This window comes from Crotalus tigris, unplaced genomic scaffold, assembly GCF_016545835.1.
Source record: "Crotalus tigris isolate CLP2741 ecotype Arizona unplaced genomic scaffold, ASM1654583v1 scf7180000019740.931981, whole genome shotgun sequence".
Taxonomy (NCBI): Eukaryota; Metazoa; Chordata; class Lepidosauria; order Squamata; family Viperidae; genus Crotalus; species Crotalus tigris.
The window spans coordinates 624,336-685,283 of NW_024097690.1; the positions used below are offsets into that span (position 1 = coordinate 624,336).

The 60,948-nt window shown below is 36.1% G+C and overlaps 1 protein-coding gene across 1 annotated transcript; it reads left to right on the forward strand.

Annotated features, from left to right (window-relative positions):
- The first annotated feature begins 10,773 nt into the window (after nt 1-10,773).
- Nucleotides 10,774-55,230, forward strand: APOB (apolipoprotein B). The gene is made up of 28 exons (XM_039364324.1): nt 10,774-10,910; nt 15,646-15,761; nt 16,710-16,855; nt 19,761-19,914; nt 20,069-20,227; nt 21,733-21,857; nt 21,974-22,056; nt 23,527-23,749; nt 24,917-25,144; nt 26,435-26,552; nt 26,649-26,795; nt 27,441-27,652; nt 28,781-29,021; nt 29,923-30,099; nt 30,819-31,010; nt 32,658-32,825; nt 34,027-34,238; nt 34,749-34,931; nt 36,064-36,185; nt 36,518-36,728; nt 37,806-37,981; nt 38,584-38,771; nt 39,220-39,359; nt 39,739-40,112; nt 41,017-48,522; nt 48,972-49,086; nt 50,770-50,953; nt 52,451-55,230. Exons 1-28 carry the CDS (start codon nt 10,847-10,849, stop codon nt 54,080-54,082), a joined length of 13,596 nt encoding a protein of 4,531 aa, XP_039220258.1. The 5' UTR covers nt 10,774-10,846; the 3' UTR covers nt 54,083-55,230.
- The last annotated feature ends 5,718 nt before the right edge of the window (nt 55,231-60,948 follow it).

Sequence of the window (60,948 nt, forward strand, 5' to 3'; positions counted from 1 at the left end):
ATAGGCTTAATTAAAATTTTAAGAAACCTAAGCAAATTTTTACAACTTATAAAATAGTTAATAATAAAATATATATGACATATACGTTAAAGAAAAAAAAAATACTTAAAAAGAGAAAAAAAGAAAAAAAAAGAAAAAGAAATAGGAAAAAGAAAAAAAAGAGAAAACAATCTATAAAATATCAAAAGCCTGGACTCAATTTTATGACTGCTTTTACAATGACTGTTAACCAAATCACTGTGACCATTAAGCAAATCACATGGTTGTTAAGCAAATCCAACGCCAGCTTATACAATGAGTGTTTTCTGCTTAAAAACAGCAAAAAAATGTTGCAAACCTAATAATGTAACCAGGGATGCTGCAACTAGTCATAAATGCAAGTTGGTTGCCAAGCCCCCAAAATGCAATCACATGACCCCGAGGGTGTTGGGGCTGTCATAACTTTGAGGATGGGTCATAAGTATTTTTTTGCGTCTGTTGTACCTTCAGACTTTCATTAAACAACTAGTCATATGTCAAGGACTACCTGTAAAATATTAATCTAACTATAGCCTTTTAGAAAGGAAAATTATTGAGGCAGCAAAGTACAAAAAAGGTGTAAAAATAACAGAAAAAAAATTTAAAATGTAAAAGCATGAGATAAGAAAAAAAAGGCAATATGGTTAAAATCATTTAAACTAACACCATGGTCTATGCCTCTTCGTTTCTTTCTGTCAATATCCTTCTACAGTATTTTTACAAAACATCTACACTTTCACCATATCTGTCTACCCCTTCCCTCATTGCCCTTAATGCTCTGGTTTGCACTCCACAGCAAGTATAGGAAGGGACATAACAGGAATGTGAAGCTGAAGGCTAATTTTATACAGCCTTCAGTCTTAAATTTCAAAAAGGGATTAGGTCAGATTTTTGCAGATTTCAGCCAGTAGAAAAGGAAGCAAAAAGAGGAAGAAAGAATAAATGAAACAGCAATGGGATGGCAGAAAGTGTGAGGTTAAGGAAATGTGGTGACGATGTAGATGTTTTTCAAGGAGAAGACAGGAAAAATAAGGAGAGAGTCAGAATAATGTTCTTGTTTACTCTTTATTCTGCCTTTATCTCCTGGGATTCAAGTTTACTCTTCATTGCACTGTGACTCCTACACATTCTCTGAAAAATGTGACACTTGTAAGAGAGTAATTAGAAAACAAAAATTTCCATCCTTGCTTTAGATAATGATGGGAACTTGTTGCCTACCAGACCCTCAAGCCAGGAGAGGTTCACAGAAAGCTCTTCTCTCAAATGCTCCTTCTTCTGGCAAGAAGTGGAGAGATATGGCTGAAGGCCCCTCTTTGAAAAGAGAAGCACCTTGCAGGCAATCTCCAACAGATAAAAGCACTAGGCAACTGGAGACCTTCTGGGTAAGAGGATCTGGGAGAGTTGCCTTCTGTTTATGTATTGGATTACACACTTCTGCAGTCATGAAGAAATGGGGAACAGTGGCTTCTGTCTCCTCTTGACAAGAGAAATGGATTACTTCAGCAATAAGGCTTATGCACTGAGGCAGACTTGGCTTCTTAAGCCACACTCCATGAAATAAATCATCAGCATAATCAGATTGGGGGAGAAGGGCAATAGAATAGAATAGAGCTGGAAGGGATCTTGGAGGTCTTCTAGTCCAGCCCCTTGCTCAAGCAGGAGAACCTATACCATTTCAGACAAGTGACTGTCTAGTCTCTTCTTAAAAATCTCCAGGGATTTTTGGATGGAGCACCTATGACTTCTGAAGGCAAGCTGTTCCAATGGTTAATTGTCTTCACTGTTAGAAAGTTTCTCCTTAATTCCAGGTTACTTCTCTCTTTGATCAGTTTCCATCCATTGTTTCTTGTCTTGCCCTCTGGTGCTTTGGAGAATAGTTTTGACACCCTCTTCTTTGTGGCAGCCCCTCAAATACTGTCATACTGCTATCATGTTGCCCCTGTTTCTTCTTTTCTTTAGACTAGCCAAACTCAAGTCCTGCAGCCATTCTTCATATGTTTTAGTCTCCAGGCCTTTGATCGTTTTAGTTGCTCTTTTCTGAACTTTTTCCAAGATCTCAACATCTTTTTTGTAATATGGTGACCAAACTTGGTTGCAGTATTCCAGGTGTGGTTTTACTAGGGTTTTATAAAGCAGTACTAATACTTCGCATCAGGGCTTTTTTTTCTCATAGAATGCCCAGAATGGAGTTCCGGCACCTTTTTTGGGTGGAACCTTGTAGGGTAGGCAAGGCACGTTGTATGACATGTGTGAGTTCTGGCACCTTTTTTTTTTTTTTAGAAAAAAAGCACTGGTTCGCATGATCTTGATTCTATGCCTCTTTTTATACAACCCAGGATTGTATTAGCTTTTTGGGCTGCTGCTGCACAATGCTGCCATAGTCAAGTGATTGTCCACTAGGACTCCAAAGTCCTTCTCACAGTTGCTGGTTTTGAGTCAGGTCTCGCCTAATCTGTACTTAAACATTTGATTTTTTTCTGCCTAAATGTAAAACTTTGCTTTTCTCCACATTAAAACTCATTTTGTTGGATCGGGTCCATTGTTCAAGTTTATCAAGACCTTTTTGGATCTTCTGGGGTGTTGACTACTCCTGCCAGTTTGGTGTCATCTGCAAATTTGATGAGTTCCCTTTCTATTCCCTCATCTAAGTCACTGATGAAGATATTGAAGAGTACTGGGCCTACGATGGAACCTTGTAGTACCCCACTGCTTACTTCTCTCCATGTGGATGTAGTACCATTGAGGACTACTTGCTGAGTATGGTTTGTCAGCCAGCTACAGATCCGTCTGATGGTGTTATTATCTATCCCACCTTTTTCTAGCCTACTAAGCAGCAGGTTGTGGTCTACTTTGTCAAAAGCCTTACTGAAGTCTATACTATGTGCACAGCCTTTCACTGGTCTACTAATTTAGTCACTTTATCTAAGAATGAAATAAGATTAGTTTGGCATGATCTGTTTTTGACAAACCCATGCTTGCTATTGGTTATAACTTTGTTTGCTTCTAGTTGTTCACAGACCTGTTTTTTATTATCTTTTCCAGGATCTTCCCAGGTATTGATGTTACACTCATTGGTCTGTAGTTTCCTGGCTCTGTTTTTTTTTTTCCTTTCTTGAAGATGGGAACCATATCAGCCCTATTCCAACCCTCAAGTACTTCCCAGGTGCTCCAGGATTTTTGAAAGATATGGTACAATGGTTCTGAGATAACATCTGCCAGCTCCTTCAGAACTCTGGGGTGTAATCTGTCGGATCCCAATGATTTATATTCATCAAGGTCGAATAGGTGTTCTCTTATCATTTTCTTGCTTATTTTAATTTTTGTTTCTAGTTTGTCTTTTGAAGTAGTTTTTTTTAGTATGTTGGGCTATAATTTCTTTTTGTGTGAAGACTGATGCAAAGAATTAGTTAAGCAGTTCTGCTTTCTCCCTACTGCCTGTTACTTCCTTGCCATCTTCTTTCTTTAGTGGACCTACAGTTTCTTTTATTTTTTCTTGTTATTTATATTTTGAAAGAAACTTGTTTTTATTGTCCTTAATTTTTGTTGCAAGTTTTCATTCATTCTGAGCCTTTGCTTTCCTGACTTTATCTTTCAATGTTCTGGCTGTCTGCTCATAATCAGCCTTAGTTATGTGTCTCTCTTTCCATTTTTTGTACTTGTCCTTTTTGTCTTTTAGTTTGTCAGAGAGAGCTTTGTGCAGCCATGCTGGTTTCTTCTTGAATTTCTTGTTTCTCTTTTTCAGTGGTATTGTGCTGGACTGGGCTTTTATGATCATATTTTTCAGAGTTTCCCACACTTCCTGTGTTGTTTTCCCCTTTAGGATTTTCGTTCATGGAATCATTCCTAGTTTCTCTCTGAATTTGTTAAAATCAGCTCTTTTGAAGTTTAAGACATTGGTTGAATTATTTTCTATTGCTTGTGTTTGCATTATATTGAATTCCAGTGTGACATGATCATTTTCCCCCAAGGTTCCAGCAAATTCAACTCCCTCTATCACTTCTTCTCTATTATAAGATTAGGTCCAGTATAGCTTTACTTCTAATTCCCTCCTCTACCTTTTAGATGACAAAGTTGTTGACTAGGTTGGTTAGGAATCTGTTTGATCTCCCACTCACTACAGAGTTTGTCTCCCAGCTGATATCTGGGTAGTTGAAGTCTCCCATTACTACTGTGGTGTGTTTCCTAATACATTTGTTAACTGGTTGGCAAAGAGTCCATCTATTTCTTCTGATTGGTTGGGTGACCCTATGGCAATGGCACTTTTTTCCCTTATATATTGACCCATATAGATTCTGGAGGGCTTTTATCTTTGATCATGTGCATTTCTGTAGATATGTAATATTCTCTTACATATAGTGCAACTCCCCCTCCTCTTTTTCTAGTTCTGTTTCTTTTGAACAATTTGTATCCATCCATCAGTCCCTTCCAGTCATGGGTTTCATCCCACCAGGTTTCTGTAATGCCAACTATGTCAATAGCACGTCTTTATTCAGATCTGAGGGCAGCAATAGCTAGTGGACTCTAGTAGTATTGACTCTAGGATTCACACTTTCCTGATTAGGATTATTTGGTCCCATCAAACTACACATTGAAGAAAACAATGGATATTATACATCTTGTGATAACTACCATTTCCTCTAAAAATATATTCCTTTCCTTTTCCTTTATCCTCATAATGACTGTGCAATGAGAAAGAATAATTAGCCCAAGGAAACCTTTGTAGAGGGAGACTTCCTGCTGCTTAGCAACCATTCAAAGTTACGATGGACTTCCAAAAGTTACTTACAACCCAGTTCTGGAGTTCCAATGGCTGCACATGCATGCACACCTGCATGCCTGTGTGTGCACGCACGCACACACACCATGATCATCAGTTGCATTTCAGGCACTTGGTAACTGCTCTCTTTTATGGCCAGTCGCAACATTCTGCCTTCATGGAATCACAATTTATGATGGCTTTTTTGCTGGATTTGGTCAAAAAATGCTCTTGGGAATAAATGGATTCACTTCACAACCATGGTGTACACTTAATAACCAACACATTCACTTAATGACCATCACATTCATTAAATGACCACCCCACTGTAGTTAAGTAGGAGGTCTGAATCCAGGTCCTCTATCCTTTGTTTGGCATGCTAACCACTATGTCATAACTGGCAATTAGCTTCCTGAGCAATCATAAACCACTTCATTTTTCTGAAGATGGATACTGAATAACGTTTTCATTACAGCGATTTCCTGTGAACAGATGTGTAGGCATTTTGCTTACCTTCGCTAAGCTCCTTTTAAAATGAACAAAAAAAAAACATTAACTGTTAAGAAGATTTCCTCCTGTTACTAAATAACATCTGTTCCCTTTGCTTCTTAGATACCAGCTACTATCAACAGATAATCTCTAACCTAAATTTACATTTTGGAGTTCCCTAATGATAAAAGAGCATTAACACAAACAGGGAAAAGAACTGCTACAATTTTCTCTAAGCCAGGGGCAGCCTTGAAAACAGGAACTGAAGCTTAACTCCTACCCAAAGATGCACTGGCCAAAAGGCACTTGGCTGTTCTTTGTTCCCAGAAAGCTGGGGGTGGATTAGTGGGAATGAGATGAGATTGTTAGGAGAAAGAAAGGATAACTCTGTCTCCAACCCATCACTTTTGTTCTTATACCAAATTATACCAAAGATTCATCTTTTTTGAAAAGGAAGACCAGTAATTACTACGCATAATATCTGCTAATATCTATGTAGATTCTCAATCATCCAGGTCATAGTTATCCCAAAGATGCTTTTTCACAAGGCAACTGGACTTTCTTGTTTTTCTTTGAAGACATTTCGCTTGTCATCCAAGGAGCTTCTTCAGCTCTGACTGGATGGTGGGAAATGAAAAGCTTTATACTCCTGCAGACAGTTATTCATTTGCATTCTTTTAGCAAGTCGTTAAAGCTACCTGGAGGCTCATCTGTGTCTCCAAGTTTACCTGAGTAGTGCAAATGGTTGTGAAGCCTTCTTGGAACTGTTGAAAGGACTGTATAGTAGACTGGAGATAGATGATGTCAGATCCCTCCCCTTCTGTTGAGAGAGGGCTGTTCAATCTTTGACCCTTCTTTCAAACCAGTGGTCCTCTGTGTCCAAAATATGGACTTTGCTGTCTTCAAAAGAGTGGCCTTTGTCTTTTAAATGCAGATGGATTGCTGACTCTTGTCCTGATGAGTTTGTTCTCCTATGTTGTGCCATGCATTTATGAAGTTGTTGTTTTGTTTCCCCAATGTACAGATCTGCACATGGCTCACTGCATTGTACTGCATATACCATATTGCTCAGTTTGTGTCTGGGTGTTTTATCCTTGGGGTGGACAAGCTTCTTCCCACCATCCAGTCAGAGCTGAAGAAGCTTCTTGGATGAGAAGTGAAACATCTTCAAAGAAAAACAAAGAAAAACACTTGCATCGTGTTAAATATTTTTAAGTTTAGTGGCTTTAGGAAAATCACTTGTGGTACAAGATAAAGTAAAATAGTGCACACAAAGCCTCTCTCCCTCCCTCACACACAGTCATGCTAACAGTTATTTTTTTTAACCCCAAACTATCAGACTTTTCTAAAAGTAATATTTACTCTTCATCTGAAATATATGCATCTATATGTAATATAACATTCGCTTCTGAAATCTCCCTCTTTACTTTTGAAAACACAGCTGCTTTAAATTATATTAGTAGAACAGAACTCTACGTTTATATGGTAAAGCAAACTTACAATCAAATTTTAAATTAAATAAATAAGACCCAGTGTTTTTCAATTCCAATAAGTTTGGAGCTATTCTACTGTATTTTCAATGTTTTGAAATATAACAATTTTTTTAAACGGTCATTGCTTCGAATGGCACATCAGTCTCTTTTGCACATTTAGATTTTGTTTTCTTTTTATATTAAAAGTGGAAGAAATCATCTCTAGACAAACTAATGCCAACGGGCCGCTTTTCTCTGAAGCTGCACTGATTAATTGACAAGTATGTTTTTAGTATACAACTAGAGAAATCACATTTTGATTGGTGACCAGGATAATGCTTGGATGGGACAAGATCAGGAAATCTCAGAATAATAGATTAGACAGGGAAAGGGAAGAAACTTCCTGGTAGATGGCAATGGCAGAAAGGAGGAAAAAATGCCTGGAGGGCTGGTGAAAGAAATCAAAGAGCCAATCTACCCAATCATGAGTAAAAACAAGAAACCAGGAGACTGTGAGTTCTAGTTCCATTTTAGGCATGAAAGATAGCTGGGTGACCTTGGCCAGTCATTATCTCAACCCAACCCACTTCATATGGTTGTTGTTGTGGAAAAAATTGGAGGAGGAAGGAGTTTGACACCTTGAGTTACCTATAAAGAAATAAAGGTGGAATAAAAAAAATAAATAATAAACAGTGTAATCTTATGAGACCCAGGAACTAGCTTCTCATCTATTGCAGTGTCTGACCTCTGGAATAAGCATGCATGGGCATGCACGCGCGCGCACACACACACACACACACACGCACACTGAAGATTTGTACAGCTTCTAGTCTAATAACATTCAGAGAGTCAGTAAAAATGTGGTTCTTCCAGACTTTAGGATTTGTGGTATGGAGTCCCTATAAGTTTAGCCTTTATAAAAAAAAACTTTTATTGTTGATGTAATCTTCTGATCAGATATGGCTTATTTCCTATATTGATGTTTAAATAGGGCAGAGTATCCTCTCCTGAATGTGAGTGTAGTGCTCCTCGTCAGACACTGGATTACATAATGACTAGTTGCCATTTGAGAACTTATACAGGAGGAAAAGCAGGATTTCTCCAGTTAACAAATACTGCACCTAATTGGATAAATGGCCTAAATATTAATATGTAGAATACTTATTCTATTCTTATGAGTTAATGTATTTTAAAATGTGACCTATAACTTAGAGAATTTAGAATATTTATTACAGTAAAGCCCAATACAATGAAAAATATTCAAAGGCTAATTAGTTAAAAGTTCTAAAATAAAATGACAAATAATAAATAGAATCTATGTTAAAATCATAATTTGGCAGCCTATCTATGAGTTGCACATAAATAAGAGCACAGCCTAAGCTATAATGTAATATTAACCCTTAAATTATGATAGCCTATAGTTATTAGGTAAAATACAATGGGGGTGATAATATCATAAGATTTGGTGCATTAATTGAATAAAATGTTTATATTTGATTATTCATCAAGTTCTAGCAGAATCTAGCTACGACGATCCATTCGTCTTTAAGGCACGACTGAAGATAAACCGATAACTTATATATAATTCCTTGAACATTACAAAATTAACTACATATTTCCATCATATGTGTATCATAGTATGATGTGCTTCTATATATTTTATTACTATTGTCCATGTGCTCTATTCCATACACTAAATAAACAAATCCTATATGCATTCCTTTTTCTTTTTTAATTGTAAGCTCCCCAGAGCTACTAAGAAATCAAAAAATAATGTTGAAGATGATGAAGATTTCTTTGTACTGTGGCCAAGAAGTACATCTCAGCACATCCACATAGTCACCAGTGGTTGAGCTCAACTCAAGAGAATCTTTACTTGTCAAAGTCTAATGACGTAAAGCCCTCTGGTAAGCTACTATTTTATGAGCCATATTGGGAACCCTTCAGAGGAGAGAAAGAGAGAGGCAGAATAAATAAACTAACTAGAGTTCCAGTTACATTCACTATGGTTTTTAAAGCAATGTTTCTGGATCCATTTTTATACTTCCAGATTACATTTATACCCTTCTTTTCTTTCAAAGGACTCAAAACAGCATACAAGATTCTTTCCATTTTCATCTAAACTATAAACTATGATAAATTAAACAAAAATCCAGCGCAAGATGAGAACCCATTCCCAAAGCCATAATGGACTGTCTGGTTTTCTCTTAGACTATTGTGTGAATCCAGCTATTATGATTTGGGAAAAAAAGATAAATGGCTAACATTATTGCCAAGACATGATAACAGGAAATGTAACTTAGCATTGTGTAAATATAAGGTCAGTGAATTGCCCATTCTCCCACAAACTGTAAAAGTGGGGATCCATCATTTATTCTAGACACAAAGATATTTGAAATGCCTTGGAAATCCATCCATCTTTTAAATTATCTTTTCCAGATAGATTTTCTTGAATCCTTCTCTTGCAGATTCCTTTCCCTTAACTGTGTTTATATTATCATATAGCACTGGGCAATCCAAGGCCTTATGTAGATCCCAAATGCATTTTTACAGACTCCAGAGATGCTGCTGCAAACATTTAAAGGTCAACAGCCAAGTTATGCTTCTTGGCCCAAGGTCATCCAGTCAGCTTTCATGCCTAAGGCAGGACTAGAACTCATGATCCCCTGGTTTCTAGTTTGATGTTTTACCCACTAGACCAAATTGGATCTTCTTTTATATGTAAGTTTTAAAATTCCCTCTCTAAAAACATAAAGATTGCATCCAACATAGGCCCTCCATATTGCCAAAGTACTTGTATGGAGAAGTATATCATATAGTCTTCTTTCCCACTAAGACCACAATCTTTACTAAGTGTTTGGTAGGATCTAAAATAGAGACTGACCAACAATTCTAATGTAGGGCTATCCATCATTTTATTTCTATTAGTTTCTGTTTGAATTGGCGGAAAAAATTAGAAATTATTTCAAAGGACAAAATAATTTTGAAATAAATATATGATGGAGTATGATGTCCCTACATCATGGAGAAAATCAAGGAATATGTGTGTTAATGTTACACTTTTCATTGTACAGTACCACCATTTCTCCATTTGTATGCATTCTCCTGAGTTTCTTTGCTTTAATTAAGCCCCCAAAGAAACATTACAGGGGACATCTCCCAATTTCCCTGCTTACAACATTTTGGGAAACATTTTAGAAGGTCCTTTGTGCTCAGCAAGCAACCATTCTTTTTTTTTTTTTTTTTGTATTCTGTTTGCTTAAGTTCCATTTTTTGGTAGGAAGGTGAAATATAAATTCTTAGAATGGCGAACTTGTTATGACTGCTATTTACATTTCTGATCAGGACTATTTGTGCACATCAACTTTCTTGCAGTGCAGTAAAAGGATCTTTTAAGAGTGCTCTCGTGATCTTACACCTGCAGGTAAATCCAGTGCAAGGTTCCCATAGGAAATGGAGGGAAAAGGTGGAGCCAGAGGAGGGGCTACTGAAGCTAGGACCCAAAAATCTGAAAAGCCAGATAAGATGATAAATAGCTAGACAGAATCTGCTAACAGTTGGAAAGTCCCAGATGGCTTTGGGATAGTAAGCCAACTTGGCAGATCTTTAGCGAACTGAATTGGTTCATGGTTACTTATAGTTGTACTCTAGATCAAAGGATACCCTTATGTTTAGCCTTTTGGTATTATTTTCTCTTCAGTGCTTTTAGCTAGCACACTAAATATATTTTCTCCCTAAATGATAAGTTCCTTTGACTTTATAGTAAGGCATATTTTTTGCAAGCTCTTGTTATGAAATCTCCCCCATCAGTGATAAGGGGTGACCAAATAAGTGCTGCCATTTCAAAGGGTGATTCTGCTTCCCTGTGCCTTCTACACCCATTGGCATGGGCTGAACCAGCTCAGAGTAGCTTGCTGGAGCTATTGCAAAGAGGATGCAGGACTATAACCTTTGGACCTTTTGTAATTTGCTCTGAATGCTCTTAAACCCTTTGGCTCAGCTGCTTTGCCGGGGAGTATTTAAAGGCAGGTCCAAGTAGGGACAGTCAAACTGACTTTGTTGTTGGAGTAGGAGAAGCAGAAGGGAGCAGAGCAGCGCAAGCGTGCCTAACATGGGGCGCCCACAGTTGTGGCCCCTGTTGCTGCTGCTGCTGTTAAGCAATGAGGCTTTAACACGTAAGTAGAGATCTCTCAGATGATTGGGGGAGGGGGTTGGTTCTTTTAATTTGAGAAACAACCTTGATCTTAATATATTCAATAAGGTGGCTAATAATAAGAGTGGTTTTGACAGATGATTAGAATTATGACATATTGTTGTAAGGAATTCAATAAATCAAGAACGGTTCTGGATCTGGCCCATTGGCACACAGATGATTTATTTCACATACCTTCCACATTAGTATGAAGTCAAGCTTGTCATCTGGGCCCAACATAAATATATTTCAATTTTATAGGGAAGATTGGGATAGAACAAATGATCTGGTATGTTGGATTGGTTTATAAGATGTTATAGAATGGCTTGTTCTGCTTATTTTTAGGATAGTGTTTGCTTATGGGGATCCCTTCTGTCAAAGCATTCCTTTCTTAGATTTATATCCCACTTTTTTTTTCATGTGAATCTCCAGTGTGGCTTTTGCTGTTGTTTAAAAACATAGAAAGAAACAACAACACAGTTTATAACTTGAAAATTAAATCTTTACCTAAAGTATTGCTTAGAAGAGTGACTTAGGAGAGTCAACAGTGATTATATCAAGAAGACACACCATAGATCCTTCTTTAGGAGTATATCCAAATGTGATGCAGAAAGGTTCATTTCAGATTTAAATACCATAAGATTGAATGATGATGCACTTGTAATCATAAATATAGCTTTCAGGGAGCAAGTCTCCAAGGCTAGCATTTGAGCTGAAAGCAAATGTTAACTGGATTCAGCATGGCAGCCTAACACTCTCTTTGTTTTATCATGTATTATTTATTAACAAAGTCTTGTAGATCAGCCAGGTCTACAAGGCTTTGCATCTCAAGTGTTTTTCTCAGGTGCCCCTTCATGGATTGGATAGATCTGGTTTTTCCAAGGCTGCAGTACTCAAAGCATTTGTCCGGTATTGTATTCAAGTCTATACTTGAGTACTTGTATTTATTTCCATATAGGATTGCCTAATTGGTACATTTAAGATAGGATATACTTGGATGGATGTTGTTTGGAACAAAATAGGTTTACTGTAGTTTGTGTCTTGTTTCTTTTTGTGTCTGATGGGTTGTCACACTTCACACAGTGAAGTTGCTTCTTTGTGCCTTCATTGCCTACTAAAAAAAACCAGCGTTCAGCAAGAATCATTTCCTCCACTAGTTTCTAAATGTTAAAGATGGATCTCACTAGCTTCTGATATAAAACAAGTTAGATTTATCAAGCCTTGGATAAACACACAAGCCTGCTTATGGGTTACATCCAATGGGCTACATTCAATATTATATAAGGAGAATTTTCCTTGCAGAGGGGTTTATTGTTATTCATTATTTTTTATAAATAACTCAAGGCACAAACATGTCCAACACACCTTCCTCCTCGAATTTTCCTCACAAATGGGCTGAGAGAAATGTTGACTTTCATGCCAAAGGTGGAACTAGAACTCACAGGCTCCTGGTTTCTTGCCTGACGCTTTAACCACTAGACCAAACTGACTCTTGGTTTCTCAAAATTCTAGAACAGGTTTAAAATATGCATCAGTTTCAGGAGATAATTATTTAGTCCAAATTAAGAGTCTCTTTCTACAGGTGCTGATCAGCAACAGATAGACAGACACATAAATAGTAGTCTAAAAGGATTTTTTAAAATAATGCACTCAGAGACACATATGAACTACATGTTTTGTCTCATTGAATCAGGTTTTGCAGTAGATGGTGCTGTTTCTGGCTAGTATGATTTTAACCACATACATTTGCCAAACAAATATAAATTTCTGATTATCCAGGCTTTTCTGTCTTAACTGTTAATACTACCCAATACAAAAGACTGACCTCTTGTTAACAAAGGTAAAAGTCAACCTAGTTTTACAGTTCAACCAACAAACTTTTTAAGCTAACTTATCCTCTGAAATGGACCACCGTCTTAATACTTTAAAGTCATATAAACAGTATAGTAGAAATTCTACTATATTTTGCTAATATCATATACAATTGGAACTGTAGGGTTTGGGTTTTTTTATTTTTTTCATTATTTTTATTATCAAGCACATAAAAAGGCCTTTTCATCTGATATTTGATTTAATACAATAGAAGCCTATAACATTAAAAAATAGACTATACTCATTCTGTGAAGAGAGAAATTCCTGGGCCTTTGTTTCCTGTTCATAAAAGGTTTTATAGACTACAACGATGCTTTCACAAGAATCTGTCCCAAATATAAAACCAGACAGTATCACAGGATTCTTTATTAGGGTTGTATTTTGCTAGCTATAACTCCTTAATTGTTACTAGACAAATGATTTCTAAGCTGGAAAGTACACAATTAATTGCATTTTTATTTTACTCTACTACAGAATAAAATGTATTATTCTACAGAAGACTTTCATTCCACAGAAGATGAAAGGAGTTACTTGAATAAGTATTTTATTCAAAATAAAAACCCTGTTTGTTCGAGTAATTCCTTTTTAATATCTTCCTTTGTGCGATTCCTTCTTTTTCCTGGCTGCTACTGAATAATCATTAAGCAAACTTTCAAGTTGGGCATATGCCAATATGCACAATAAAATTATACATGTTTATATGTATAGTCTTTATTATGAACTAATCAAACTTGGGAGAAGAGTGAGCAAGCCACAAAAGTTATATCTGCACGATATTAATTCCCTGGGATCTATGCCCATGAAGATTAATATGGTGCAGAAAAATATTTTGTTTGTGATGCTCTACGGAAGCCAAACCTGGACTTTTAAAAGCAGGACTGAGAAACATTTTTTACAGTTTTGATGTTAGAGAAGACTTTTGAGAATCCCATAGATAATCAAGGAAACAAATGGATCATAGGATAAATCAGACTTGTCATATTTTGGAGGCCTTAGCAAACATCCTGCTTCCTTAAGAAGTCCACAATGCTGGTAGACAAAAAAGGAAGGAAAGCAAAGAGACTGATAAGCAATAAGGTGGCTGTACAGGAACACAGTCTGAAGAGTCCAACTGAAGAACAGATACTCTTAGAAAACTTAAATCTATGTGGTCACTAAAAATCGATACCAAGTTGTTGGCCATTCATCAATTAACCAATCACTTAGAAGAAACTCTTTACACTCTCTGAAACATTATTTCAGTATTTAAAATCTGATTCAGATTTGGGATGGAGGTGGGGAATAGGGAGTGTGACAAAATACATGCAAGTAAATAAATGTACATGCAATACTTTTTAAAAAATAAAAAAAACTATACAATTTTCTGGGAGCTATCCACTGTGTTTAATATGCTGGTTATTTTATTTGCCCAGTGGATTGCAAAATATTTTTTTCTCCACTACTAACCCTTTTCCTCTAAAATAATTACAGTATTGATGTATACATTCTATTAAGACAACCCAAGTAAGTTGCCTTCAGAAATTGAAAGAATTTTAGCTTCACATACTGTATGGCTGGAAAATATTCCAAGTAGAGTTTACTTTGCTTTTGGCGTATTTTTTGATGGTTGTGGAGGAAGGGCAGAATAAGGAAAGCTGCATATATTTTATTCTCCAGAGTTATAATTGGGAAATGTTGGTGTCTGTTTTTAAGTTTACACATTTAACAGCAATACACACATATGAATGGGAGGCAAAGGACAGAAGGAAAAAATTGACTTGAAAATAAAATATTAGTAGAATTTGTAGATTAAAATCACAAGAGTCAAGGATCAGAAAGTACCTATGAGCAACTCTGGAAAACTTGTTTATTCTTCAATGCTTGGCTGATTACATAGTGTTCTTCTTGAGGGTCAAAGTATCCAGTGAGTTTGTTTGTTCTCTGTCCCCTGATAAGCTTTGTTTTCCAAATGTAGCACTTTAGCACCATCTACAGACAAAAAAGCTATTTTGCTCTTTCAATCAAACACAGAAATCGTCCATAATTTTTTTTCCAGTTTTATCTTATTAGCTTTGTAAAGGTGTCTTTGCAAAAGCAGGAAAAGAGGAAGAAATGGGATTTTTGCAGGCTTAAAATTTAACACAGACATTATATTTAGATGTAGGAAGAAGAATGCTTGCTCAATCTATTTGAGAAAATATTGATCAATGTATATAGAACCTTTCTTTTCAAGACCACTTCTGCAGGAACTGAAATAGTAATGCATCAACCGACTGCTTTCATTTAGTTGTCCCATATCATGAATACCATAGATGTGAAAGATGGTACTGCCAGATGAGTGGGGTTATACAATTCCCATAATCCTGATCCAAAATGAGTATGGTAGCTAGAAAAGATAATGTTGTTTTCCAGTGCATCTCAGTATCTGTCCACATTTAAATGTAAGAGCTGGCATAATCGTAGAAAGTACTGTAACTGCTTTGTGAAACTTGTTTTAAGTTTTATGCTTTCTCCAAAGAGCTGAAAACATTATATGTACCCCATTTTATCCTCTAGAGAACCCAAGAGAAAGATTAAGAAGAAATATGTTTATATTTCTAAGTCAGTCCAATGACTTGTGTCACAGAATAAGATTTGGTCTTGAATGTATTCCGATGTAACCTGGCAAAATAACTGTTTTTTCATAGAACTATTTATAGTATGTAAAAGGTTTTTGAGAATACAAATGACACAAAAATGAAAAAAATATGTTGTATATAAATAAATTATTTACCAGAATGCTTAATAAGAACTGTACTTATTTTGCAATCATTTAAATCCCATTTAAATCAAGGGGAAGTTCATACAAACATATTTATGTTTTCTAGGAGATGCAACCAGATTTAAGCCCTTTAGGAAGTATATCTATCATTATGAAACAGAAATCACAAGTGGTGTGACTGGAACAGCAGATTCCCACAGCGGCTCGAAAATTAAATGCAAGGTAATGAAGGAAAAGTATCAAATATTTGCAGATTGTCAGACAATACATCTTTTAAAACATACCAGCACCATAAAACTATGTTCAAACATTTCCCTAATAGACAGTGAATTCGCATATGGCAGAGAGACTGTAAACCTCCAAAACTAGCACAGAAAAAAATCCTAATAGTTGTTATTGTAACTGAGTTTAAATGGCTGAGTTTAGCTAATGACTCTAGATCAGGAGTCTCCAACCTTTTCGGGCTGGCAGAGGCAGCAGTGGTGGGACAGTGGAGGAGAGGGGATGGTTTCGCACACATGCCGCTTTCACAAATGCAGCTTTGCATTTGCCCACACACTCACGCACCACTTCCATAGCCCAGTTCTGAAGGGGCTGCGGCCTGGCACTAGGCCGCAGACCTGGGGTTAGGGACTCCTCCTCTAGATCTCAAATATGTTATATACAAAATACAAATGTTTAAAGTTCATTACTAGGAACTCATTCCTGGCTTAAGCTAGAGAAAATTTCTGATATTATTATTATTATTATTATTATTATTATTATTATTATTATTATTATGCATAATTAACTCCTCTATATAATTGATTTCTCTGACCACAGTCCCATCTAATCTGCATAGCATTCTAGTCAAAACTATGGAGATGATCTAATTTATATCAAACAATACCAGCACATTGATGAACTGAAGCCCTGAATCCTAATTTTATTTAGTACAGCAATGGCATGGGTGCTCCCCTCCTTCCCTGGGGTTAATTCCACTGCTCTCTTTTAAACAGCTTAATTACTGCAGCTAAGTAATTAAGTAGCAAGATCCCCAGCCATCTGTGCACAATCACACTGGAAAGTAGCAGTGCTCTTCTGAAAACATCCTGCATAATATGCTCAAGTGATTCCAAACTAATTGGTTTAATAACCAGTGTTTTACACCTTTAACTTCTCTGTTTTCAGGCTGAGCTGGAAGTTCCACAACTCCATAATTTTGTCCTGAAGATAAACCACTGTACCCTCGAAGAGGTATATGGTATTGATGTCCAGGGAAAGGCTCTTTTAAAGAAATCAAAGAACTCAGATGAATTTTCTGCTGCCATGTCCCAGTAAGAAAAAGTCCTACCTAATTTTCTGTAGAAGTCTAACACTACTTAAATATCTTCTGACAGTGAGTGACAGTGAATACTGAGCAATCCAACCCAATCAGAATAGAGCTGGAAGGGACCTTGGAGGTCTTCTAGTCCAACCCCCTGCTCAAATAGGAGACCCTATACCACAGGTGGGCAATCTGCGGCTCTGGAGCCACATGCGGCTCTTTGAGCCTTCTCCTGCGGCTCCCAGCCTCTTCTGCAATTTTCAGAGAGAGACAGAGACAGAGAGAGGCACTTGCAAAGAGAGAGGGGGATGTGCAAGTGCCTCTCTCTCTCTCTCTCTCTCTCTCTCTCTCTCACACACACACACACACACACACTGAGTGGGGGAAGAGGACTGGCAGATCAAGGGCAAAAAGAGGGAGAGGGAGGGAGAGAGAAGGAGGGAGGGAGAGAGACAGAGAGAGGCAGAGAGAGAGAGAGACCCTTTTGACATCTAAAATGAAGATAACACTGCATATATCCTGTTGAATCTCTTCTTAAAGACCTCCACTGATGAAGCACTCACAACTTCTGAAGGCAAGCAGTTCCACTGTTTAATTGTTCTCACTGTTAGGAAGTTTCTCCCTAATTCGGGGTTCCTTCTTGCCTTGATTAGTTTCTATCCATTGTTTCTTGTCTTGCCTTCTGGTGCTTTGGAAAATAAGTTGACCTCTTCTTCTTTGTGGCAGCCCCTCAAATAGTGGAGGACTGCTATCATCTCAGTTGTGTCCCAAAGGAAGAACCAGAGAATAAACTGTACAGTTCTGTTGCAGATAGCTTTTATACTATGCTCAGACATGGTGTGTTGCTACAGCATTCCATAAGCTTTAAAGCAACTAGCCTTATCTTATCCAGAAGCCTGCTTCACTTCATATCTTTAGTGATCAGCTTTCTAATACTCTTTATGGAACCAGGGAACAGTAATGGTGCAACAGTACTCAGACTTTGAGCAGAACATCAATAGAGTTGTCTGGATGCTTTAATGATTGTAGTAAAGCATCCAGCTGGAACTCTCTTTCAGGCATAGAGCCCCATGTAAGAAGGCAAGATTTTAGATTTCCATTCTTTTTTTTTTTCTGAAGTTGTGAAATATAAATTCGGTGAAAAACAGTTTTTCCAAGTCATCTATAAAGAAATTTCTGAAAAACACCCTCATGATTTATTTCTTTGTCTGAAAACCAATTGTTGGAAGAACAGTAACAATTCAAACAAACAGTGGTTTGAGAACAGAGTTTTGCTAAACAGTTCTGGACATACAAAATTGTATATGGATAAGGAAGGATCATGCTCTTTGTTATGACAACAGTTAAAACCATGTCATCAGCAATTACCATAATGCATTTTAAACAGAAACACATAAGAGAGAAAGAAGAATTCCAGGTACAAATGGGAAAAGATGGCCTGAGGCATTTTGGAAAAAAAAACACATTTTTCAAGAATGTTTCATTGCAAATAAAATGTTTTTTTTCCTTTAAAAAAAGAAATACTTTTTTCTGAAATGCATTAAGTCAAATAAAACCTTGGGATTTCTTCTTCTCTCTTTTCTTTTCTTTATGCATCATGGCATATACTGTAATATTTTCTTTTTTAAAAAAATAGACATGATCTATCTGAGATCCTACAATTTGGGGAGGTTATGTGTATGTGTGTAGATATACACATACACATACATACACAGAGAGATATAATAACAGAGTAGCTTACAGCTGATTGTTTATATATACAGTACGTAATGAAAATCTATATAATGTTCTATATTAGAGAATAAATGGAGAGATAGTGTGCTAGGCATGGGGCTATTTTATGATGTAAAAGAAGTTAGGGGAAAGATGACAATCAGCTACTACACTTAAAGATTTTAAATCCAATGTAGGTTGCTTTATAATCTCTGGTGTGAACAGATTCAGTTCAGAGAATGATATACTGCCAAGCATCATAATAAGATTGACAGTAACTGAGGTGATTCATGAGGGTGGTGCAAGCAAATGGTGTACTGTGAAACATATTTAAAAAGCTCTTGAAGAGAAAAACAAGTCATAGCAATCCAAAATGCTTTGGAATCCCCAAATAGAAATTGATATTAGGGAATAGGTCAAAGAAGTAGATGGATGGAAAAACAAACAGAAGATAGGATTGGCTGAAACATGAAGAAAACCATTCTACACTAAAGCAGTTTATTCTAGAGGTCTCCTGTTTTATATTCTAATGTTAAACAATGATTTATATATATATATATATATATATATATATATATATATATATATATATATTTATATATATAAATATATATAAATATATATATATATATATATATATAAATATATATAAATATATTTATATATACAGTACGTAATGAAAATCTATATAATGTTCTATATTAGAGAATAAATGGAGAGATAGTGTGCTAGGCGTGGGGCTATTTTATGATGTAAAAGAAGTTAGGGGAAAGATGACAATCAGCTACTACACTTAAAGATTTTAAATCCAATGTAGGTTGCTTTATAATCTCTGGTGTGAACAGATTCAGTTCAGAGAATGATATACTGCCAAGCATCATAATAAGATTGACAGTAACTGAGGTGATTCATGAGGGTGGTGCAAGCAAATGGTGTACTGTGAAACATATTTAAAAAGCTCTTGAAGAGAAAAACAAGTCATAGCAATCCAAAATGCTTTGGAATCCCCAAATAGAAATTGATATTAGGGAATAGGTCAAAGAACTAGATGGATGGAAAAACAAACAGAAGATAGGATTGGCTGAAACATGAAGAAAACCATTCTACACTAAAGCAGTTTATTCTAGAGGTCTCCTGTTTTATATTCTAATGTTAAACAATGATTTTCTTTCTTTAAATGTGTGATGTTTTTGTTTGGACAGATATGATCTGAAAGTCAAGATTCAGAATGAGAAGAATGTGGAACTATATCCTGTGGATAGTGAAGCTACACATATACTCAACATCAAAAGAGGCATCATCTCTGCTCTTGTTGTGCCAACAGAGAGGGAAGACAATATTCAAACATTATTCATGGTAAAGAGCATGGCCATCCTGTTTTCTTTCAATTAATATGATTAAACATGGCTCAGTGAGCCAAGCAAATTCTTTCCCCTGTGGGAAATGGCTTTTGGGTCACCAGGCTTGCTATGGTTGACTATAGAGAAATGTGATATTTTTGTCTTTGTAGGATACCGTATATGGAAAATGTGACAGCAGCATTGAAGTAAAAAATAGAAAAACCTCTGCTAATTTAGCAGACATTGAAATAACAAGAAATCTAAAATCTTGTGAGAATTTCAACCCTATCAGAGATTATGTCAGCCCAATTGCTTTCATTAAAGGCTTGGTAAGTACATGGAGCATGACAGAAAATATGGACTATATGCATTATATGACTGAGATACACCATAATCTAATATTCCACAATCATTATCAAAATTCAGCCATCATTTTATCAATATAATTTGAGGAAATCTTTTGCCTCAGGGGTCAAATAAGAAGGTTTTTTTTTGTGGGCAACCAAAAATTAAAATTAAAAAAGAGAAATGCAAGTTTCTAGCAGGAGTCATGATCTAAAGTCCTCATTTTGTTTTGTTCTTAAGATTGGCCTTTCTAAACCTATGAAGTGGTATTCACAAATTAAAGATCACTAATTAAATTCAGCCATTATGACTAAAAACTAAATCCATTTTCTCTGCCCCACAATTACAAATCGCTTTGTGGAATCACAAAGTGTTTATCAACTCTGTGATAATATGTTATTTGAAATAGTTGTTAATATAAGTGACTGTTTACAAAAGTTTAAATAATTTTAATGGATTAAATTAGTATTTTATATGATTTTATACCAAGGAAGGAAGAACATTTACCTGTATATTTGTATTCAGATGTAAATGCAGCAAAAGCACCTGAACAAAGAAATTCCCATCATCACTGGCTCACCAAAATAGATGACAAGCTAAACAAGTGGTCACAGAAATCATATTCTAGAACAGGGGTGTCAAACTCAATTGTATTGAGGGCCGCATCAGCATTGTGGTTGCCCTTGGGGGGCTGGGTGGGTGTGGCCAGGGTTGGTGCAGCCTACTGTATGGGCATGGATGGAGTGGGTGTGGCCTACTGGTTGGATATGGTCAGCTCTACATCGTTCGCGTCAAGGTTGTCTGTGGGGGCCTGGGCAAGAGTGGGACAAATCTGAGGGTCTCTGGCAGAAGGGGATGGGACCAGGGCAAGCACCAAGGCCTGGTCCATTTCTTCATTCCTCACAAAGGGTGACACCTTCCCAGCATGCACCCAGGGGGCGGGGCTGACACAGCAGGGGCTGGTTTCTCGCTGTTTCCAGACAGCCTTGTGGAGCTAAGACTGAATGCGTTTCAGCATAGATGGCCACCACAAAATTGTACATTGGCTCCCAGCTGGCCTGGCCCAGGGCCAAGGCAATGGGGGCTGTTCCCTCACTGTTTCCAGGATGGCTTCGCGGGCCACATGAAATCACTTTGCAGGCTGCATCCAGCCCCCGGGCCTTCTGTTTGACATGTCTGTTCTAGAGACACAGCCCTAATTGCTATTCTGATCACTGTAAACAAGCAAGGACTGTTGGAAGATGATCCACCAGCTTCGTAGAAGAAGATCTAAATGTTTCATTCTTCCTTTGCTCAGCCGACATTTGTACTAGCATGGTTGGCAAGAAGACAAATAGTCAGCAAGTCCAATACACATAAAAATGCACCAGGCTTCCTAGAGAAATGGTAAAACTCTCTGTGGGTCCCTTCTTTATGACTCCCAGCACAGGAATAACCTTTGTGGATTTTGGGGTTTTGAATCTAATTTAGCCACAATTATGTTTTGTAGAATGCACCTTTATCCACCCTGATAAGCAGCAACCAGCATTGCCACTACACTGTTGATACAAAGAAAAAGCACATATCTGAAGCCATTTGTACTGAGAAACACTTGTTCCTGCCCTCCTCATACAAGTAAGTTGCATAATGTTTTTCCCCGACCTCTTCCTTATCACAGTTTACATCTATGGTTGTAAACAACACCATGTTACTTTATACAAGGCTTTGTTGCTTTTTCCTTATTGCAACAGAAATCAATATGGCATGATGGCAAAAGTCATTCAAACTCTGAAATATGAAAGCATCGCCAACACCAACACCAGGAACATGGATGGTAAGTCTTTAAGCAATGGTTTCCATTTTGATCTACTTCCTATGGGTCATGTAGGGTTGTTATTTTTTTCTTTATTACCCATAGAGGAAAAAAAAGAGTTAATATTTTACCTACCTGGTTTCCTAGAGGAGGCCTTAAAGGAAGCATTTATGTCTATTAATTCATTGAAAAATTGTTTATTATATTTATTTATTATTATAAGGAAAAAATGGAAGCAGCCACAATTGTGGAGTGCAGTATCTCATTGACTATTATGCTTCTTTAAGAGCTGTAATAAAAATTTTAAAATAATCAGTGCAAAGATCGAATGCAAAATTTAAGAAGATTCTATAGAAAGAGAAAATGAGTAAAATACTGTTTATTTGATATTAATGATTACCCTATGCAATATAGAGAGGGACTGTGAGCACCCTGTTTTGATTTTTCCTTAAAGATTCATGCATATAAGGCAACATGGTCTTTGGTTCATCAGCAGCATCCATTAACCACTGGTGACATGAACAATGCCTTACAAATTGGATAGAGCTAATCTAAGGCAAGACTTGTGAAAAGAAATAAAGAAAGATACTGGTTAATATTTCCTATTAGACTGATTTGGAAACAGAAGCATTTCAATATGACATTATTCCTGTTGGAACAAGGCTGATCCACTTCTGGTTTGCTAACCGGCACATTTGGCTAGCTTACAAACAAAGAAAATTAATTCTTTTGACAGTCTCCAGGATGAGAGTTTGTATACTTGAATGTTGTAATATAAAACTGGCTATAATAACTAATACTGGTAATCCTTGACCTTCAACAATTCATTTAGTGACCATTCAAAGTTACAATGGCACTGAAAAAAAGTGACTTACGACTGTTGGAGTATCTCCATGGTCACATGAACAAAATTCAGATGATTGGCATCTGACTCATCTTTATGATGGTTGCAGTGTTTGGAGATCCTATGATCACTTTTTGCAGACTTCTAACCAGCAAAGTCAATGGAGAAACCAGATTTACTTAACAACCGAGTTACTAACTTAACAACTGCAGTGATTCACTTAACAACTGTGCCAAGGAAGGAAGTAAAATGGAGCAAAATTCATTTAACAAATGTCTCACTTAGCAACAGAAATCTTGGGCTCAATTGTGGTCATAAGTTGAGGACTACTTGTACTGCAATAAGTTAATAGTGATTGTACCTCATGCTGCCTAAACATTAGTGGAACAAAGTAATGTACCTAGACTTTGCTTATTCCCTGTACGCATCAGAGGCATCCATATTTCACATCATTCCAGAGGATCCTTCAACTTCTAGGAGTATCTTTAGGGGGGGGGTATGAGTGGTTACAGTTGGAAGAATCTGCAGTTCCACTTAGGAAAGCCAATTCTTGAACACAGCACAAACAACTACTTGTTATTCAATTATCCTTTGAGCTGGGTAGTGATGTGATGGTATCATTTTGAAAAGATGCTCTCTTTTTTCAGTTACTGGCCTAATAAAGAGAGAACTGTCTTTGGAGAATGTGGAGGCCAAAATTCTCAGGCATGGTGATGCTGTTCTGAAAAGTCTTCAAGAATTAAAAAAACTGTCAGTGTCTCAGCAGAACCATAAAAGAGCCAACTTGTTCTACAGATTTGTTACTGGCCTGAGAAGCTTGCATAACAGCACTCTTGGCCCAATGGTGCCAAAGTTGATGGAAACTTCCAGGTATTTTGTCATCATCTGTTGACTTATTAGAACAGAACCCTACACTGGAAATGAATAGGCCACACACCGGATGTTCAGCTGTATTGCCTTAGCCATATGACTTGGCCGTGATCAACTTGCACAATGCAGTGAGGCCAATGCTGGCAAATATAAGTCAGGGAGAATAGCGGGCAAAGGTTTTATTAGCAGAGCATAGAAGATTCAGTATTGTTAGGTGGATAATCTACTTATGTGACAGGATTTCTTACTTCTCCCTATATATTCTCATATCCAGTTTAGAGAAAGCCCATATTTAAGAGAGAAAACCATCCACTCCCACTTTCTGTATTATTATTTATTTAAATTGATTGGCTGCCCAGTTCCATTGATTCTGGAATATTGTTGATTGACAAAGTTTTGTTGGATCAGGCCACATCTTGATTCTTTCAAAACATTTTTATTTCATCAGACAACTGGATTTATTCAATATCGTTTGAATGAGCCAAAATGTATTGGCTAACACATATAATCCTGTCAACCTAAATAAAAAAATCCCCCTTTTGCATCAAAGTTAATCTATATGTTACATTTTAAACTATTTTAAAATAACATTTACAAATATTATTTCAAAGCAGTATACTGTACAGGTATCACTAGCGTTAAACTTGGGATCAATCTTATGGGTTTTCTTCTATAAGACAGATTATATCATTGTCCTCCATGTTGTTTATTTTTGTGGATTAGAGCAGGGGACTTCAACCTTGGTAATTTTAAGACTGGTGGACTTCAAATCCCAGAATTTCTCAGCCAGCAAAGCTGGCTGAGGAATTCTGGGAATTGAAGTCCACAAATCTTAAAGTTGCCAAGGTTGAGGACCCCTGGATTAGAGAGTGATGAAACTTTTAGGGACTTCTGAATTCTCTAAACGATGCAATGCTTTGGCATCAATTTATAAGGAAACTAGAAAATGAAAAACTGAAAGTTTCAGCATAACTATTGGCTGATCATCACTCTAATTGATTAATTTTTCAGAGATATTGGGAGCCGCATGTTTTGGTAGCTCATCTATACATAAAGACAGTTAAAATAAACTCTAAGGTAGAAGCAGTGAAGCCTTGGCTAATACAGCAGTATGTGAAATTGCTTTTAGACCAACCCTGTGATTTCTCTGCTTCTTTTTATTTATAGATCCATCACAATACAGGCCCTGATTCAGTGTGGAACCCCAGAATGCTTTGGAGCTATCCTTCAAATATTGAGGACTAGCAACATTGACCCTCTGGTAGCAGATGCAGTTACATTCAGCTTGGGACTGCTACTTTCTCCATGCACTAAAACAATACGGGAGATTCTAAACATGGCTGAGTATAACCCAAGCCGAGCTTCTTTCTATGCTTTGAGCCATTTGGTGAATAGGTATGTGACAACTTAGTATAATTTGGATAGGAAAAGATGTTATCTAGGAATAAAATTTAGCTAATGCAGCATTCACTAAAGTTGTCATTAGGAATGCAACCGTTAAAATAATGAATTGCTTAAATTAAGCCATCACTAACAGTTTAATTGACTGAAAAACCATCTCTGATTAATAAAAAAAATTAAGTAAGATGAGCATCATCTCACAGAGAGGAATATTGCTTGTGAGAGAATGATTAATTAGTATAAGCATATTGTATGTGATGTCTTTGAGTGTCAATCTTATTAGTTCCACATATATATTTTGCGTAACAAAAAAATTAGATCTGGGCAGTGAGGAAGACTAACATTAGCAACAGAAGAGCTTTATTTGTTTTTTTATACTTTTTAATTATTTACAATAAGTTACTTAAATATGTTTTTAAAATAAGCAATGTGAAGTTGGGATCACCTAGTATAGGCTGGTGGTTTATATTATTCCTTTTGAGGACATGAGAACTGTTACATGAGCTTTCCTTGTTATGACTTTCACATTATATATGTTATCAGCAATATGTGAAAAGCTGGCATTGTATAGAATGCCTAGGAAGTCTATAGAATGTGTGATGTTTTTAGACAAAGTATGAAATGTCTCTGTTACTTTAATATTTTAATAATTTTAATATTTACATTCCCTAGGCAGTGTATATAATAATAACCCTAACTCTTTATTGAAAAGTGGTATATAAAGGTGAAAGAAGAAATGCAAAATACAGGATGTTCTTACTGGGGAAAAAACAAGAGAAAAAGACCAATATTGACCAACAAGGAAGGCTAGAATGGCATTTTAGCTGGAGTATTTTATACTTTGTCAGTTTACCTTTTCGTATTGCATAGAATACCTAGGAAATGTGTGAAATATTAAGCATTTTATACATTGACATCCCATTTCTGGCATTCTGTAGATTTCCTAGGCATTCTACAAAATGCCTAATTTCACACATTAACGGTAATATATACATTCTCTCCACCTCCCAGCCATCCAACACACACTCTTTAAAAGATGTTAACATTGAAGGCTATGCATTGTTATCACAGGCAATATACTGTATGGCAAACATTCTAATTGTGACAATATCTCTGGTCAGTTTGTAGCAGCTGTTGATTAAAATTTGACAGAGCTACAGTAATGAGACACATGAAGTGACTTTGCAAAGAAGATGAACTCTCTACCTGCCAATTACCGATTTTACATATGAAATTATCCTGCAGTTTTGAAAGATTTTTCAAAGTTTTCTTCCTATCTTCCAGATTCTACTACCAAAAAAATATAATTACGCCAGAATTAACAGATGTTGCAAACTTCGTAACATCTTTGATCAGCAATGAATGTTCAGGAAATGAAGACCTCACCTACCTGACCCTGAAGGTATTTGTTTATAAAAGTATTATTTTTTAATATTACAGATTAATATTTCTTGGCAGGAAGAAAAATCTAACTTGTATTTTCTGTTGTGGTTCACAGGTCATTGGCAATATGGGAAACGCTTTGGAAAACATCAATCCCAATGTGAAGCAATCCCTAAAATTATGTATTCGAAGTAATGCTGCATCTCTTGACATCCAGAAAGCAGCTATTCAGGCACTGAGAAAAATGGATCTAAATGATGAGGTAAAGCAGACTATTATATAACTTAATGTGATTTTTGAAATACTCTGTTTCTGATGGGTATCAAAGAAATCTTATATTTAAAGATAAAACAAATTTCACATATACTGGTCAAATTAGTTTCAAGGTACTGTTTTAATTAAAAGTTAATTCATATGATTCTATTAATTGTATTAATATCAAAAATGGACATTTTCATTTTCCATAAGAATGTAGCTTATGATTCCTTTATTTGAGTTATAGACTTTTGAAGAATTAGATAATCGATAGCAATAGCAATTAGACATATATCGCACCATAGTACTGTACAGCACTCTCTGAGTGGTTTACAGAGTCAGCGTATTGGCCCCCAACAATCTGGGTTCTCATTTTATCGATCTGGGAAGGATGGAAAGCTGAGTCAACTATGAGTCAGTCAGGATCAAACTCCTGGCTATTGGCAGAGTTAGCCTGTAATATCACATGCCAACCCATTGTGCCACCACAGCTCTTGTGAGTCCTAAATGTGAAGCACTAAATCCTAAAGGTTTCCTACCATAGCAATTAAACCAGCATAGCATAGCAAACCAAGCATAGTAATTAAATTAATCACAGCTGCTGCCATTCTGATGCTTTAGGAAAATACTACAATTTTTCCTTTTATTTCAGGATCGTGGAATGCTAATTAGAGTCTTCCAGGAGGCCTCTTCCCCAGCTGATAAACGTTTAGCAGCTTATCTCCTGCTGATGAAAAACCCTTCCATATCTGATCTTTCCAAAATCATTAAAGTTTCTTTGAGGGACAAGAATGAACAAGTCAAAAATTTCGTAGCTTCCCACATTGCCAATATCTTAGATACTACTGATTTTTACAATGAACCGTAAGTTATTTATCTTTTAGTTGGAATTATGCTTTTAGTTGAAATTATGCTTTTAACCTTAATGAATAACTTCATAAACTTCATAAACTGTTTCAACTTCTCCACACAATACACCGTTATAGGAATGCATGCCAATACAACTAGACACAAAGATAGTCTCTTCCCCATGCCACTTTGCTAAACACCTAACTCCCACAGCACTGTCTTAGGCCTAAAGATATTTACCCATGTAGTAGGTTGTATTGCTATTATCCTTGTCATCTTCTCATATTTCTCACCTGTCATCTTTCCTGCTACCTTCTCCTGTTGGTATTATATGATTTGTTGTTTGTATCTTACAATTTATTATTTGTGACCTATCACTTTGTTGCTTGCATGTACACTGAGAGTTTATGCACTGGAGATAATTCCTTGTATGTCCAATCCCACTTGGCCAATAAAGAATTCTGTTCTGTTCTGTTCTGTAACCTTGCTAAAGTATGATTCCATAAGTGGATATTCTGTGAGGCCAAAATTAAATGGACTAACCTTAATGTCATTGTATGGGGGCTAAAGAGAGACTCTTAACAGCTGAGGCATGTATCAAAGAAAGCTAAACAAATCAAATGTGGACCTGCCCCTAAATGAAAAGATTTTCCCAAATTCTTTGTGCAATCTTGGTGCTCTTGGCATTTCTTCTTGAAAAATGATGTGGGCAGAAGGAAAGTCTGAAGTAAAGTTGCTCCCTTTGGGAAGTAGTTTATTAATCTGAACTGTGAGGCAAAATTGTCCCAATTGAAGGGAATAAGGACTTTTAGAGGGGGAAGTGCAATTTTTTATAGTGTTTTAATGTCAAATAAAATCTTTTGTTTTCTGAGGACTCTTAAAGCTCATGATTTTATTTAGAAAGTCATTTTAAAATGTTTGACCATTGTAATTCAGAATTTAGTTATAGGGTCTCCCCTTCAGATCACTTTTTCTCTCCTCCCATCTGAAGTTAATACACCAGCGATCCAGTTGGTAAAGAAATCCCTAAAATGATACAATAAATTTACATTACTGAAAATTACCTCAACATTGTTAGGATATTTTTTTAAACTCTTTTTTTTTTGCTATTTTTTTTAACAACACTGGACATTCTGTAATCAGGCTCAGGATCAAAATTCAGGAGGTGCTTAAAGGAAACCAGATGCCGACAGTCAAAGACTTCCGAAGATTTTCACAAAATTATCAACTTTTCAAGATGATGACTCTCCCGTGGTCTGAGGACTCTTTCAGACCAAAATTGGAAGGAAACCTGCTGTTCGATCCAAGCAGCTATATACCTAAGGAAGCCATGTTGAAAACAACACTAAAATTAATTGGGCTGAAACCTCTGGATATATTTGAGGTACAGCAGCTTTTAGATGCTTTTCTTCTCCTTTCTTCCTGTTTATTTTTTTCTACTTCTTACTAATATTGTTATCAAAGTATTGTGTTATTTACCATTTAATTTAAATACTGTGTTGGAATGAAAGCTTTCAAACCAAGATATAGTTTTGAAAGTCAACTCTATATAAAAATTGTATCCAGCAGGTATATAAGCTCAGTACATTTCACTTCATCAAAATATACTCATGGCTTCAGCAATCAATTGGAATAAGAACAAAACTGCTAAATCTGCAGCTATCATGACCATGCTAGTATCTTGATATCAAAGGACAAAGTCTCTGTATGCAATGATGGCCAAACACAACACCAGGGAGCCATTAATTTTATATTTGAAATTCCAAAAAAGTTGAAGTCATTCTGTTTATTTACATTGCAGCTCAATAATCAAACATCTGGAATTAAATCACTTTGAAATCAAGATGCTTAGAATTTTGGTTACCATCACTCACAAATCTAACCCTCTTCCCCAAATGCATAATTCATTTGTTTAAAACAACTTAATCTTAAACACTGGAAGTCAATGAAGATTTAATAGGTAAATAAAACAAACCAAAAGAAAGTAATCCAAAAATCTAACAAGTACACTAGTCCAAAATAGCCAATAGATTTTTGTTGCTAAAATAACTTGGCTACATTCCTTTCCTGAACAAGAAATGAACAAGAACTTCATTCTTTCCTGGACTGCATTTAATTTGGGGGTACTGAAGCTCTAAAATTTGTATTTCCCTATGGAAAGGACAATCTATCTTCCACAAGACTTTCTAAACTGATACTTTGGTCAAGAAACACCTAGAACTGAATGTTTAGACAAGTTAACCCAGGATCTCCCAGTGAAATGACTTTCATTTTCATTTGACCAGATTGGTCTGGATGGGAAAAACTTAGAGCCTACTGTTGAAGCAATGTTTGGGCCAGAAGGGTTTTTCCCTGATGCTGCTACCAAAGCTTTGTACTGGATTGATGGCAAAGTACCAGAACAATTTTCCCAAGCCCTTTTTAATTATTTTGGATATTCCAAGGATGCAACACAGGATCAGGTACGTGTTTTCTTGGTGTTTTTCTATTGTTAAAATTTACAAATAAACATTAGAATCTCTGTAGAGTATTTGGTCAAGTTTAATAGAATGCTGAAATACAGTAACTGAACTATTATTAGGCTCAAAAGCTAACACACTTACAGCAGTAATAGGTTTCTCAGAATTATCTTCAAGGAGGTAAGTTTAGGATTAGGCATGGCTTCATATCTAATTCAACTTATTTAATGCTGAGTTTTTATTTCCAAAGGAGTTTGCAGTTTGTCTGCAACACTGAAATAGCACTAATTAGGCCAGTGGACATCACTTGGAAATGTCCTGCTGTAAGGTGATTCACTGAATATCTAACCAAATGAGTCTTTGTATAATATAGATCATTTTCATATTCTAATATTCCTCATCCTATGTGTTGTCAAATCAAAAGTTCAGGCATAAAGCAGGACCCGCGTTGATGATATTTATCATGGCAGCTGAGGTTCTTTTGGCCTTTACAGCAGAGATTTGTCAGCAAATTTTACAAGGTGTATTTATTTCAAAGTATTTTTAAAATAAAACTTTGAGAAATTGTGCAGATTAATAGTTGAAGCTGGAGGCTTTTTCTACATGTAAATTAAATAACATTTGTTTAAAATGTAGTATGTAATCAAAGCTGGTTTAAATTCTTTCTTCAAATGAAATCAGAAATTCCATGGTGGGATTTTCTTTTCTTCTTGTTTTCTTAGGATATTATGAAAGGAATCATGCTTAATTTTGAGAAACTGGTTAAAGAAATCTCCAACAAGCCAACACCAGATGTCAAAGCCTACTTCAGAGTCTTCGAAGAAGAATTGGGCTACTTGAAATTCAGTGATATTAAATTGTTGGGAAATGTGATTCTGAAAAGCTTTAAAACTTTGCAGAGTATACCTCAGAAAGTAAGTATTCAGATACTAAACATTATATTCTATCTTCCTTTTTTATTTCCTATTCATTATTCAGTGAAATTAACCACTAGCCATTTAAATTTGCAACCTGTATGCCCATTTAACCACAAAAATGACACATAGAATTCAATGAGAAGTCCTTCTGAGTTGTGTACAAAGACACATAGAATTCAATGAGAAGTCCTTCTGAGTTGTGTACAAAATTACTGAAGGCCAAAAAAATAAAAGCAGCTTTTATTCTGGAATTATTTCTTTTTTTTATTTTATTTTATCTCTTATAATCAAAATTCCCAGGAAGCTGGATAAGAGAAGGGCAGTATGCAAGCCCATTAAAAATAAAAAAAATTGCTTCATGGAAACTGGATTGCTCAAGATGAACAAGTGAGATAGCTTTTGTTTTTAAGTAGTAATCATTCATTGTGTTGAAACCTGACAACCCATCTAGATGAGATGCCATCTATACTGTTCCAGTTTGTGGAATATATTTTTGAAAAAGTGAAAAACAGATCTTGGATTCTGATTTGGATACTAAACTCTGGAATGAGAAGGGATTTTATGCTTTTTGCTTTCTATTGGGAGAGGGGGGTCTATGTGAACTGAACAGGTAGTTTTTATTAGAACTTAAATGATATTTTTTCTTCCAGTGCAAACTGAAGGCAGATGGAAAGCAATCTGGACTGGAATTATAACAGGAACAAAATATTAATGTTCCTTGATCTTCCCATTGGAGCCCTAATCCAGATTAGCTCATCTCTTTCATATATTTGAGGCTGATTTTTTTAAAAGACATTCATTTTGACCAATTTCATATTCTTCCTGGCTTTCATCATAAAATCCAGACTTTAAAAGGCAGGCAAAAAGGGTGTTTCTTTTTTTTAACATACTCTGTACATTTCTTTCTTCATTGGTGTAATATATCTATCCCAACTGATGTGAAACAGCTATCGTCACGGGGGTACTTTTTGTTGTGGAATTTTTAGGGACGTAGTTATACAAAGCATTCACACTAGGAGATTGTTACTCTGCAAAGGATAATGTCCATAAAGCCTTTAGCAGTTGCAAGGTCAATTGAGCCATGCTACTGGGAGTATTAATTGACAATAACTGGAAATATTCAGGTTCCCTACTTCAATGTTACACTTCTTGTTCAATACAGAAGCTGATGCATGTTCTCCCTGTCCCCCCCCCCCCCCGTAAACAAATCCCAGCCAACATTAAGCCATAACATTTTTAAAGGAAAACCAGCAGAGGGAAGCAAACTTCCTCTAATATCACCCATTTGCTTTTATTTGGGCACATGTTACAATCCTGAGATATGTTTGAATGAGGCTTAATATAACCAGTGCTTTTTTTGTAATAAAAAAAAAGGTGCCGGAACTCACACACATCATACAACCTGCCTTGCCTACCCTACACGGTTACATCCAAAAAAGGTGCTGTTCTGGGCGTTCTATGAGAAAAAAAACCCTGAATATAACTAACTACTCCATCAATTATTTTTGTTATTTTCCAGTTAAATCACATACTTCTTAGAATGTTCCTTGAATCTTCATTCAGTTTTCAAAACATGAAGCTGGAGAAACTCCCTAGGAAGGATGCAGATGTAACACGTTTGTTTTTTCTATGTATTTGCTGCAGATTGTCCAGACCATTTCCCAGGGGACTGAGAATGATTTCATGATTCACTACATCTTCATGGACAATGAATTTGAGCTGCCCACAAGTGCAGGACTGCAGCTACAAGTAGCTTTGTCTGGAGTAGCCACCCCTGGCGCAAAGGTTGGAGTGAAAATTTCACAGAGGAATGTGAGTTTTATTTTCCACACTAATTTTGAAGTTCCTTCAATAAGATAGATAAGATAAGATAAGATAAGATAAGATAAGATAAGATAAGATAAGATAAGATAAGATAACCTTTATTGTCATTTTTTTACTGTGGGCATGGCACACATCAAAAATGAAATTTAGTTGCCCGCTCTCAAAGTGAAACACATACATGACGCACACCTAAACATACTATGAACAATATATGTATAGACCCACATTCCTACATATACGTAGCAAATAAATATTAAATACTGTCCATCTTGAATATATAACGGAAGGAGGAAGCTTGAGAGTTCACAAGGTTAATGCTGTATGGAATGAAACTATGGCTGAATCTGGATGTTCTGCTTTGGATACCACAAAGCCTCCTCCCAGAAGGTAACAAGGAAAACAGATCATGAAGAGGATGTGTAGTGTCCCAGATAGTCTTGTGGACCCTGCTCAAACAACGCTTCTGTGCTATGTCCTGGATGGGAGGGAAGGAACTGCCAATGATCTTTTCGGCCATTTTCACCACTCTCTGCACTGCTTTCCTGTCTGAAGCAGTGATGCTTCCAAACCAGACTGTGATGCTGTATGACAGGATGCTCTCGATTGTCCCCCTATAGAAAGTGGTCAAGACATCATGCAATGCAGAAAATGCAGATGCTGCAGCAAATACATAGCTACAATGTAATAGACAGTGGTGGGACTCAGCCAATTCGCACTACTTCAGCAGAACAGGTAGCTAATTCTCCACACAGAGAATCGGTTGTTCACATATCTGAATCCCACCACTGGTAATAGATGAAATTATTTTAATGTGTCATTTTGTTTTAATGCATTTACATTATTTTAAATTCTGATCTGAGATTTTTTTTAGAAAAGGCATATATAGAAATGAAGTAAATAAGTATTTCATTATATCATAAATACAGTGCTGAAGACAGCACTGACTTTGAAATGTGTTTATTCCAAGTTTAAAAGGTTTCAGTGTAAGTAAATCAGACTTTTTGAGAAACACAAATACTAATTTTTAGTACACTCACTTCGGGTTTTGAAATATATTGCCTGTAATCCTGGTGAGGATTACTCTCATTATCATTACTATCAGAATCAGAAATGAATTCTAGTTTGCAACACCATGAAAAGTACTTGGGAAAAATGAAACAAACTTTTGTATCCTATATGTATCTTCTAGATCCATGCAGATTTGATTGTTAAACCATCAATGGCAGTTGAGTTTATAACTCATTTAGGAGTGAATATCCCCGAGTTTGCTAGAAATGGTGTACAGATGAACACCAATATATACCATGAATCTGGAATTGAAGCCAATGTTGCATTGAAAGCTGGACATCTTAAATTCACCTTTCCTGCACCAAAGGCCCCAATCAAGCTTTTCAGCATCAGGTATTGTAACTGTTCTGCAAACAACTTTTTTTTTTTTGGTTGCTGATTTTTAAAAACATATTTCTCCTATTCCTGCATAAAACCTTAATGTATAGTACTGGTTTCGTACAGAAATGCTTTGCAATAATTTTTTTAGTCTTCCATTACACAAAATAGCTCCTGGATGCAATTATGATATGCCAATCTAGTCACTGTCTTTCTCTACTTTCTGAAGTGATCTGCAAATTGCTATAAAAATTGCAGTTTTCTATATTGCCAAAGAATAATTTAAACAGTCTGAATACCTTGGGCTGGGTCTATCAGTTTAGAATTTTTGTTTTCTAGTCTTCTTAGAAAGATATGCAAACCAGACTCAAAGATGATGTCGAAATGTAAATTAACTTTCCAAGGGGAAGATTAAAGATTTGTACAAAATATTTTAATTTATGATCACCTACTCTTCATTTTAATTGCTAATTGGTTGAATCAGTAGAAAGAAAAAAGGCCATCTGTTTTCTTTTCTTTTTACAGCAATGTCTTGCATTTGGTCACCCCAACTCGGAATGAAGTGATTCCTCCACTGATGGAGAATAGAGTAACACAAAACAATTGCTCTCCTTTCTTTACTGGCCTTAAATTCTGCACCATAATAGAATATTCCAATGCTAGCTCTACAGTTGCAGCACCTTACTATCCATTGACAGGAGAAACCCGGTAAGATAGACCAATGGTTTTCCTCTGAATGAATCATCAACTCCTCTTTGATATTTCAGGCCAAATACAAACACTTCACCAAAAATAAAAAGCTCATGGAACTGTACAAAACATGCATAATTCAGATAATGGTTTATTTTGCTTACTTTATTTTCTTCCTGGTATTAATGGGAAATGGTTCTTTGTGGGGTTGTCTACTTTTGTTGCACTAGTGTGTTGCTTTACTGGCTCCAAAAATTAAGCCCCTCTTCACCGTCATGAAAGCCAGGAATTTGTTTGTAATGAATTCTTCAAAATGTTGAATTATTTGTCCATCATAAATTTGTACATTTCCATGATATAACCTCAGGACAGACTACCCTGATACCAAATATTTTATATTCTATTCTGTACCTTTATATTTTATTGTACCACTCTTTACTGCAAAGATCTCAACATTGTAGGACTTTGCCTTTGATCATTCTTTATATACAGTAAGTCCCACATGCAAAACCATATGTGTGTGAAGTTGAGAATATATCATTAAAACGGCAAGTAAAATACAAGGTGGAAAAGAAGAAGGTAGTAAGGGAAATAGGAATATACCACACCTAATAATTGATAGGCCGAAGTGAAGTTAATATTGTTAAATTTTCAAAGTCATAACAGCTGTCTATTAGATGGATATTAAAATACAGCTTAGTTAAAGTGTAATTTTAAATACCTCTTAAATATCATTTATATCTGCATTTGTGTATTTTCAAATAGATTTTGCAAAGAAATTTTCAAAAAAAAAAAAGAGAATAATTTTAAGGGAGAAAGTAGCCTAAAACAGAAATAAGACAATTCTTCCATTCCTTAAAACTATGTAGGACTAAAGATATGTAGGCTTTATGAAATTCTACATAAATTATAATTGATAGTTATTACATAAGCTAAGGTAGTAGCCAACAGTATAAACAAATCTTTTAGAACGCTTTTTTTTAAGGTTATATCATTGTTAGGTACCTCTCTTTTTTAAAAAACTATCAATTATGGTTATTTACTTTTGCTATGATTTCTAAATGGTAATTCTTTTCTATCTTGGCTATTACTCCATTTAATTATTCACAATTCACAATGAGATATTATCTTTTCATGTTGATATATTTAGGTATGAAATTGAACTACAACCAACAGGAAGAGTAAAGGAATACATTGCAAGTGCTAATTATGAACTAAACAAAGAGGGGAAAGACTTGGTAGACACTATAAAATTCATTGCTCAAGCCAAAGGTAAGAAGCTGTGCAATTTGTTGTACAGTAATGGGAAAACTTTCAAAGGTTTGCCTAATAATAAATCTCTTTTCTGATTAAAAACTAGTATAAAATCACTAGTTTCCTGTCAAAAGATCTTAGAAGATCAGGTTGCAGGAAATTTTAGCAATTTTAATGAAATCAACATATATCAAGCAACTATCAGCAATGGTGTGCCTAGGGAAGGCTTTCCAAACAAAGATTTTAAGAATTTAATATTTGAACTGAGAGACATTTTGAACTGCATTGATGTTGACCATTTATTTTAATGGAGCACATTTGTAATAATCGTTTATCAATGTATGTTTCAGGTGTAAAAGAAAGTGAAGCCAAAATCGTCTTTACATTCAATCGAGGCAAAAAAATTTTTATCAGTGACTTCCAGGCCCCCGGTTTCAACATCAATTTTGGCACCAATCTTAAAATTACCGATTCCTCCAATCAAGAAAAGAAAGCAGTTGCCTTTATCTTAGACATACTCAATGAGAAGAGTCCTGAAATTACCATCACAGGAAGGCTAAGGTAATGATACCTCCCCCTTAATTCTTATAGACATACCCGGGCTGCTAGCATGCAAATAGGTCTTGATTTCTTAACTCATATTGTAAAAGTCCTGGTGACTGCTGATAGTGGTGGAAGAAGAATATCTATGGGCAATTCCACTTGGCATGCTGTCCAATCCATTTCAAGTGATTTGAAGTTGGTTATACAGTTGTTGTCTTAACCTGTGTTGACCTTAGAATAAGGAGAAAAGGCAGAAAATAGTGTGACTAGGCAGTGCTTCCTCCAATTGACTCATAATAGAATGCCAGTATCATCGATCAATGTGCTACCTCCTAAACCAGTGATGGTGAATATATGGCACGGGTGCCAGAGGCAGCACTCAGAGCCCTCCCTGTAGGCACGCCCACCACCACCAATAGCTCACACAGGTCCATTAGGCCACCGCCGGTGCCTGGAGCAATAGCCCCACCCAGCACAAAGAAGATGAAGCAGCCAGCTAGCAAGCTCGAGTAGAGGTGATAGAGCACACCCCCATGGCCTCTGTATGTGGGGGCCTATAGTGTCAGGCAGCAGCCGCCCCTGTCTTGCCTTGCCTTGCCCTGCAGCAATGGCAAACCTGCCTCACTCTGCAGAAAAAGCCTCCTGCCCACTACCCCACCCACCAGAGACCCCCTGGATCTCCCTCAATGCTGCCCAGCCCCCACAGGCATCCCCCCACAAGCAATGAGGTGGCCATGACCATCCCAGCCATGACCACCCAGTCTGCCATGACCACCGCAGCCACACCCACCCAGTGGGCCATGCCCCCCCCCGCCCCCCCAAGGCACCACAATGCTGATGCAGCCCTGGCACTTTGCAATAAGTAAGTGGGTTTTGGGTTTCAGTTTGGGCACTCGGTCTCTAAAAGGTTCACCATCACTGTCCTAAACTATGGCAGCAAAGATCTTATCACCCACATTCCACATAGAAAGGAGAAAAATCACTTTGCTCTCACTCCCAACCCTTATTTCCAATACTTTTCCTCTTCATAAATACATACAGTGTGTATAGTTATATAAAATGTCTATTTCTTTTTTTATGATTTGCTTCTACCAGTTCTGCTGTTGGGAGAGAATCATCCTTGGAAGCAGCAATCTCTATTCCCCGCCTGCAGACTCAAGCTAAAACAGATATATCCCTCCAACGGTCAAGTAATGCAGTGATATTCCAGTTTGACTCCTCAGCTACCTCATATGGCTCATCAGTTTCAGAAAGGATTGTCTTAAGATATGGTAGGAGTTTTTTTCTCAAAATGAAACATTTTCATCAACAAACAACAATAACGACAATAAAACCCAGCCTTCTGGTTCTGTGTAGCCGGACAAGATTTGTCCATTCACACCCCAGTTTTGCCCAACCCCCTTCATAGCACAAATCTTTATAGTGACATACATAGAGAGAACTAGGGCATACAGGCCTAAAGAGTACAATTTGTCATTAAATCAGAATATGTATATTACACAACTCTAGCACAGGAGTTGAGTGGTTTTGACCTTGAGGGATAAAATATCCAGTTTGGTTGCCATGTGTATAGACTTTTAGCTGGTCTGTTAAAACAGAACATTGCAGTATAACTTCATCTACACATCATACCTCCAAAATATGGAACACTTCCAAATTTGTGTGTCATGGGGTTGAGTATGTCCTTTGGTTGAAAATAGACCTTTGCATGAAAAATGTGATCTCTAGCATTGTTCCTTGTGTTCCTCTGTCTTTTCAACATATAGGTCTACCTCAGAGCAAACTGGTATGGAAACTGGTAGGATTTTTTTTTCCAATTTCATAATCTAAGTTCTCTGGGAAATAATATGGGGTCATTGGTTCTGGATTTCAGATACAGAAAAAGTGGAACTTCAGTGGAACTCAGGCACTAGTGCTGCTTTGAAGAGAATATCTGCCAATCTGCCTGGAGACCTGGAAGGTTATTCAAAGGCTCTGCAGAACAAGGCAAATGGACTTCTGGATCACAAAGTAGCTAACACTGATATGACACTCCGGCACATTGTTTCACATTTTATTGTGGTAAGTAGGGGTGTCTGTCATAATCGCCACTTGTCAAAGTTTCTGGTACAATTGGTGATTTCAGATTATTTGAATGCTCTAGCTGTAGAAGGTTCCAGTATCCCCCAAGAAAAGCCAAGGTCCAGTCAAAACCAAGCACAATTTTGACAATAAAAATATCAGGAACAGGAAGCCAGGGACCCTAGAATGTGGAAATAATGCTATGGCTTCTTCTTCTTGCAAATTGCAGTTGAATTGTTGCAGTACCTGTGACAAGAGAATCTTGTGTAGGTTCATATTTCAGAAGTGTGGAAAGAAAAGGTGGTGTGCATCAGTTTACACACAAGTGAAGAATGTAACATGAGACTATATCCTTACTGTTTTTAACATTTTGTCCCGGGTTTGAACTGTTTGAATTGCTCCTAAATGTAAGATGCTTGTATTGTGATAATTTACTATGATTTTTCAGGCAACCAATACCTGGCTGCAAAAGACATCCAAAGATATTCCATATGCCCAGAACTTACAGGACAAATTAAGTAAACTTCAACAACTTGACTTTCAAATCATAGATGTAATCGCCATTCCCGAAGAGCTTTTCTTTAAAAGGTAAAGCAAAATATCTTAGTTTGTTTTGTCTGGTGCTGGCACACCCCATTATGGTTTGGAAGCTATTGGAATTTCCAAGTTAGCCTGAATGCATCCAGAACCATGGACTTCAACTCCCCCAATTCTGCAGCCTACATAGACTTTAATAAGAATTCTGGAGGTTGAAGTCCACATACTGGGAAAGCATTGAAATTGATGAAAATAAATAAATAAATAAATAAATAGTAATATTTAACCATTCTTCAGAGCTGTTCACTTCAATTCATTTTTATAACAATGCTTTGTAACTACTGCTTTTGTCTACTGTCTATTAAAATGGACATATTTTGAAGAAGAATAGTGCATTGTTAAACTTACAGTGGATAATTCTGTGTTTCAGTGATGGCAAGATTAAATACATTTGGAATAAGGAAAGTACTTTTATTACTATCCCCATGCCATTCGGTGGACAATCATCACAAGTCATAAGCATACCCAAGATTATAAGAGCACCAGCGATGGTGGTGGAATCACTGGGATTAAATATTCCATCACAGGAGTATAAAATTCCACAATTCACCATCCCTGACGATTACACACTTCGAGTACCTTTGCTGGGCACTTTTGAGATCACTTCCAACTTGTACAACAATTACTACAATTGGTCCGGCTCCTATTCGTTAGCTAACACCACAAAAGATGCCTACGGTCTGAAAACAAGATACTTTATGAAAGCTGATTCTGTTTTGGACTTACTTTCGTATAATGTACAAGGTAAGCATCAATTGGTGTTATAAAAGCAGATTAATTAAACATGTATTATATTACCTACCTCACTATTTATTATGTAACATTGATTGAACTTTTATTTCCAGTGCCCAGCTATATGCTGCAATTGCTTACTTGTTCCTATATGTTTATGAATATATAAAAGAGATCATGCAAAAGTATTTCTACCGCAATGTATGATCACCAGGTTTAAAAATGTTGCATTTTGCAAGAAAGTAAATGCTATAGATTTAAAAGGAAGTTGCTTTCACCTGTAATTTGCTACAGCTAATATCCAGTCAGTCCCACATGCTAAAATGCCAAACAAATTATAACTGGCATCATACACTGAATTAAATTAACATTATTGTTTAGTTTTCTTTGAAACTTCTAAGCAATCCTCACATGCCTTTTAAAAAAGAATAATGCCCAAATAATCTACTATAAATATAATCTGTTATAAATCCCACTCAGCGAGCTAGTTTGGATCTAATGTTTAAGTTGCTGGACTTGGAGCAGGGAAGCCCGAGTTCTAATCCTACCTTAGAAAGGCAGCTAGGTAATGTTTAGTCAGTCATTACTTCTGAGTTGTAGAAAGAGGACAATTTGAAACCCTTCTGAAAATTTTGCCAAATAAGCTGCATCTCCTTTTCCCTATAGTCACTACAGGTCAAAGAAAAAGAAATAGTCTTATTCAAGTCAGTTCCTTGCTTACTCGGAGCAAGGTCCCTTAAATACAGCATGACTTACTTTCAAGTATACAAGCATACTTCTTGCATTTTAACTATCTGGATTACAGAATTCATGAATTATGAATGAAGAAAGCAATCATTTAAAAAAATCACAGTAGCTCAAGTTACTTAACATCTTCAAGTTACTAATGTTATTTTTTCCCCCCATTTTATTTCAGGTCAGGCAGAAGCAAGTTATGACGGAAACGGACTTACCTGTGATTATGAAAACTCACTGCGTCACAGCCTCCTCAATTCCAATTTTAAATTCAGCAAAGTCAACAGATATGGACTCAATCCCACCGTCAAATACACCATGACATTTGAGACTTCCAGCCCCGTCGGAGTTATGTTTTCCTTGTCTGCCCACCAGGATTCCACAGAGGATGACTATTCACATGTTGGTATTACCAATCTAGAAGGCCAATTGAATGTTTCTACATTATTTGCCAAAACCACATATTTACAGTCTATCACCTCTAAGAAGAAGAGTCTCGATTTGGTATGTGATTCAACTCTGAAATTTGATTCTTCCTTGTTTGGGGCTACTAACCAGATGATTCAAAAAATTACTGAAGATGCATGGACAATCAACTCTATCACAAACATACAGAATTACATTCTGACTAATAAGGTTTCCTTAAGATATCAAAACAGCCAGCTGAAACTGTCATCAGAGGCAATTGGAACCTACACAAACTTTGAAACAATCAATAAGTTTGATTTAACTCTAGACAAGCAGCAGGCTATCCTTCATTCTGAATTAAAGGCCACTTACTTTAAAAATGTATATTACGCCCTGGTATCAGGCTCTGTTAATAACCAAGGTGTTGAACTGATTGGTGACTTGTCATGGGAAAATGAAAGAAACAAAGCAGAACATAAGTCTGCTCTAAGTATTAAACAGGATGGATTGGTGAGCAGTGCAACAACAAAATTGCAGCTTCTTTTACTGATCCTTGAGAATGAGATGAATGCACGAATTGGCACTTCCGGTGCTTCTGTGAAGATTGATACCAATGGACGAGCAGGGATGCATAATGCCAGATTCAGCTTGGATGGGAAACTAGCTCTCACAGAAATAGCACTGTTGAGCACATATCAAGGAAGCATTTTGGAAGTGGACAGCAAAAATATTTTGAACTTCAGAGTAAATAATGGAGAACTCCGATTTTCAAATAGTTTGACAGGGTCACACAAAGAAATGCAGTTTGAACACACTCATGAGCTGAACATTGTAGGGTTGTCCTTGACTTATGTTTCAAATTTGGATCACACTATTAACCCAGACGTATTCCACAAACATCATGTGGACCTGCAACTACAGCCCTCTTCCCTCACAGCCAACTTGAACAATGATTTGAAATACAGCAGTGCCAATGTAAACAACAAAGCTCGCTTGCAGCTTGAGCTCTTGAAGGTAAATCTGGATGGCAATATTAAAGGCAGTTATAGTGGCAATGAGATAAAGCATACCTATATCTTTACTTATGGAGATCTGGCTGCACATATGAAGACAGACACAGCTGCAAGTATTCAGGGTGCAGCCGTTACCCATAAAGTTAACTTAAATGTTGCAGGACTCTCTTCTACAATCAATGTCAACACGAACTGTGATTCTAAATTCTTAACCCTTTCTAATGAAATACGATCTGTGGCTGCCCCATTTACAGTCACTTTTGATATGCATACTAATGGAGATGGACAATTGGGAGAACAATCCGGTCGACTGTACAGCAAATTCCTGCTAAAAGCAGAACCTCTTGCTATTGTCTTTTCCCATGATTACCAGGGATCAACCAACCACAACATCAATTCTGGGGAAAGATATAATACTGGACTGGATAGCAAAGTCACTGTTGTTTTAACTCCATCTGAACAAAGCAGTGCTTGGAAAATGAAGAGTCAGCTGAATAACCATGTACATACCCAAGACATTAATATGTTTAACAATGCTGAAAATATTGGTCTGGAGTTGACTGGACAAACTTTAGCTGATCTTTCTGCACTAGACTTTCCTATGAAGATACCATTCACAAATGATAGAAGACTTAATCTAATTGATACTCTGGACTTAAGAGAAAATATAGCTGAGCCTCAAGAGTTTGGCCTCTCTCTTTCTCTCAAATATGATAAAAATGCAGACATGCATGTCATCAATCTACCTTTCATGGAAAGACTTCCAGTATATTATGAGCAATTCAGACGTTCCATCTTAACTGCAATGAAGTCCATTCAGAAGAATCTAAAGAACCTCAATATAGATCAGTTTATGAGAAAATACAAAATAGCATTAGATAAGTTTCCCCAGCAAGTGAATGACTATATGAACTCTTTTGATCTGGAAAGTAAAGTGAATAAACTGAAAGAGAATTTGGATGCTTTCACAAAAGATTATAGCATAACAGTTGAGGACCTTCAAAACACATTGGAAAATGCTAAAGCTAATCTTCTAAAAGCTTTGACTCAGCTACAAGTATTTCTGACTGAAACTGAAAAGTATATGAAGGAGAATTATGACTTAAGACCAGCTATCATGCAACTTATCGAGAAAATTGTTGAAAAAATAAAAGTTCTAGATGACCAATATGAAATCAGTGTGACAATGATCAGCACAATTCAACAACTCCAGACTTTTATTTCTCAGTATGACCCTAGTGAGATAGGAAGCAATGCTGCTGCTTGGGTTCAAAATGTGGATACTACATACAAAATCAGAGCTCAGATACAAGAAAAACTTGATCAGCTGAAGAGTCAGATTCAGAATTTTGATGCCCAACATATTGCAGAAACTTTGAAGCAGCAGATAGAGACAATTGACACTAAAATACTTATAGAAAAGTTAAAAATACAATTTCCATTTGAAAAAATAAACCAACTCCTTGAACAAATCAAAAATATCCTTTTAAATTTTATGGAAGATTATGAAATATCTGAGAAGATCAATGCATTCAGAGTCCGCATGCATGAGCTTATTGTAAAATATAATATTGATGAGCAGGCCAAAGTTCTAATGGATAAGGTGATAGAATTATATAAACAACAGAAAATCACAGAAACAGTTCAGCAATTAACTAACACATTGAAACAAATTGACATAAAACCATTCTTCAATCAAATTTTGAAGTTTATCGATGATGCCATTAAGAAGCTCCAAACATCTGATTATAAAAAGCTAGTGGATGGTATCAATGACTTCCTTGATACCGTGATAAAGAAGCTGAAATCCTTTGATTACAACAAATTTGTAGATGAAACAAACAATAAAATTCGGCAAGCAACTCAGAAAATCAATGAAGAAATTAAAGCTTTGGAGCTACCACAAAAAATAGAAGCTGCAAAACAATACATCAAAGAGGTCTATACTGTGGTTTCTCATTATATTGAGAAATTGAAAGACAGCAGACTTGCTGCAACAGTTAACTGGCTCAATGATCTTATAAGCTCTACAGCAATCGATGAATTAAAAAGTAAGATCTGTGATTTTCTGGAAGATGCACGCAAAAGAATTTACCAAATGGACATTCCAGCAGAATGCCAAAGATTCCTTCACAAAGCAAGTCAGCTATACAGGGTCATAGTCTCCTTTCTAGTTGACAAATGGGACATTACTTCAAAGAAGATTAGTGTTTTAGCAGAGAAATACAATGTAAAAAATATGGCTGACCGTCTGAACCAGTTTGTTAAAACTGGTTTTATTGTTCCTGCAATCAAACTAGGCGTAATTAACATACCAACTTTTGAAGTCAGTCTCCAAGCTTTACAGGATGCAACATTTAAAACTCCAGATTTTATTATTCCACTAACAGACCTTCGTGTGCCTTCTTATCAGATAAATTTCAAGAAATTAAATGAAATCAGAATCCCAATTAGATTTACTACTCCTGAATTTACCATTCTAAATACTATTAAAGTTCCCTCCTATACAATTGATTTTAATGAAATAAAACTGAAGATTGTGAGGATAATAGATCAAATAATGACAAGTGACTTTCAGCTGCCAGCAACTGATACATACTTTCAAGAAATAAAAATCAAGGATCTTTATTTTTCAGACTTTTCTTTACCTGAAATTAATTTACCGCAGTTACAAATATCTGAATTATTAATTCCAAAGCTGAACTTGAATGAATTTCAATTTCCAGATATAAAGATTCCAGAATTCCAGTTACCACGTATCCCACATACTGTAACTATCCCTACATTTGGAAAGCTGTCTGGTACTTGCAGAATTACTTCTCCCTTCTTCACACTGACTACTAATGCTGGTTTTCAGAATGTAACAGCTCATCCCTACAGCCCAGAATTTGTAGCCTCTCTTTCAGCTATTGCCGTATCCAAAATTGACTATCTTGCTTTCACCCTAACTGCAAATACTCATCTTTTGGCACCTGAGTTGAAAAAGTTAATTCTAAAAGAAAACCTGAAGTTCACCCACTTGTATCTTAAAGCCGACCATGGAAGTGAAGTCGTGTTTTTGACAGCATCTGTTCAAGGAAATGCTGAAACAACAGCCAGCTTCCGGACTACACGTAATGCTATAGAACTACATAACAAACTAACAGTCAACCTGAACAAGATCATTTCCATGGACAGCAAGACCCTTTATACACATAGGCTCAACATTCCAAAGGCCCAGTTCACTAGCCAAGCTGAGTTAAGCAATGAAATAAAAACTGCATTGGAAGCTGGACATATATCGGTTACTTCCACTGGTAAAGGGGACTGGAAATGGACTGCTCGTGATTACTCTGATGAAGGAACCCATGAATCAAAAGTCAGTTTTACAATAGAGAGATCCACAGCTGCATTTATAGCAGAAAACAGGATAAATGCTAAGTACCTAAGAGTCAACCAAAGAATGGTGTATGAATACAACTTACCAAGTTCTTCAAATCTTCAGGTTGAGTCTACAATTGAGTCTCCACAACTTGGACAGAGTGTTTTAAATGTTCAAGGTACAGGGAACCTTGTACAGCTGAAAATGGAACTGTCTGGTACACACAATGCTAAGGTGATTGGACGCATCTCTGGGACAATAAATAATGATGTGTCCTTTTCAGTACAACCATTTGAAATTAAAGCATCAGCTAATAACAATATGAATTTAAAAGTTAGTTTACCATTCAAAATAGTTGGAAAAATTGAATCTCTAAATAACTACGGCTTGGTGCTCAGTCCTTCCACTCAACAAGTTAGCTGGGTAGCTGAGGGAAGATTTAACCAATATAGATACACTCATAACTTGTCTGCTGGTAATAATGAAGATAGTACTGAAGCTATTATATCCATGAATGGTGATGCTAACTTGGAATTCCTAAATATTCCTATTTCATTTCCTGAACAATTTGTTCCCTACCTTGGTATCAAGACACCTCAAGTGCAAGCATACTCTCTGTGGGAAGAAACAGGCCTGAAAGGGTTACTGAAAACTCCAAAACAATCATTTGATTTAAATGTAAAACTTCAGTACAAGAAAAACAAAGATGTACACTCATTTCCAATTCCTTTAGACAGAGTGCACAAAACTCTCAATTCTTATATAGTGAACTTCAACAAGTATTTTGAAAGAAATAGAGACCATACTTTAGCGTTTCTGACAGAATCATATAACCAAGCCAAGGTCAAGTTTGATAAATACAAAGTGGATACTTCAGTAAACCAAAGTCCGCAAATCTTCACAATTCCAAGCTATACCATTCCCCTGCTAAATATTGAAGTCTCTCCCTTTACCGCAGAGCTCCCAACCTTTGGTTATGTGCTTCCAAAAGAAATAAGGACGCCAGGCTTCACTGTTCCATTTGTTCAGTATTCAATGCCATCATATACAGTAGTTCTTCCATCACTGGAGCTATCAGTCCTTCATATTCCCCAAGGTCTGAGAACACTGAAGCTTCCCAACTATCGAGTAAGCCCACTGCCAAACCAGATCTATATTCCAACCTTTGGAAATATTACCTATGATTTCTCATTTAAATCTAGCATGATTACCCTGAATACAAATGCTGGCTTTTTTAACCAATCTGATATTATTGCTCGATTGAGTTCCTCCTCCGCTTCAGTAATTGAGGCTCTACAATATCAGCTGGCTGGAACAACAAGCATCACAAGGAAGAGAGGTCTGAAACTAGCAACTGCATTATCCCTGAAACACAAATTTGTAGAAGGAAATCACGACAGCACTATCAGTTTCACAAAGAAAAACATAGAAGCTTTAGTAGTAACCACAGCCAAGATTATGGCACCAGGCTTGAAAGTAAATTACGAGCAGGAGCTTAAAGGAAATGCCAAAACAATGCCAATAATATCTTCAAAAATAAATTTAAATTATGATGTTGATACCAATTATGTCAATGCTAAAGGAGCAGTTGTCCATCAGGCTAAGCTAGAAAGTATTATATCTTATATATCAGCTGATACATCAACCAGTGGTTTTATCAATGGTGATTTTTACGAAGGAAAACCATTTTCTGGGAAGTTGGTTCATGAAGCAAATACTTACTTAAATTCTAAAGGTATTCGATCAGCTATGAAGTTTGAAACTAGTTCAAATTCTGGGGACTTCTGGAATTTTGACGCAAAAGAAAATGTTGCCATTGAAGCATCTACCAATCGTCTTTATGCTTTATGGGACCATAGTGGAGAAAACTATCTAAATTATTTCCCATTACTTAGAACTAGAGGAAATCAAACCTGCAAAGTAACTCTGGAACTAGCTTCTGATATCATGTTAGCAGCTCTTCAGATACAAGTTGCCCAACCAAATAATTTCCTTGAGGAGACTTCTGTTAATCAAGCATTTTCACTGACTGTTAATAATGGAAATCAAAAAATTAGCTGGAAGAGTGAAAACCAAATCCTTAATTTTTTCCTTGGACATGACTTGGAGTTAGCAAATAATAATGTAGAAGCTCGAGTTGGCTTGTCGGCATCTTTGGGAGGGCACATCAATTTCCTCAGAGAGTTTATATTGCCAGTTTATGAAAGGAGTTTATGGCACATCTTAAAATTAGATCTGACCACTAGACCTGAAGAGAAGCAATTCCTAAATGCATCAACGAATATAGTATACACAAAAGATGAAGATGGGTATTTTTTCCCTATAAGTATCAGTCAACTGGCAAATAGATCTATAATCAGGTTTCCTGCAATTAAAGCAGTAGGTATTCACGCTCAATTTTTCACCATTGGTCAACATGAGTTCAATGTACTTGAAAGGGTAAATAATACATCATTTGATATCAACCTTCCTCTGCTACCAAAAATGCAATTTGATGAAATAACCAAATACAATAATCTGGGACAAAATAAAATTCCATACTTTGAGCTAACAGTTCCCAAGCATCCCAAGCTTATAACAATACCCCAATTTACTCTTCCAAAGAGAGTTTTTCTTGGCAACATAAATATTGATCTGGATGCTATAGTCAACAAGATAGCTGATTTTGATTTGCCTACAATTACAATTCCTCAACAGCAGATTGAAATACCAGTTTTCACATTTACTTTACCTGCTGGAATTTACTTCCCCAAATTTGGAGCTTTGTCTAGTTCTTTCAAGATCACTTCCCCATTGTACAGTGCTACCTGGAAAACAGATCTGAAGAACACAAAGGAAGCTTTTGAACATTCCATTGACTTTACTGCAAATTCACCACTGCAGTTTCTAGAATATGATTTAGATGGTAAGAATATTCGTGTTATATTTTATATTGTTTTATCTTTGAATTAGATATAATTGATTGGAATTTAAATAAGTGAATTGAAGGAACTTCTGCTACTTTAAACTGTAACATAGGTAAGATGAGGCAAAGTAATGTGTTTTTTTTTTTTTTTTGAGGGGGGGGGATTGGAGAGTTTGAAATCCATCTGGATTTTATACATGAGTGAAAAGAGGTTAGACCAGGGAAGTAATCCTGAATTCATGAGACTAGTTTTCCTGTGTGCAGTTGTTATAACAACTACTTTAGAACTAAAGAATTAACAGTAAAAACTGTTCTATTAATTGAAGGTAATGGTTAAACAAAAAAAAAAAAATCTCAAGGACACTGTTCAAATGTCTATGAAATCAGTGTATGTATCATCCTAAATTTGTGAGTTCCAATTTCACCCATTTGAAATCTTTTCTTTCTAGGTGTAACCACCTACCAATATGAAGGTAACCGTTTCACACTAAATAGACAGTATGATTTAGCTCATCCTGAGCTAAGTGGAAAATATAAAGCCGTCTACATTACAGAAGGTGACAGGTAAATATATTCTCACCAATGAAGGCAAATATTATTGCAGGATAATATTGCAGGATCCAATCTGAGTCAATGAATGTGCCTGCTCTGCACATTTCTTGAGGAGAAATGATTGAAGCCTGGGAAACAGGCCCCTTGTCAGTCAATGGGAGTGCTGATTTATCACCAGCCTACCAGGTACTTAAGAGAACTGCCCGCATAAGGAAACAGGAATTAAAGACTTAATGGCCAGCCATCAACATCCTAATTAATAAGTAAAAACCACACACAACTAGATACCATATAAATATAATAAACACTTATAACCAGTACACACATTCTGGAGAGAAAGAAGTTCCTTGAGGATCGGCTCCAGCATGAGCCCAAAAGCTTGGAAGAATAAACTTCTGATCTGACTTAGATTATATCCTAAATATATTCTTTATGTTAGCAAATCTATAGATGAAACTATATGCTATAAATGGGGAATCCTAATCCATTGAGCCGTATTATATAAGGGAGACTTTACACCTTACTCCGTAAGCGTTATCTGGCTTCCCCATTGACCTTGCTTGTCAGAAGATCGCAAATGCTATCTTTTGCAAATGCTATCTTTTGCAGATGCAGGCAAAACCCATTTAAGTCATCATTGTTTACTGGCTTCTTAGCCCTGATGATGTTTGGAGTTTCCAAACGAAAGCTTGGCGGCTTTTAGTAAAGTATATTTTTATATTTACACTCTCCTGGTGTTCGTATTTTATTTGTACCATAGACATGCCCAGGAGTCGTATTTTTATGCAAATTTTCCAGCATATATATAAAACCAGTTCAAATACTGACTGAGAATATGCATTAGTAGTCCTTTGCTGAAAATCAGGTATAGATTTATATATTGCTGCTCATTACCCACATCCAGATTGATTAATAGTAATTATTACTGATAATCATATAAACTAACCTACAGGTTGTATTCTATAGTGACTTTACTTTTTATTTATTTTATTTATTTACTGGTACCCATTTTTATTATTTTTATAAATAATTCAAGGCAGCAAACATAACCAACTCAACTTTCTCTTCCTATTTTCCCCCAAAACAACAACCCTGTGAGGTGGATTGGGCTGAGAGAGAGAGACTGACCCAAAGTCACACAGATAGTTTTCATGCCTAAGGCAGGACTAGAACTCATGGTCTCCCACTTTCTAGTCTAGTGCCTTAACCACTAGATTAAACTAACTTTGAACTAACAAGCTGAATGTATCCTTTTGCAAGGTGGGCACCCAGCATTTGCCAAATTCTTACCAATTATGGAAAAAAAATGCCCTGAAACAGTAAGAACTGGCGACTGACAAAATATGCATATGTCATGTTATACATGAATGCATGGTTTCAGCTTGCATCTAACAATCCAGTAGCAATAAAACAGCAGAACTAATTAATATTAAAATCAATCAAATAACGCCTCCCTAAATATTTATAGATAGAATATTTAAATAGCACTTAAGTGGCACACACAAATAATGTGCTCTGCTGATGCTGAACATACTTCAGAGTTGGTGCTAGCTAAGACTTTGAGTAGGCCTTCCAAAGAAATTGAGCATCAATAAGTAATTTGTAATAGGCCTTTTTTAAAAAAAAAAAAGTGCTATATGTATTTGTATGAATGAGCAATTAATTTATCCTGTGATTACTTTGTGCCTTTTTTAGAATTGTTCGGGACAAAGCATCCCTGGACATCACTAGTCCAACTTTCACAGATGTCCAAATGCGCTACCAGGGAGATGATTCAAGAGTTTCTACAATGATATCATCTCCTTCGGCTGGTACTCTTCGTTTTCTTATCAGCCTGGATTCCAGTATTCTCAACAGCAAGATCTTCTACCAAACTCAGGTAGGCAAGATTAAAATTAAGACTATGCTCCATAGTTCAAATGACCTTCAATTTTATTCTGACCAAGTTGGACTGACTTCAGTGGGACCTAACTTCAATTAGTCATTCAAGTCCCTGCTGAAGGCTGGATTTTCCCTTAGCTACAGCTTTGATTTGTCCTCCCTTACACAAAGATTTTTTTTCAGAATCCTGTTGCAAAGTCAACACTTAGGCACTATAGTAGAATTTCCTTTAATTTATTCTTAAATGTTCCCTTAATCATTACAGCCCTATCAAAACCTCCACAATTAGAGGGCAGTGAAATGTTTTGTTGTTCCCCGTTTGTATTCAATTACTATCATTTAGTTGACATATAGAGATTGATTAATTCAAAAGGCATACTGAGTAAGAATAAGTCCGTAATATTGTGTGCATGTACAATAAATGTATATGTGTATAAAATACACATATAAACATATGCATCAACTAAGCATTCAAATACCTGAATACTGATCTAATCAAGGAATGCATAAATATTCTCAAAACTGACTATCAGTATTGATAGTGATATGAAGTGTAGCTATCTGCGCAACTTTTCCTCCAATTATTAGTTATGCAGCACATTACTCAACCCAGGTCTATTTCAATCAAATACAAATATGAACAAGCAAGATATGATGCTGCAGTTCAAGATCTATTTAAATAGAACTGAGTGAATGAACACTGTAGCCAAACCGCTTTTTTCCCCACTCAGTGCTTAAGGGCATTTGTAATACATCTATATCAGATGTGTGGTGTACTTACTTCAGTTTGTTATTATCATTTCTTTAAAAGATTGAAAAATAGAAACAGAACTAGCACCTGTAATTTCCAGTAGAGATGTTTAAGAATTCTTTTTTGTAAAAACCCAACGCTCATTAATATGAAATGGGATACAACAAATACCAACACGCGTTAAAGCAACATGGACTGATTAGGCCCGATCCATCCATTTAAAAGATTCTTGGCAGATAGGTGGCAAATTTAACAAATAAATAAATAAAAGGTCCTAGGGTACCTCTCCCTTTTGTTCTGTTGCAATTCTGCTAATTATCAGTACCATCATATCTGCCATTAGCTATTTGGATTTAAAATCAAATTGTAAATAACACTAAATGAAAAGTGTGGGCTGGGCCAAAGATTTAAGACACAAACTGAATCATTTGAGTATTTTTTAATGAAATGATACATTAAAATGTTTTAACAATGCTGTATGAATTAATAAATAAAATTAGGAATCACCCTATTATGGGTGGAAGATTGCTCTGAAAGGAAATACTTGTATAACAAGGTGTACGCTTTACTTATATTTTTATATACTGCACTTTTTCATTTCAAAGGCCTTCAAGAGACTATAAAACTGTTACTGTTTTACAACCCAAATATAATTGATTTCATTTAATGTAATAGGGAGTAAATGTGCTGTTCCATAACAAAGTAGCAAATAATCCTTCATAAAAAAATATTTTACATTTACAGTCTAACCCTCAGAATGAAGTGGAGATCTTAAAAAGTGAAATATCCTTCAAAAATCCAGAATTGATTCAAATCAAAACCAACTGGAAAGAGGATGCTGTCACAGAGTTACTTCAAGGTTTAAAAGAGAAAGTGCCTAAAATGGCTGATGCTTTGTACTACACTGCTAACAAGTACCACCGTGAACATACAGGCATGGAAATCAGCTCTGCTGCCTCAAAACTGAAGGATACTCTGAGAAGTAATATTGACCGAACATATGTGAACACAGTAAACAGTATCAGTGAACTAGAACAACAGCTTCATGAAGTAACTAATCAGGTCACAGGAAAATATGAACAGATGAAGACAGAATCCCAAAAACTATACCATAAAGCTGCAGATCAAGTTAGCCAAATAGAGTATGACCAAATCAGAACCCAATTTTTGGATGCCATAATGGATTCTATAGTTGAATACCATAAACAGATAAAACGTCTTATTGATTCTGCCATTGAATTTTTGAAGGTAACAAGATTCCAGGTACCAGGCCTTCCTGGGAAGCACACTGGTGAAGAACTATATGTGATAATTACTGAAAAAGTAGCAAAAGCTGTAGATCAGTCCATTACAAGAGTGCAGGAATATTTTGATTCTTTGATTGCCTTTGTCAATGAAGCAGAAATTAAAATCCCAGCTTCCTCTGAGATAATCAAAGGTAGTGACATACTTGCAGAAATCAAAACATTTTTAACCCATGTCCAAAAGAAAGTTAGTCAGATATTTGATGGTCTCCGAGACATTGACTTTGCACAACATCTAAGAGACCTAAAGGAAAGAATTCAGCAAGTCTTCCAAAAGATAGAAGAGCTTATCAAAAATTTGCAAGCTCAAAAATATGACCATCTGAAAGAACAAACAAAACAACTGTTTGTAAAGTTCTTGAATGCACTGAATAGCTTAGCAGGTGATGTAAAATATTTTTCTCCTCGCATTGAAAACATTATCCAGAATACTTTCTCTGAAATTTATAATAAGTTAGAAGAACTTCTACACGGCATAAGAGATTTGAGGAAGGAATATTTTGACCCAAATGTAGTTGGATGGTCTCTCAAATATTATGAAGTAGAAGAAAAATTTATAAATTGGCTGAAGACTTTTTTTAATACTATACTAGAGTGGCACACCAAATGGATAAATGAAGCTGCTGACCTGATCACAAACCTGACAGACCAAGCAAAAGAAGTTTTAGAGAACCAAGAAAAACTTGCTGAGTTTTCCAAAACTGCACATGAAAAGATCCAGTATTGGTCTAAAGTGGCAAAACAGAGCGCCGCTGAACAAAACGAACAGGTCAAGGCAAAGCTGCAGGAGACATACAACCACCTTTTCAACTCTTATGAAACGCTCATCGGTGAGACAAAAAGGTTGATTGACTTGACAATTGAGAAGTATACTACATTCTTCCAATATCTCCAAAAGCTACTTGATTGGCTTGAGAAAGTGACAGCCGATGCTCTGAGGCCCTACATAGCTGTTCGCCAAGGAGAGCTCAGAATAGATATACCAAAACCATTTAATTTGTCAGCAATTTATCAAGGCCCATTAAGCTATGAAGATTTTCAACAGCAACAAACTATTCTGGCAATTCAATGATCGAAACACCCCAAAAATAAATTGGTCAGCAGCAAAATTGAATGGATCTGTAAATTTATGTTAGGCAACTGACTGTGGAACAGATCAAGCAAAATGTACTGATGTACTCACAGGAAAAAAAAATGGTACAAATTGTTATCACATATTTAAAGGCAGCAATTTGAATTTCTGCACCATCGGTAAACTATTTTAAGCTGTTGTATATGAAAACTAAATAATCGGTGAGTCAGCTTATTCTTCTGCAAAGTCAATAAATGAATACATTTATTTCCTTTTATCGTCCTTTATTACAAGTTTACTTGTGGGAGCTAGATCATGATCCAGTTTGCTAATGAAAAGTTTTCCACTGGCTTCAGAGCCCGTCTGGCCCCTTGTTGTTCAATATATTTTGTAACTGATCTTAATAAATATTCGTAATTCTGCAGAATAAGATAGAGGTCACGCTAAATTAAAGAATGTAAGTTATAAATAATTTTCAATTGGGAATATAACAAGCATACATAAAGGAAGAAAAAAAAGGAGACTGGAGACAAATATGGGGATGGAATCTATGCATTCTAAGAAAATAAAAATGATTCAGATTATTTTGCATGCAAAACAGCCATTGCTTTATTTCTGCCCCCCAAACAGTTCTTCCTCCTATCAAGGTCCAGCACCAGACTTGTGAAAATATTTTTTTTCTTTATTAACCAAATTAATATTTTTTCTGAATATGTGCCATTGTTTTTTATATATTTCTATTCATCTTGTGCAATGTTTTCATTCTTATTCCACTCCAAGGTCAGCCTTGGCAGTTTTTGAAATGAATTCTTTGTTCTATACACATGTTATGGCAGTTCATACTGCTATTGGTTTTTATTGCATTAGTGCTGCATCTTCAGAAAAATGCAATATTTCATAAGCAAATTCATAACCTGTTGCTCAGTATTTAAAGATGCAGGACATCCTTACAGTAAGGCTTACAAACTTTTCCCCACAAGATTGAAATTTATCTTTTCTGATAGCAAAATATTTGGGCTTCATTATTTATTTTGTTTCATGTTTTGTTAGAAGGTTATGTACGTACTAGAGTTCAGACTAATAGGCTTCCTCCTCCTATCTCTTCTTTCTAACGTCAGAATAAAAACATTATGTAATTTTAGTAAAAATATGTGTATGTGTCTTTTAATTGAACTATTCATTCTGATAGTTTCTACATCTTTCTTCTTCAGTTAAGAGTTCTGGGTGGCTGGATTAACATCAAACAATAATCTGAGGTTGTATATACAAGTAGGAATATTGAAAATGCTCCATTCATCTCCATATAAGAATAATCAGAATTTAGTTTTACATTCGCTGATTCCTATTTTTCATGATGAATAAACCTGGGATTTAAGGAAATACTAGTTTGCTATACAATTCCAAGACTGAAAGTTTAGACACTTACCGTAAGTCTTCCTTTGAAACTATAAGTACTGGTTTGTACATGATTACCAGTGAGGAATCTGTTAAAATGAAAATTTTCTTCTGTCATACAGTATATGTAGGAAAGATGATGTTTCTTTTTTAATATCTAGTTTTATTAAATATTTTGCAAGAAACATAAAATCTAACACAAACTATTAAAAAGTAAAAGCAAAAGAAGAAGAAAGAAAGAAAGAAAAAGCACAAAAAGAAAGAATAAAAAGAAATAGGAAGAAGCTTCTGATTTCCTTTGTAGCACATATAAGTACAATTACAAAATTATCTCTTACTCTATGATTACAAAAAGAAAAGCTCACTTTTTTCTATTCATTTTTACTAATCATCAAAACCACAAATTATAAGTGCATTTTTTCCCATTCCATGTAAAAACTCTATACAAACTGCCCTTAATTTACAACCAAATTAGGATTGGAACTTCTGTCACTAAGCAATGCAGTCATTAAGTGAATTGCACCCAGTTTTGGATCTTTTTTGCCACAGTTGTTAAGCGAATCCCACAGACATTATCTGGATTCCCCCACTGACTTTGCTTGTCAGAAGCCAGGCTGGAAAGATAACAAATAGCAATCATGTGACCCTGGGATGCTGCAATCATCATAAATACATGCTAGTTGCCAAGGGCCTTAATTTTTATCAGATGACCATGGGAAAGGGGGGCTTTCAATGTTCATACAGTATGTGTGGGGACTAGTTGTAAGTCCCTCTTTTCATCACCTTTATAACTTCAAATAATCATTAAATGAATGGTCGTAAGTCAAGGACTACCTGTAAAGGGTTTTCAGACAGTCATAAATGTAGATTTTTTTTTCTCTGATCAAAGAAGTTAATTTAGCCATCTCCACAAGTTCCATCCTTTTCACAAAAATGAAATATGATGTTTCAACCCATGTTTTCAGAAGACACCTTCTTTCTTGTCTATCTAACCGTAAAATAATAGATAAGATATACAGTATTATGGAGGTGGGATTAAACATTTTTCATATTCCACTTTGAAGTGGAAGCCAGTGTTTGGTTATAAAGGCTACTTAGAAAGCTATTTTTAAATAAAGATGCTGTTTACCCCAGTGAGGGCTTTATCTCCATCCCTTCCACTGTGCATCATGTTCTCAATAACTTCCAATAAATATAACATCTCACCTTTGAAATAAATTTACACTGAGAAACAGTGGTGAATGTGGTGCTGGATTAAGACTTGGGAGACCCAAGTTTGAGCATCTATTTGGCCATAATGATTTCTGAATTAGCTCAGGCCAGTCAGCTGAATCTACAAAGATATTCTGAAGTTAAAGTGGTGAACGAGAATCACACAACATTTTCAGCTTTTGAAGAAAAACAATACATAAATAATTGTCAACACTATAAAGGGCAATGTAAACTGGTCGTTCTCTCTAGCACCATTTTTGCTGATCTCAAAGGGATCACAAAGGCCCAATTGGGGGAAACTTGATTATATCACCATTCTTGTTGATGCACAGCTGATTCCAAGGTGGTAATAGTAGGCTAAGCAATGCTGGAAAGTTCTTCTTTCTAGCTTCTCAAGAGGTTCTGGGTGCTAATGCTGGACTAGTTGCAGACCAAGTAACTTCACTAACCTTGGTTTAAAGCAGTCTATCCGTAACGTTTTCATTGGATCATTGTTTAAATATGATTTCATTTATAGATAAAAGGTAAAGGTTTCCCCTGTTCATTCATGCCCGACTTTAGAAAGCAGTGCTCATCTCTGTTTCTTAGCTAAGGGAACCAGCATTGTCCAAAGATACTTCTGTGGCTATTTGGCCAGCATGACTATATGCTGAAGCACACGGAACACTGTTACCTTCTCACCAAAATGGTACCTATTTATCTACTTGCATTTGTATGCTTTCGAACTGCTAGGCTGGCAGCAGCTCGGGCACAGTGCTTAAGTCAAACCCAGGTTTTTCAGCTGACAAGTTCAGCATCTTTAACCACTGAGCCACTGTGTCTCCTTCCATTCATAAGTAATGAACTGCAAAGCACCAGGAAAGGGATTTCCTAATGCTATTCCAAAGAACAAAATAATTATAAAAAGTATTACAAGAACAACCAATGGCTGCTGTATTATTTTCTGAATTGCATTTTTCCCAAGCATCTCAGAAAAATTAAAATGTATTGAGTTAATAACTTATCAATTAATATATGAAATCTGCACAAGCATGGATGATCCAAAAAGGTCTAAATGGGGATATGGATCCTGTGGCCTATCTTTCACCCTATCTTTTATTCTATTTGTTATTATTTTATCATCTGAAATTTACTCGCAGTACATTGTAATGTATTACGTCAAGTGTAGTTTTTTAAAAAATGCCATCACTTGCTCTACCTGTGATGCAATATAATTATGTTCTTCATGACATAATTATTTTATCAATGTAGTCTCACAGGAAGAAATCTTCCTGAATGAAAACTCTGAGGTAAAATGCTTCTAGCTAGTCAAATGGTGGCACTACAGTATACACAAAGTATATCTGGCCACCTGATTTCATTTAAGTGTATGTAATATAAACTATTGTTCTGTTTCATTCTCTGCTCTGATTTCCCCTTGGTTACTTGGTTGGCAACTGTACCCCAAATAATTCATACATACACACATATAGCCTCAAATAAACGTTGCTAAGTGAAGGGCTGCCACCTATTAAGAATCTACGTGTTGGAGATTCACTCAAGTATGCAGTTTTCCCACACTAGCATTTTAAAAGGATCATGTGTGTATAATAGGCAGAACATTAGGTCACTTGTCTCACTTACAACAATAATCCATTTTGATATGGGTCAGATTGACACAAAGAGTCCCACCATACCAGGTCTATTGATGAAACTGATCCCCTTTCCACCAAACTAATGAAATTTTCAACTAATGGGTACTTGAGTTAATAAAGTGTGCCGCACATCTGTTAAGAACCATTTGTAAAAGAAACCCTTGCAAGTTCAGTCCTGGAATCAGGAGTACAATGTGTTGAAAGGCATCCCACCAAGACTCAGCATGGAATCAAATTAAGGGAAGTAGCACAATAAACGTGTGAGAAATAACATTGTGATACAAACCGTGAGCAATAAAAGCCCCTTTTTCTTTTCTTTTTTTTTTTAAACATGACTGCTATTGGTTGTCCAAAAAACACTACCTCATAAATGATCAAATCTGCCACAAAAAAAAAAAAAAGCCTTTTCAAATCTTTATCCTGTCATCTATTGGTACATTATGGTTGGTCACACAGTCAGACAGAAGTTTAGACATGATTTGATTTTTTTTGTCCACCTATCTATATTATTATTATATGTTCACAACAATGCGAAGTCACAGCTACCAGTTCTTTAGCTAGTGTTTTCCTTCATACGCATTGAGCCCATCCCAAGAATCTAGAATATTGTAATGGATTAGCGTAGGATATGTGCAGATGTAAGAAATGTGGCCTTCTACAACTGGAGGATGGAAATGTTGATGTGCAGGTTTTCTAAATGTCATCCAAGATTTTTCAGTATGGTACCCAGTGCTAAGCATTGGGATCACCCCTACCAGTTTAGGCCATAATCTTTTAATTTTGATTCTCATATCTTGATACTTTGTGATCTTTTCTAATTATTTGCCTATTATTTCCTGCTAAAGTCATACCAATCATGCAAACTTTCTTCTTTTCAACCACATTATTGTTGTCGTTATCATTATCGTCATCGTCACCATCACCATCACCATCATTATTGTATTCTCATTATATTTATAATTCCTTAAGGTAAAGACATAATTTCAATCAGTAGCTCCAAAATGTTTGTATCTTTAAAATTTGCAAAATGGCTACTTCAAGGCCAATGAAGATGCACTGTATCATAACAAAAACGTTAGGACTCATTGTACTCATTGAACTTGACCAGTAGAATTAGAAAAGAACCGTGTATATTTCAAATTTAGCTGATGTCCTGTGTCATAAATTCTGAAATACTAAAACAGGCAGTTTGGTACTAATAGGATAACATTTGTAAATCACATGTTCTCATTGAGTATACTTCAAAATTATCTAATTGTACAAGTCATAATGTCTCTGAACCAAAGCTTTAGAGTAAATTTATTTTCCCCTTAAACAAAAACCTGAATATCATGCTAATGTCTTAATATAGAATATATTTGCCTTCAAAGTATCTATTGCCTTTTCTCCTTTTTTTTCTGCTCCTATATTCAAGGACCTTCTTGTCAATGATTCTTTGGTTCCACCACCTGCAAAGATCTCTTGCGCCCTTAAGTAATTCTACATTTATTTACTTGAACAATTTCCTATAAATGCTCCTTCTTCCAAATTAACTTTTACTATATAGCATTTGGCATAGCTTCCTATGATATCTCAATCTTTAAGAAATTAACGTTTCATCTATTTCTCTTGTTCAGCTAAGACTAGAATGGTAGTTGATGTCCCTAACCCCCTGGCCCATGGACTGCCACAGGGCCACGGCATGCCAGAAACCAATCCATGCAAACAAGCAAAGCCCCATTTGTGGCCACGAAACCACGCCCCCTCCAGTCTATGGAAAAACCTCTCTTCATGGAACAGGTCCCTGGTGTCCAGAAAGTTGGGGGGCGCTGTTCTAAACCAATGCCTAAGCAAGATAATGACTTGAATAGTTGCTAATAAGATGTGATGTACTACACAAATCTTGATTGTCAGTAGCTTATTTGCTCAGATGAGGAATGTTCAACCTGTATGTGATTATACTCCCATTAAAAGATCAAGAACATAATACCCCTGAACCATTGATGCCACTTGGAAACACAAATGATCTTAGTGGCTCAGAATAACTCTTAACAGCTACAACCTTACCTTGAGAAAGAGAAAGAGAGCTAGACCCAGTTATTAACCCTATGGTAATCTCTAACTGGATTGCTGGAATGGATTATACATAAGGCTGCTTTTGAACATAGTTCAGAAACTTCAATTAATTTATAGATCTGGCTGATATACAGTAATTGTATTATGCCAAGAGCTGTGGTGGCACAATGGATAGAATGTAGTACTGTAGGCTACTTTCCAGCTATCAGCACTTCAGCAGTTCAATTCTCACTGGCTCAAGTTTGACTCAGCCTTCCATCTTTCCAAGGTCAGTAAAATGAGGACCCAGATTATTGGGGGCAATATGCTGACTATGTAAACTGCTTAGATGAAGCTGTAAAAGCACTGTAAAGCTGCATATAAGTCTACGTGCTATTGCTATTAGCTAGGCCTAGCCCTAAGGACTGGTATTAACTTGGCAGGCCCAAAATGTCTTGAGGCCAAATTAACTGAAAGCACATTTCCTTCAACTTTGCTTACCCAAACAGTAAGACCTTCACCAAAGACATTTTTCTATGTTCTTCTTCAAAATAAGAGTGGGTAGATAAAAATGAAGAGATTTTTCAGTAT

What these genes read in the sequence shown, in the direction of transcription:
- APOB (XM_039364324.1), top strand. Translation starts at nt 10,847, where the DNA reads ATGGGGCGCCCACAGTTGTGGCCCCTGTTGCTGCTGCTGCTGTTAAGC. An exon ending in GCTCGAAAATTAAATGCAAG is followed by an intron (nt 15,762 to 16,709) that starts GTAATGAAGGAA and finishes CTCTGTTTTCAG; the next exon opens with GCTGAGCTGGAAGTTCCACA. An exon ending in ATATTCAAACATTATTCATG is followed by an intron (nt 19,915 to 20,068) that starts GTAAAGAGCATG and finishes TTGTCTTTGTAG; the next exon opens with GATACCGTATATGGAAAATG.